This window comes from Diachasma alloeum, unplaced genomic scaffold (assembly GCF_001412515.2).
Source record: "Diachasma alloeum isolate Michigan unplaced genomic scaffold, Dall2.0 Dall_scaffold_00728, whole genome shotgun sequence".
Lineage (NCBI taxonomy): Eukaryota > Metazoa > Arthropoda > Insecta > Hymenoptera > Braconidae > Diachasma > Diachasma alloeum.
Window position 1 is genome coordinate 10,269 of NW_021680859.1, and position 72,089 is coordinate 82,357.

Here is a 72,089-nt window from a genome sequence, read left to right on the forward strand (position 1 = left end):
TAGTCTGAACAATACTGTAGGGAGTGGGGGTGAGACGGAGACTTCTCTCTCGCACAAAAGGTTCTCATTCACGGCGCCGGATTTAGGGATTGAAGCTAGAAAATTGCGTTCAACTTTGAATCCATAGGAGATTCGCGGGTACGATCAAGACAAAATTTGTGGTAAATTTTCTAATAAAAAATATGGAAAAAAAAAATAGAAATTCATTGATTCAATGTCAAGATATAAATAGCAACATATATTAGATTCGCTCTGAATAAATAAACAAGCTATTGAAAAAAAAAAACTGATATTCCGAATTACAAAAAAAAAAATTCATCAACTTCAATTTTTTTAATGGAAAACATTTTTTTTTCCCATCTGATCTTCACGCGGCTCTGGGGGATGAACGGTTGCGAATAGGGGTAAAGTGCCCTCAACATTTTTTGTGTAGAATTTTGATCTCTACAACTTTGTGTAGTACGTTTTTGGACGCACAGCGCGTTATTCACAAGTTATTTCGAAAAAACTGTTTTCAGGGGTAGTTTTTTGGCTTTTTCAACCCCCGCACAAACTTGGGGAACCTTAAATATCCGCCATTAGTTTCATACGCCCAAATCACAAATTCCATAAAAAATGGAGCCTGTATCGCAAACATTCGTATGTTAGACCGACGTTCATTGGACTAGTCGGAGATCCGTTCGGGGTTTCTCCGCGCTTTTGAAAATTCATTCCTCCGCTCCTACTTGAGATTAAGGAATGAAACCGCCGTCATTTATTGAGAATTTAATTCTCTATCGATCGGCATCGGTTTCATTCCTTCATCTTCATTAGGGGGGGAGAAATGAATTTTCTAATCGGGAAAGCCCCTCCGGGCTCACTCGACGTCGGAAAGCCGTTCGGGGTTTCTCCGCGCTTTTGAACATTCATTCCTCCGTTCCTAACTGAGATTAAGAAATGACACCGATGTCATTTATTAAAAATATAATTCTCAATCGGTAAGCTTTGGTTTCATTACTTCATCTCAATTAGGGAGGGGAGAAATTAATTTTTGAATGAGAAGAACTTGTTCGGAGTTACTGCGCGCTTTGAAAATTCATTCCTCCTCTCCTAATAGAGATTAAGAAATGAAACCACTGTCATTTATTGAGAATATTATTCTCGATCGATAGATGTTGCTTCCGTTCCCTCTCCGCAATTAGGGGGGGGGGGAGAAATGAATCTTCCAATCAGGGGAACCCCTCCGGACTCACTCGACGCCGGAGAGCCATTCGGGATTTCTCCGCGCATTCGAAAATTCATTCCTCCGCTCCTACTTGAGATTAAGGAATGAAACCGTTGTCATTTATTGAGAATTTAATTCTCGATCGATCGGCATCGGCTTCAATCCTTCATCTCAATTAGGGTGGGAGAAATGAATTTTCCAATCGGGGGAGTCCCTCCGAGCTCACTCGACGTCGGAGAGCCGTTCGGGGTTTCTCCGCGCTTTTGAAAATTCATTCCTCCGCTCCTAACGGTGATTAAGAAATGAAACCGATGTCATTTATTAAAAATACAATGGTCGATCGGTAGGCTTTGGTTTCATTTCTACATCTCAATTAGGGAGAGGAGAAATTAATTTTTGAATGAGAAGAACTTGTCCGGAGTTACTGCACGATTTTAAAATTCATTCCTCCTCTCCTAATAGAAATTAAGCAATGAAACCGCTGTCATTTATTTAGAACATAATTCTCCATCGATCGATATTGCTTTCATTCTTTCATCGTAATTAGGGGGGGAGAAATGACTTTTCCAATTGGGGGAGGCCCTCCGAAGAGCCGTTCGGGGTTACTCTGCGCTTTTGAAAATTCATTCCTCCGCTCCTACGTGAGATTAAGGAATAAAACCGCTGTCATTCATTGAGAATTTAATTCTCGATCGATCGGCGTCGGTTTCATTCCCTTCTCTCAATTAGGGGGGGGGGGAGAAATGAATTTTCCAATCGGGGGAGCCCCTCCGGGCTCACCGTTCGAGGTTTCTCCGCGCTTTTGAAAATTTATTCCTCCGTTCCTATCTGAGATTAAGAAATGACACCGATGTCATTTAATAAAAATATAATTCTCAATCGGTAAGCTTTGGTTTCATTCCTTCATCTCAATTAGGGAGGCGAGAAATTGATTTTTGAATGAGAAGAACTTGTCCGGAGTTACTGCACGCTTTGAAAATTCATTCCTCCTCTCCTAATAAAGATTAAGCAATGAAACCGCTGTAATTTATTGAGAATATAATTCTCCATCGATAGATATTGCTTTCATTCTTTCATCGTAATTGGGGGGGGGAGAAATGAATTTCCCTATCGGAGGAGCCCCTCCGGTTAGTCCGCACTTTTGAAAATTCATTCCTCCGCTCCTACTTGAGTAGGATAGAATAGAATTTCCCGAAGATTCCAAAAAGCTTCATTGTTCTTCGTGCATGAAAAATGGGGATCTTCGGGAAACTCCTTGCGATCACAAGACTTTTACCGATTTATTTTTCTCCGTGTGACGTCCGTATAGAAGATCAAAAAATCAATTTAACTTTGGGATAAATGGAGAGGAGAGAAAAACGTGAATATCTCGGAAATTAGATGCGACAAAGTGGGCCCTTTTCACGTGGACGTACACATATAATTGGACTGAAATTTATAGAAATTTTTAATTTGCAATGACGAAATTCCTTGAAATTTCCGTATTACGGCAACGCTATAAAAATTCCCAATAAGTTCCCGGAATTTCTGCGAAAATATTACTGAAACTTACAGACATCATTCCTGATTTCAAGACATTCCTTTGATTTTCAGGATCATGTCACTAGAAATTTTTTACAAAATGACTTAATTTTAACATTGCTTGCTCATTGCATTTCAGAAATGCAGCTGCCTAAAAAAGACACATCGATTCCTAGGAACAACGTTTTTTTTTCTCGGTAAATACAGACAATAGAGAAATGTCAGAGTACAGTGAATAAACTTCACTCGTCAAAAACTCCATAATGGCAGAGTTAAATTCCCTGATTTTTTTTCACTCTCGATTAATTTTTTAAAGATTCAAATTGATACTTAAGTATCAATTGATTCATTCACATCGTTCCATTCCATCGGGAGATATTGTCGATTGGAGACAATTTTTTATGGTCACTGAAGAATGCAAACCATTCATTTAAATCTCGCAATAATCTGCGAAAAGTCTCATTCGTTAATCTATTATTATTGATTTAATCCCATTATGTGTATGAGATTTGTTGAGATATAATCTCTCACAAATATTGAATATATTTCTCATCAAAATAATTTGAAATTCATTCATTACCTTTGTATCACTGACAAAATATGTAATAAATGTGAATAACATCAATTGCTCGTATTTTTTATTTATTAAAGATCTAGTTGTATAGAAATTCAAATAAATGATCCTCTTTCGCTCAAGACTTCATAATTCCTTCTCTCCCTCTCCTTTATGATCAACTAATTTACAAATTAACACAATCAGAAGTTGTATGAACGAAAATGGGATAATCAAGCGGATGAGTGAATGCAAAGGAGGTTTCATGTTGGATTTAAGATTGGGAACTCATCCCTGTTATCGACTGTTTCCATGGTAATAGATGAAAATTTCTTTACCCATAGAGACGGCCTCTCGATTAGTTCATGCGCCCCACCGCCTTTAAACTCTGATTGTACAGTTCCCATAAGCCTGAGCAATCTCCCCTATTATCTCTGGCCCAACTACCCACAGACCTCAATTACTCCCTCCACACCGGATTTAATCAGCTGACCATCCCCACGGGTATGGCTACTCCACTTTTGTCATGCATAACCAACATTTCTCCGAATCAATAAAAAAAATCTCCCAAATTCTCCTCGTTTCCGAAAACTATTAAAAACTATCAATTCGAAGAATCTTAGAAAAAAAAACCCTCGCTTTTACCTTGGAACTAATCCCCAAGATGAAAAAAATAAAATGACAAAAAATTCTTCAAATTAAAAATCCTCTCTAAACCGACCCCCACCAGATGTCGCGCCACTAACCAGGTGCAGTGGGAAAGAAATATGGCGGCCGTGTAGTGTCTCAGGCTCCCCGGAACCCCACAAAAACTAGAAAACCCGCGAAAAAACCTAGAAAAACCTAAAAACTTCGTGATCGGTGACCCCCACCATCAAAATTAAAAATTGTCCCCCATAAACAAAACCAAAAACTCCAAAAAATCATTCTGCTCCAATCCGAAAAACACCAACTAATTCCCTGTGATTACCTCCCCCCAACAAAATTGTGATACCCCCCAAAAAGTGTAGTGAAAGTAAAAAATGAATTGGGAACTGATATCCGAAGTGAATGATCAACTGACCGAGACGGAGTTGCGTTACTACAACGACATATACGTTTACTGTTGTGACAGTTCTTCCCCGGATAATGTCCCCGTTCTAACAGCAGCAGAGCTCTACCGTTCGGCAAACCTCCCCCGTGAAGTGACCCTAAAAATCCTCGAGATATGTTCAGGCCCAAAATCGAACATTCACATGGGTCGTAAGCAGTTCTACTGTTCCCTGAAGCTAGTGGCAGCCCACCAATCAGGTGTCGACATAAACAGAGACTTAACCTCAGAATCCCTGGGTATGATAACGTCCCTGCCCCGATTTTCCTGGCCAACATCAGGTGACGAGGATTCGAAGCCCCAGAAGATAATGTCGAGATTACCAGAGAGTACGACCGAGAGTGAGAGTGATGCTGAGTCCCCAAGGGAGACTGGAGGCAGCACAGAGTCCCCGACTCCAACCAACAGTGTCACCCAGGAGCGAATCGACGGACTCCTGGGGTCTGAGGCTATTTTAGATTCTGCCTCTGGGAGCTGGCAGGGGCTTCTGGTGTCCGAGGAGCAGAGACAGCTCCTGGGGACTGAGGAGGAGAGCTCAGAGAGACACAGCAGTGACGACGATGGTACTAGTTTCCCTCCTGAGGAGGTTTGGATGATAAGTGAAGAGCAGAGAGACTATTATGCAGCTCAATTTGGAAGGCTGCAGCCTGATCCCGATGGCCTGCTGGCTGGACCAGTTGCCAGAACATTTTTTGAGAAATCGAGACTACCAGTGGCTGAGTTGAGACGCATTTGGCAGCTTGCTGATGTCACCAGGGATGGAGCACTCTCTTTACCTGAGTTCTACGTTGCTATGCATCTTGTTGTGTTGAGGAGAAATCATGTGCCTCTTCCTGATATTTTACCTATCAGTCTGGCAGTTTCGTTGGGGTCTGGGGCCACTGTTGGTGTTCCTCCACCGCCTCCACCACCACCACCGCCACCAACACTACCAGAAACTATCCAGTCTGAGGGGGAAGTTGTTGCTGGACAGGGGGACAAGAGCAAAGAGTGGACTAAATTCGTGGATTCACCTACCGGGAGTGGATCACTCACTAGTCCTGGGCCTAAACCTGTTAATTTTGATTTTCAAAAGAGTGCGGTGGAGAGGGATCCGAAGATTTTACATCCTGTACCGTTGAGACTAACACCTGAAGCTGCTATCCTGGCATCTGGGGCTAATGGGAGTAATGGGGGAGTTATTGGGGATGAGGATGTACTCAGTGTGGGGTTGGTGCAGAGGGTTGGGGGAAAAAAGCTTGAGGAGGGAATTGTTGTGACACCTAAGAAGGATCCACCACCACCACCACCACCTAGGCCTTATCGAACACATGCCAGGAGCTCTAGTCTTGATCTTAATAAATTAGGTGAGAAAAAAATTAATTATTTCAATAGTAAGATTATCTATGTTAATAGTAGCTATTTAATAATATAATGAAGTCTTATTAAAATTAAAATAATTGCTATCTGCATTTTGTTCATTCATTGCTTGATGAATAGAGTTGACTGATTTTCATTATTCTTCAGGTAAAAATGGACAAAATTTCCTGGGAGCACCCCCATCAGTTCCACCAAGAGTTTCACCTGGATCTGTAAGACTTGTGTTAAGAATATTTATTCAAAATTGCAAGCACTCAAAACTTTTTATTTTCCTTCACCTGACAGACAGAGTTGATCTTTTTCATATAGATAAAAATTCCAATTCACGAACTCCAGTTGTTAATTCATAAATTTTTTGTCTCATAAGAATCTTTGCAAAAGAAGAAAATTGCTCATTAAATTTTCTTGAAATCCTAGCAAAATTTTTTATCAATTATCAATTTTGGGCTTATCCTTTTCCCCATCACTTGAAAAAATAACAGAATTTTCTTCGAGCTGAAAGCTGTTTGTTTTCCGGCCAATAGATAACAAATTTTCATTTCACAAGGAAAATTAAATTTCCCTGATTATTAAACGTTCTATCAATTGCAGAGCTCACCAAGAAAATTAGTTGGGCAAAGAAGCGAGTGCGACAATCACAGAACAGTCAGCGAGAGTCAAGGATTCGTCGCTGATTTTTCACACTTCTCACCAAAAGGTGATGACAATACTGGTAACGCAGAAAGTGGGACAACATCCCAGAATCATCAGTTTGCTGGACACTGCGGTGCATTTCATATCTATAGGAAGCCTAGTCCAAGTAATCAATAATTAACACCCTCTAAATCCTTTCTCTTTCTCTTAATAGCTTCGATCATCTAACAGAATCATTTAGTTTTCATACCTGCAAGTTTTAAGAACACTCATGAATTTGGTTTTGGCATGAGAAGTATTAATTTAGTCCTTGGACATCATTCTGGAAATCATTAAAGCTTTAAAAATGATTAAAACAGGAAAACATTTGAAAGCTTCTAAATTACGAAAACTATATTTTTATCAATTCAAGTGGTCTGTCTTGCACACTTGTTCTGTATTGATTCAACAGTGTACAGAACTTTTTATGAAGAATAATCATATCCATTTATGAATGATGATATTCATCATCTCAATTTTTTTAGAACGTGGAGAAGGAGAAGATGAGACTGGAAAGGACGACACAGACAGCAGCAAACAATTAACTCTCGAGGAATTACGTGAGAAAAATGCAGAGTTGCGTTCAGTTTGTGAAGAACTAACACGCGAATTAGCGAGTGCACTTCAAGAAAGAATTAATCTTCGTGCAAAACTACTTCTGATAACTTGATCGACATTTATACATCCATGCATTCATCGCAGTGCTCGTTCTCTCTCTTCCTAATTTCGTTTTTTGTAATCTCACAATTTTTCCTTCCGGAAGTTCTGATGGTATTCTAATAATCAAGCATTCTATTTTATTTTATTTACATTCACATGAAGGAGGAACGAAGGATTTTTTTTTCTTCGGCTTTGCCAACTCACGTTCCAATTGAAGAATAATATATCAGATAAATGGAGGTAGCAATAATGCCTACGATTGTATATCAAGCGATGGCTGTGTTTAACATCTAAACATTTTTTAGAACGATTTTATTTTGTATTTCCAATGTTTTTTAGTTTTTTGATTAATTATTTTATAATTAGCAGTAATAAATCATGATGAAATTGGTGAATCAATGTTATTATTTTAATACAATTGTCATTAATACAACAATAGCCCGAAAAATTATGTTCGAAGTGTTGCATTTTTCACCTGAAAAATGTTTAGATTTACAACTGCCCAGTCTCAATTTTTTGGCTCAAAAAATTAGAAAAAAAAGTTGAGCCAAAGGCCAAAAAATGTATTTTCGTAACTCTTATTACCAGTGTATAATATCAATTAAAACTAAAACGTATTCTATTCGTTGTAACACTGACAAAAAAAAACAAGTTTGAAGAAGAATAATAATTTACAAAGCAGCAGTTTTGATATTTGCTGTGTTATAGAAGAATGAGAATGAATTAATAATTGAATTATCGCATTTTTTTAACTGTTCAAATGCGACTGGAATATGTATATAATTATTAGAGATGAAATGAGAGATATTACGGAAGAAAATATGTTCGGGAGTGGAGGAATTGGCTTTCTGTATGGCAATGATTCGCCAATGGCTAAATAATGAATAAACAGCTTTCTCTAGCAAACGAATTGATAAAAAAAATGAATTCGTCGAGGGCAGTTCATTGAAGTCTCTGGAGCTGGCAGTTATCCACAATCAAATGGATTTTTTTGTGATAAAAATGAAAGGAAAGATAATTCTAACACAAATAAAACGATGAATATACCAAGATTGAATTGTTCCAGAAAATTTCTGCCATAATTTATCTCTTTTCCTCTGGCGTTCCTTTTATTGGATAAGAGTGGAACCATCTGTCTATGTATTTTTCGATCATGTATAATAATGTAAAAATCATTTTGTATAAAGAAATTCATCAATTATTAATTATTTATTTCAAACAGCTTGGAATGATTTTCTGATTCAAATTTTGTACGAGTCTAATCAACGTCTTCAGGATTTCCGCTTCCATTTTCCGTATAACACATTAATCACCGTAAGAAAATTGATTTAGAATTTGCAAATGAGTAATATTTCCTTGACTAATATTCTTGCTATTTGTCCTTCCAGGTTTCTAGATCTCCGCAATTTTCCAGCCATTATCTTTGTGGATTAAGCCTACAGGGGATACCACATTAAAATAAAACGCGTCAAGAGCTCTACCTGTTAGGTGACGTGGAAAGAACTTCGTGTGACTGGAGATTTTATCATTTTTTTATTATCCAGGCGAAACCTCGCATGTTCTCTACTTCAAAAAAAACTCTCTTCAGCATTCGCAGTCCGATTAAATCGATAGATTATGTATAACGAATAATGATAATAATGATAGCAGAAATTGAAATTTTCATACTTTCGTTGCATTTGAAACTGATCCTCGCAATCCCTTGTGGCTCCTTGTGACTCTTTTCTGTTTTTATTCTTAAGACTATTGTGACTTTTTTCCCCTAGTGACCCTCGCGATTTTGGTCGACTTTCATGACTCTTTGGATTACTTGTTACTGTTCTTTATCCGTTGGGACTTTTTTTCTTTTGTGGCTATTGAAACCCCTTCTACCCCATTTATTTCACCCCTCGTGACCATTATGACCCTAGTATCTTTTTCAAAACTTGTTCATAGAAGAAAACATTAAAAAACATAGTTCAAACTGGGATCCTCGTTATCGTAATCCCATGCCTCCAAATTCTTCCCTGTCAAGCTTCACTGAAGAGAAGAGGAATAATTAATTGAATGGACTTCTGATGTTAATTATTCTTCCTTCTAATTAGTATTTCAATCGTCTAGTCGACATGACTCTCAGTCAATCTTTATCGCCCGACCCATGGAACTATTCGCTGAGAATCATATACTGTTTTCATCTCAACATTTTTTAATCCTGTTCCTCTCGATTGAACACAAAATTTTATTTTCATCACAATGTATCGGAAAAGTAACTTTCCAGTCACGCTCCGCTTCGCTGCGCGTGCTCCGCTTCGCTTCGCGGGCCTGGCCCTTTCCGATACATTGTGATGGAAAATTTTGTTCGTAACTCGTGAAAAAAGTGGTTTTTGGCGAGTGGGAGGTTTATATCACGAGCCGAAGGCGAGCCACCACTTTTTTGCACTCGTTACGAAATATACTATTTCTCTCTCATGAAAANAATGTATCGGAAAAGTAACTTTCCAGTCACGCTCCGCTTCGCTGCGCGTGCTCCGCTTCGCTTCGCGGGCCTGGCCCTTTCCGATACATTGTGATGGAAAATTTTGTTCGTAACTCGTGAAAAAAGTGGTTTTTGGCGAGTGGGAGGTTTATATCACGAGCCGAAGGCGAGCCACCACTTTTTTGCACTCGTTACGAAATATACTATTTCTCTCTCATGAAAAAAAAAATTGATTTGACGGGGATTTGAACTCGCGACGCAAGTAAAATCGGCGTGTGGTGGGAGATCTAATCCACGTGAGGGGAAGCGACGCAACAGCGCCGCGCGCGACTTCCATTGGAACTTGTCCCCTGTTTCGGTGTCGGCGACATCAAAGCTTCAGCATACCTCCCTGTATCATACCTTAAGTACTGGTACCTCCGTGATCCCGTCGTGTTGATTGGTGGAGATAGGGTAACGGAATGACCTATCGTCGCCGAGATATCCAGACTAGGAGGCAAGGCCCTAGTAAGATTCCGAATTAGTCGCACGCGAGCGCTTGAACCGAGAGGTTGGAAAAATCTCTCGGTGTGCTGGAGTGGTGAATGGCTGAAGAAGCCATGGTAAGGAGTTTTACTCCACGTAGCCTGGTNCCGACCCATGGAACTATTCGCTGAGAATCATATACTGTTTTCATCTCAACATTTTTTAATCCTGTTCCTCTCGATTGAACACAAAATTTTATTTTCATCACAATGTATCGGAAAAGTAACTTTCCAGTCACGCTCCGCTTCGCTGCGCGTGCTCCGCTTCGCTTCGCGGGCCTGGCCCTTTCCGATACATTGTGATGGAAAATTTTGTTCGTAACTCGTGAAAAAAGTGGTTTTTGGCGAGTGGGAGGTTTATATCACGAGCCGAAGGCGAGCCACCACTTTTTTGCACTCGTTACGAAATATACTATTTCTCTCTCATGAAAAAAAAAATTGATTTGACGGGGATTTGAACTCGCGACGCAAGTAAAATCGGCGTGTGGTGGGAGATCTAATCCACGTGAGGGGAAGCGACGCAACAGCGCCGCGCGCGACTTCCATTGGAACTTGTCCCCTGTTTCGGTGTCGGCGACATCAAAGCTTCAGCATACCTCCCTGTATCATACCTTAAGTACTGGTACCTCCGTGATCCCGTCGTGTTGATTGGTGGAGATAGGGTAACGGAATGACCTATCGTCGCCGAGATATCCAGACTAGGAGGCAAGGCCCTAGTAAGATTCCGAATTAGTCGCACGCGAGCGCTTGAACCGAGAGGTTGGAAAAATCTCTCGGTGTGCTGGAGTGGTGAATGGCTGAAGAAGCCATGGTAAGGAGTTTTACTCCACGTAGCCTGGTGCATAACTTTGGCGACGAATACAGGGGGATGCCCCTGCATCGCCCGCGCGTAAATCTGAGTTATTTCGGAACGCGAAGTGACGACTTCGTCGTGTCCGGCGTCATCTAGTCTCGGCGGAACGATTCGAGGCATATGGGCTCGTGGGCCTGGAGTCGAGAAATCCTCCTGTCGGCCCGACCATACGCCGACGGTCTAGTACTACATGGAGGCAGTGACGGGCGATGACCAAGGCGATAACTGGTGGTTGAGAGTGTGGGTGGTCATAGCGTGGGTAACGTAGTTCCATCCTGGTCAGATCAGTCTCTCAACGTCCCAGGGTCTGCGGAGTCCCGGCTGATTCGCAGACAATTCGGAAACTCTCCCGAGTATAAATACTCGGGAAGAGGAAGCATGCCGGAGGAGTCGAAAGACCCTCCAGAGAAAACATGAATCCAATTCAGTAGGGGACTTATGACGCAAGACATAATCCACGGCTTGCAAAGGTCGTGAGGAAGTGGTGGTTATACTCCTGGTAGACCTCGCCCACTCTACCGTATCACGCTGATGTTAGCTAGGCAATCCATTGTCCAGCCGAGAAGTCCCCTGGGTAAACGAGTTCGCCTCAGGGGCCGGTTTTCTTCGAACCTCGCGTGAAGGTTCGGCTGGCGCCCGATTATTGAGCGATAGAGACGGCTTAAAAAGTATTTTATGTCGCGCCGTGCAATAAGTCGAGTTTATCGCACGCTGCGCTTCGCGCAGCTTGTTCAAAACTCGACTTCTGCACGACTTGACATAAAGTATTATAGAGCACTCGGTAATAAATTCCGTTTACAGGCCGAGCCGAAGGCGAGGTCTGTACACACATTCGTTGAAAACGAAATTTGTGCCCTTGTACTCTAATGTACTATTGGATTTTTCCTGGGTGAACAACCCGGGAAAATATCCTTACAAGTTTCAGTGAATCAAGTGGCTCACTAAACTCACTTATTTTTAGTTTTCGTTTATTTATATTCAAGTTCCATATCCTAGTTCTAAAAAGGACATACACTCAAAGTCGATAACTATCGATATCTCGCAAGTCTGTCACGCTTATTCCTCATTGGTTCCANATATGGGCTCGTGGGCCTGGAGTCGAGAAATCCTCCTGTCGGCCCGACCATACGCCGACGGTCTAGTACTACATGGAGGCAGTGACGGGCGATGACCAAGGCGATAACTGGTGGTTGAGAGTGTGGGTGGTCATAGCGTGGGTAACGTAGTTCCATCCTGGTCAGATCAGTCTCTCAACGTCCCAGGGTCTGCGGAGTCCCGGCTGATTCGCAGACAATTCGGAAACTCTCCCGAGTATAAATACTCGGGAAGAGGAAGCATGCCGGAGGAGTCGAAAGACCCTCCAGAGAAAACATGAATCCAATTCAGTAGGGGACTTATGACGCAAGACATAATCCACGGCTTGCAAAGGTCGTGAGGAAGTGGTGGTTATACTCCTGGTAGACCTCGCCCACTCTACCGTATCACGCTGATGTTAGCTAGGCAATCCATTGTCCAGCCGAGAAGTCCCCTGGGTAAACGAGTTCGCCTCAGGGGCCGGTTTTCTTCGAACCTCGCGTGAAGGTTCGGCTGGCGCCCGATTATTGAGCGATAGAGACGGCTTAAAAAGTATTTTATGTCGCGCCGTGCAATAAGTCGAGTTTATCGCACGCTGCGCTTCGCGCAGCTTGTTCAAAACTCGACTTCTGCACGACTTGACATAAAGTATTATAGAGCACTCGGTAATAAATTCCGTTTACAGGCCGAGCCGAAGGCGAGGTCTGTACACACATTCGTTGAAAACGAAATTTGTGCCCTTGTACTCTAATGTACTATTGGATTTTTCCTGGGTGAACAACCCGGGAAAATATCCTTACAAGTTTCAGTGAATCAAGTGGCTCACTAAACTCACTTATTTTTAGTTTTCGTTTATTTATATTCAAGTTCCATATCCTAGTTCTAAAAAGGACATACACTCAAAGTCGATAACTATCGATATCTCGCAAGTCTGTCACGCTTATTCCTCATTGGTTCCAGTCGTCTGAGGCGGCAAATTTATTTCATAATTAATTTAATTTTGAAATTTTCAATTATGATTGTTACAATTACAGCGCGCTGTAGCGCGCGTTCGGTCTCGTTTTTCTAAATTGATGAACTGTGGGGTTATGTTGACTCACTGTTGCCCGACGGTCGAAGACAGAGAGCAACATAATGCGTTCTCTCTCTGGCCTCCCCACTACGCGCGCTTGGCCAATAAGAGCTCGGCCGGCTATTTTCGACTTCTCGGAATTCGTTCTCCCGTCGAGTCGAATCTACAGGAGTCCTACTTCGTCTATCCGCTGGCTATGGTTGTATCCCGAAAATGAGGTCCCCGGAAAAACTTGGTCTATATTTACTAATTTGAGGATATAGAACACGAATCTGTCGGCTATTTTTTCGTCCGGGTGGTCCTAGGCATTGTTATTAACAATTTAATTGTTTAAATCGCCATAACGCGTGATGTATGAGAGTTATCGAAAAAAGTTTCAAGCAAAAAAATATTTCATTCATAGAAATGAACATTTTTTGTTGTATAAATTTTTCTCCTAACTATCATAGATAAGAAGATATCGTGGCCGCCCTGACGCTACGCTTTTGCGCATTCCAGAGCATTTAGTGACGAACTCGAGCATGATGAGAAATGTTTCAAACAAAAAAAATTGTCATTAAATTTTACATGACAATTACTAATTTAAAAAAGTAATTATTATTAAAAGTAATTATTTTTAATTTTTTTTTTTGCATTTTTTTCGATTTCCAGTAGTTAATGAGATATTTACATTATTATTCTGGATGATGAGGTGTTCCAGTCATCATTCAATCGTAATTATCTCATTAACTAATACGAAAATAAGAAAATGTTTATAGACCTAATATATCCACTATTGAATGACAAACATTTTTTGTCAGAAAATTTTTGTCCTATCTCTATTCGTTCGAGAATTATCTTTCGAAGATGTCGGCGTTCGAGGCTTATTACTGGAAGATGTCGACGCGTGAGCCTGCGCACTGCAGCGATCATATAAACTTTCTATTTACCCAATAATTCAAGAGTGTAGACCACAAATGGAGTTCGTTGGGAGACGCCAAGCGGAGCGGTTCACTCGGTCGCTCCGTACTACAGGATATTCTAGCCCGAGTTGGGAACATATCCTGTTTCTTTAACATCTATTCCTTTTTTTCCATTTTCCTTTCTTCTTTTCCTTTCTGCTCCTTCTTTTCCTTCCTTCCTCTTCTTTTCCTTTCTTTTTGGCTCTCCGAGAATTAATAGTAGTCTTAAAGACTACCAACGAACTCCGCAGTATATAGAATCAGTGGAAATAAAATCGAAGATCAGATTTAAAGTGTGCTGAAAGTGGAAGTTCCGAATAAATTCTTTCAAGATTTCTATACTAGCCGTGGAATTATCTTTGAAGGAAATTTAATTTTGTAAATTCAGTTCGACTTTTTGCGGAATTGGAATTGGAGATTTGGTGAAAGAACAATATTTTGGATTTTAATTCTCGGGAAAGATCGATCGGAATTCATATAATGGACACAAAACATCGCGGATACCATTGAATAACATCTATTCTTACACTAAGGACACACGAATGTAAACATCAATCATCAAGGTTCTATCAAACCGAGTGAAAAATATTTGAAATGAAATATCCTGATTTCGGGATTTCCCGAAGCATTGGATAGATGGTGTTGTTTTGATCATGTTTCACCTGTGATGTTTTTTGAATTTGAAAGAGAAAAGATTTGAACGAGTATTGAGATTGCCCGAATAGTTATAGAGGCAGAAATTTATTGATTAATGAGTTACTACAATTGAATATTAATTCAGGAGACAATATGCAAGTTATATTTTTGAAAGATAATTTTAAGAAGTGAATCAAACAAGAAAAGAAAGAAGTTTTGAACTATTCGGTACTGCCCCCTGGGGGGTGTAACCATAACCATCAATTACTTGGAGGAGAAATGGTGCTTGCCTCTACTGCTGTTAGAGGATATAACCAATTACGAATAGAATAGAAGAAGAGTGTAGACCACGACGGAGGACGTACTCTGTTGGAAATCCTGTCAGCTGACAGGGCACTCACACATACACACGCGCGGCTCATCCATTCTCTCCCCACTCACGCACACCTGACGCGCTCACCTCAGATGACCGGGGGTTATTAATTCGGACACCTGAAGCGCCACGTCCTGGACAGCTCCTTATTACCATATGATCTATATTAAATTAGGTCATGTGACCATCGAATTAGGGCACGTGGCACCTGTAAGCCCGTGTCTCTCTCTCATTCGTTTCCGGGATCTAGTTAAAGACACTTCTTTTAGTATACTGCTCTTCTCTAGTGACTCGGGTTAACTCATTGTGTCAGCTCAATTAGTATTAATTCAAGCAATTAGTCGGCTCATTATTTTCGGTCCGCTCATTATTACGGTTTGCTCAGTGACTCAATATCTAGTGACTTATTTATTGTGAACATTTTTATTTTGACAAATACAGTGTTTTGTGGAACTCAAGTGCACGTGTCCGCTCATTTTTGAACCCGCTCATCGACTCCGGCAAATCCATCCTTTACTTGCCCATTCGCTCCTAATTACCACCGATCCAGGCATCTCATCAAACATACTCCATGCTGCCAAAAACAAACAACGATGCGACCGGTAGCCGCTGCGTGCCTGTGACGCGCGTATTCCTGCGACATTTCTGTCCAGGAGTCTTTCCATCGCAACTCAGTCACAAATCAAGCAATCGGGATGAATAAAAAACGATTTTGTTCATCATTCAATAATGGATATATTAGGTTTATAAACATTTTCTCATTGTCGTAAGAGTTAATGAGATAATTACGATTGAATGATGACTGGAACACTGATTTACCTCATCATCCAGAATAACAATGTAAATATCTCATTAACTACTGGAAATCGAAAAAAATGGCAAAAAAGTAATTCATGTAAAATTTAATGATAATTTTTTTTGGTTTGAAACATTTCTCCCTATCTTGCTCGAGTTCATCACTAAATGCTCTGGAGTGCGCAAAAGCGCAGCGTCACGGCTGCCACGGCGCCTGTTTCGTCCTCGCCCACGATATCTTCTTATCTATGATAGTTAGGAGAAAAATTTATATAACAAAAAATGTTCATTTCCATGAAAGAAATATTTTTTGTTTAAAACTTTGCGATAGCTCTCATAGATTGCGCTTTATGGCGATTTAAACAATCAAATTGTTAATAACAATGCCTAGGACCACCCAGATGGAAAAATAACCGACAGATTCGTATTCTACACCCTCGAATTAGTAAATACAAACCAAGTTTTTCCGGGGAACTCATTTTCGGGATAAAACCATAGCCACCGGATAGACTAACTAGTCCATACGCCCACCGTGATTTTATCCCGAAAATGAGGTCTACGGGAAAACTATGTTGATTTAGACTAATTCGGGGTCGTAGAACACGAATATCGCGGTTATTTTTCCGCGAGAGTTGCCTTTGCCATTGTTATAAACAATTTAATTGTTTAAGCGCTAATAGCTCTCAAGTTATGGGAGCAATGGAAAAAAAGTTCCTTCAAAATTTGTTTGTGTTCTCAAGACAAACAAAATTGTTTTATTTTTCTCGATAGCTTCATTTTTGGCAGAGATGATAAAAGACGTGCTCTTGGCTGGGAAAGTCATGCGAGCGGCTACGCTCGCGCTGCCCGGGCCGGCATTAGTGGTGTTATGTTGTTTGTTGTCGGCGACTGCACACACCTATTGCTGTTATGTTTTGATTCTATGAATCTATGTTGGAGCCCGAAAACTGACAGAACTTTATCCACCGATAAGTGATTTAGTCCCCAATTGCACTGATGCAAAATGTAAACGAGGAGTTTGCCATTGCGCAAGGGCAGAGAAACCTTGCATTGCATTTTGTAAATGTCAAATAAATGGAACATGTCAGTATCCTTTCAATGAATAAAAGGAAAATTGAAGAGGATCACTTCTTTGTATTCATTAAGGGTCCAACCATAAGACGTGTGCGCATTACACCTCGCGCGGCGCACGATTCCACGCGGCGCTCCTCAAACGTTTAATTAATCATAAATCCGCTAAAAATGAAGCTATTGAGAAAAATAAAAAAACATTTTATTCGTCTTGAGAAGACAAACAAATTTTGAAGGAACTTTTTTTCCGTAGCTCCCATAACTTGAGAGCTATTAGCGTTTAAACAATTAAATTGTTTATAACGATGGCAAAGGCAACTCGCACGGAAAAATAACCGAGATATTCGGATTCTACGACCCCGAATTAGTCTAAATCAACATAATTTTCCCGTAGACCTCATTTTCGTGATAAAACCACGGTGGGCGTATGCACTATACTGTAGCACGGTAAAATAGGTTCATTTCAACAGACCCGGAAAAAAATTTCTGCCGTGCGCTACAAAAATTTTTCTCGGATTTACCGTGAAAAATTCTTGTACTCCACAGCAAATTTTATGGCGCTGGCACGGTAATTTTTCCGGTCCGTCCAAACGAACCCATTTTATCGTGCTGGCACAGTAATTTTTCTAGAATTTTTTTCTCCATGTACTAATTAATTCAAAGAAAAAGAAAGAAATGACAAATTGTAGGTATAATTATCGAAAATTGGTGTCAATCAGTATTTTCACGTGATTTATGGAAAATTCCTCTTCATTCAGTCTTGTAACAGGTGAATTGAGCATATATAATAACAATAAGAATGAATAAATCGTATATTTCGTCATTGGGCCGAAAAAAACTTTTCTGCCGAATATGAGCCCTCACCTTCGGCTCGGGCTGCAATCATATGATCTAAAAAATATTTTTAGAGCGTATGACGAACAATATTTCTTCTCATAACGGCTGTAAGCAGCAATTCACGGAGGCTACGCTAACGCTGCCTTATGGCCAGAATGACAAAAATTAAATTAATGTATAATTGTGAAAACGGAAATGGAATGGAAATAAAATAAAACAGTATAAATTAATCTAGCGACGAGCGCGAAGTTCACACATAAAAAATGAACTTGTCACCTCCAAATTAATTAAATAACTTCATATTTATTTCTATCTTTCATTCACCACTAATCACAAATTTATGTTCAACACGATTTTGAAAATGTTCTCCATTCTCACAAAAACCTGAGATAAAATGAATCAAAATCACGATTTTCCTTCCTCATTAAACATTGAAGTATTTGCTGGAAGTCTTATCGCACCCAAAATGTGAAGATCTCAATTGTGGGTGGGAATATTAATCATTAATCATAAAAGAAGAATGAACAAGGCAGCAATATTATAAATAACGAGTAGATCGAGTCGCGTGAGTCTGTTGCGGATACGTCAAGTGCTGCGAGGGTTTCGCCGGGTGGAAGTTTCCCTTTCGTCAGGGTTTTTCGGACTACCAGTGGCAGTTGGAGGGGTTGAAGTAGTCTGGGACGAGGAAGGTTTTGGTTGGAGGTCATCGGAAAAATTTTGGTCCACCAGTTCCTCCAGTTTTTTGGATAACAGTTCAATCTTCTCAGTACAATCTTTATCATTCTGATGATAAAAGAAAAGTGCATCAACATTTATCATCTCTGAATTCCCTACCTTTTATTTAAAGATAAAATTATGGGGAATGAACAAAAGATATCTTAAAAGATTTTTTTCATTTTTTGTTCTGAAGACAAATTTGTAATCAACAAGAGTTCGAATTTTAGCATTCATATGCTCGATAAATGCATTACACAAACCTTGTGATAAGCTTTGGAATTATGCACAATCTTCCTGAAGTCTCGAATTACATGTTCCACTTTCCTGTAAACATGATTCTTCAATTTGTAACCAATTGTCTCCAGGAACATTGGACTCTTGATCACCTTTCGATAATCTTCAATCTGAAAAAATAAGAATAGTTTTATTTTTCTCAAAGCTGAATTACCTTCGCTTCTAATCTAATTACACGTATGAAAAATCTCATAGAAAAACTTGGCGATTATTGTTTTCGGTTAAATAGTCCCTATTGGGCCTTTTCTATTACGGGAAAAAAACAATAAGTTTTAAAAGTCGCAGGCGATTGGAGTGAGACTTCTCATACATTGAAGTTCGATTATATATGTCTAAAAATGAATAATTAGTGCAAAAAATGACTTCTTTACTGTTCATTTGCTCTGCACACGCTTAAAATGTTAAATGTTAAAAATAGTCTAGGGCCTCCAATTATTAAGCTAGAGAGGTTTCTTTTTTTCAAATTTTTTGAAAAAATGTGTGCCATAATAATTAAAAATTAGTTTTTTGAAATTCGACTGCTACACAACTAATTTCGTTTTGTTTAAAATAAAAATTTGAGCCAGTCATGTAATATACGCAAAAAAATTATCCTTAAAATATTTGAAATATATTCTCGATTCTTTCAAAAATATTTTTCGAGCTAGTTTACATGGATGGTGCAATTTTTTATTTTAAAAAATGAGGAAATTAGCTCTACAGCAGTTGAATTACAAAAAACTAATTCGTAATTGTTATTGTACACATTTTTTCAAAAATTTGGAAAGAAAGAAACCTTTGTAGCCCAAAAATTGGAGGCCCTGTACTATTTTAAACATTTTAAGCGTCTGCAGGGCAAGCGAACAATAAACAATCGATTTTTTTGCACTAATTATTCATTTTTAGACATATATAATTGATCTTCAAAGTATAAGAAGTCGCATGCCAATAGCCCGCGACTTTCAAAACTCATAGTCTCCCCTTAAAAAACGCGTAGTGAAGCTGCGGCATTCTTCAACAGTATTGACGAAAAGCTATTAGCTTTCCAATTAGAATTTTCAGTAAAAATTCAATAGCATTTTTGATTGAATTCGTTAAGTTTTTGTATTAAATTTTCTCGTGTGTGTAGTCACCTCAATCCTTACACTAAGATTGGAAGAGCCCTCAGCCTCCTTGGAGCTCCCCCCCGGGAACTTGAAGAGCCTGGTAGCATCCATTCTCCACAAGATCCTATAGATACCCAAAAGCTTCTCCAGGGCAGCTGCTCCCAACGAGTTACTCTGCTGTTTTTTCCTCGAGCTGTACCAAACAGACCAGCCCTTATCATTCGATTGTCCCTTACCCTTTCTCTGTTTCCCAGAAGCTACCTTGGACCCATTGTCTTCAGTTTCATCCTCAGCGACACTGCAAATAGGAGTTTCTTTAAGAGGCTGAACACTCCTGAGATACTTCTGTGACGACACCTTCGATGAAGTTGGCTTTGTCGTAGTTGAGAACCTCCTAACAGTCTCCGAGTAAGTAGCCTTCCCGACGGCATCGACAAGCGTCATTACAGCGATCGTATGACTCGTTTCGAGGGAGAAGGACCTCTCAGCGTCCCCTTGAGGCTTCCCCCAAGGAGTAACACTCTTGACGTCTCTCATCCGATTGACTCTCTGCTTATCATCCCTCGAGCAACTCGATGAACCGTCACTTTTAGCTGCATTATTCAACGTCTTGATCAACCAAGAGTCTGTCTTCACATTGGTTCTCTGTCCCTCCTTGCCAACTGCATTCGCATCCACGATCATCGGCTTGAAGGTGTCCCCCTCGTCCTCTTCAGAAGCTTCATAACTCGAGTCGAAATCCTCATGCTTCTTTTTATAGTCTCTGGATTTCTTCTTCACGTTCAGAGCATCTAGAAGGAGTTCAGCGGAGGCACAAGCAGCCTTCCAAGTCACGTCTCTCCGAACATCCTGAGAGCAGGTCGAAGATGACGATGAAGTACCATTGGAGAAGTTCCCTTTTTCGAAAGCGATCTCAGACTGTCCTTCGTCTGGTTTTCGATAGTCTTCGAAGAACGTTGCTGGTGGCTTGGGAACTTGTTCAGCCTGGGGACAACTCTTCTTGAATCCTATCGACTCGGTCTTACGGGAACGCCTGGACTGACCTTTTTTCTTGGGGACGTTGTAGCTCCCGGGCTTCATGTAGACTTTCGTGTCCTCAATGTTGTCATCTGGAGGTTTCTTCGTGGTGGTCTGGTCCTCCAGGATCTGGTTAGCAGTCCAGGGAGCACTCTGGATCGCTCTCATGTTCTTCAGTGTCCTCAGTTGACGATTGGCATCCATCTTCGATGTTCCCACGGCGTCGAAAGCACGTTTTAGGGGGTCGCGGAGGTTCAGAGACGTCTTGGTTCCCCAGAAGTTCTGAGATCCTGGTGACGGTGAGTCGTCCCTGCTTTTCATGCTTGCAAACCAAGCGGAGAGGTTGATCGTTTCACCATCGGAGGAGTTATCAACTTTCTTGGATTCTATTTGACTGACTAATGTCACGTTTGAAGGATTGGGATAGAGAAGGTTCGAGTAGGATGGGGCTGAGGAGATGCAGGGGCTCCAGATGCTCAACGTTGTCTCGATATTCGTAGTTTCAGGTTGAGGGATCATCAGGTTGGAGAGCTGTTGGGCTGGAAATGTCTGCAGGTCCTTTACGTTTCGAGAATTCTCGGTGATCGTCCATTTGGTTCTGACTTTGCTCTCTCTTGCGACTGACAACCATCTTGGCTTCTGGTCGCACGTTTGGATCGGGTAGGAGACGTTGCGGTTGGTCTTGAGAACTTGGGAGGCTGTGACAGGGCCTGGGGAGTTGCTGAAGAGATTGTAGTTAACATAGAGCGAGACGTCTCCCGGGAAAGATGACGTGTGAGAAGAATTCTCTTGGAGGGGCTCGTCGGAGCTACCGTCCAGCTTCTTGAAGTTCTTGGTTATATTGTCGAGGAGGGTCGAGGTCGCTGACTCCCAGGCTTTGAAGGACTTCTGGAGATCCTTGTCGAATTTCTGGGAGAGGGAGAGGTTGGGTTGTTTATTGAGATAGTTGTCCAGGGCCAGCCAACCGTTACTGATCCGCAGGAATGAGTTCATGAGGTCTTGACCGAACGCTTTGTCGTTGAGGTAAATCGGGAAACAGGTGGAGGACTTGGAGAGGGCGATTTTAGTCGCCGAGGAGAGACTCAAGAGCCAGTTCCTGCGGTAGGTAGTATTGGAGGTCGTGAGGAGGTTCTCCATCTCGGCGCAACCAGTGTAAATCGTTCTCCGGAGGACTTCGGGGGACTGCAGGTCTTCCGGGTGGGAGGTCTGGGTCTCCACGGTCTTTGAGTTCTTGGGGTAGTCGTCGATGTACCAGGACTTGTAGGCCTTGGAGATACCTTCTGGTTTCAAGGAGAGGGGGATTTTCTGGGGGTCGTCGTCTTTTTCTAGGTCGAGGGAGGTACTGCAGAGGGCTGAGACCATCTTCTCGGCTTCAATGGTGAAGTCGAAGGTTGATGAGTCGTCGAAGTACTTGTCGAGTTTGTTGGTCTTGGAAGGGGTGAAGGAAGGGGTCGAGGGCTTGGAGTCTTCGGGCATCTGAGGAAAGAGGTTCGATGTTTTTAAAGGATGGTCAAGGGTTCATGGGACCACACACGAACAAATTTCGTAGTAAAACCTAGCGAATTTACTATTCAGGGTGTCCACCTGGAAGTTTCAACAAAATTCCCTGACTTTTCCCAGGCAAATTGACGCAATTCCCTAACCATAGAAAATGATTTTTTTTTTTATGAAAGAATGTTAAATTTATAGACTCCCCTCGTGGAAATCCGTCGACAGATTCGGCAAAATAATGGCAAAAAATGTCAAAAAATGAGAAATATTCGGAATTTTAACGTAAAATGACAGAATTTGATTTAAAATGACAAATTTTGTCCGATTTTTTTCACATATTTTCCCAAAAAATGTCATATTATTTCAAGTCGATAAAATGTAATAAAACGTCAGAATATGACAACCAATGTAGTAATATGATAAAAAATGTTATGATATATGAAATTATGTCCGATTTTTAATGTCGCAATTTGTCATATAATGACATTATCTGATATGGACCTGTGCTCAAAATATCCTTGAAAAATGTCAAAATATGATATCTGTCAAATAATGACATTATGAAACATCTGATGTCATATTTTGTCAGATTCTGCACGGAGAGAAAAATACACCATAATTCCGTGAAAGTCCCTTCAAAAATTAGTGTGCTACTCACTAATGCTGGGACATAACAGGGGGTCATCAGAAAATTCGTATGTGGCACCCTAAGTTTTACGGGCATCGCGCGAAGTAGTGGCGCAAGTCCCTCTAAAAATTGGGGTGCCACATTCGAATTTTTCGATGACCCCCTGTTATGTCCCAGCATTGATGATGAGTAGCACACTAATTTTTGAAACATTTTTTTCTCAGTGTGTCAGATACAATATGTCAGATTTTGTCATATTATGACATTCTCTGACAAGCACCTGTGCTAAGAATAACCACTAAAAATGTAAAAATATGACAAAATATGATATTATAAAACATCTGATGACATATTTTGACAGATTCTGTCAAACTTAATATCTCATAATCTGTCATACAACGACATTTTCTGACAATTGTGTAGGCTAGGAGTATTCTCAGAAAATGGGAAAATATGTCTAATGATGACATAATAAAACATTTTATGCCATATTTTCACAGATTTTGTCAGGGATGTTTAAATGACATAAAATGGAGAATTCTGAAAATTGCGTTATTTAACAAATTCTGACATTATTTGACAAATAACAAGATATAACTTTAAAATTTGACATTTGCTGATTAAATATCGGAAAGGGTCATAAACTGGCAAATTATGACATATTCTGTAAAAAAATACAATTACGGACTTGAAGTTTTCAGGATTTTGAAATTACGATACTTTCTTTTGATTCAAAATGTTAATTAATTAATCAATGATTAAGTGGACGATGGAGCAATACAGAATATGGGAAAGGGAGAGGGGAGTTGTAGATCGGAGGGGGGGGGGTGGAAACTAGAATTTGGGGCAAAATGGCATGCCCATACATATCCATGTGCCTCCTTTTGAATAGAACTCGCTATCCCGTTTTACCCTACTGTGAAACAATGTATCTCGATATATCATTATACTCCACTGTCTGATTTACCCTACTATGCCATTTTGCCACACTGTTCAATTTACCGCGATATTTCGTTTTACCCCACTATCTAATCTACCTGTCTCGCGATTCGCCTCATTCTATTTTACCTCACTGTCCCTTCCACCATGTTTCCTCTTATCTTCCCCTCTCCCCCTTTGACCTCTACTATCCCGTACTACCCCTTGTTCTCCTCTTATCATTCCTATCCCATGAATTGCCTATATAAACCCCAAAAATATTAGTCTTATCAGCAGCAACCACACTGCCTACAGGACTTCCGGATATCCAGCGATCATCGAAGCTAATAAGTTGCGCTTGTTTTTTATACTATACACACACTTATTTTTTTCTTTTTTTTTCTCACACTTTTTCTTTTTTTTCAAGCACATAAAAACAAAAATAAAAAAGCTCTACAACAGAGCAAAGGTTTAAGACCTTATAATAATAATAAATCTATAAAAAAGCCCAATAAAAAATTGAACACGAGTGTCACAGAGTGACCAATGTTAGGGATAACGGCCACCCATCCAGTTACTGACCCGGCTCGATGATGCTTAGCTTCGATGATTTTTTTTAACTATGTTTTTTATTCATTTTCTACAGTAGGTATTTACAATATTTACAGCTATTTACATAAAAAAACAGGTACATAAAAAAAATTAAATTTAGTATCTGGTGTTCGATAAACATTGGTCACTCTGTGACACTCGTGTTCAATTTTTTATTGGGCTTTTTTATAGGTTTATTATTATTAGAAGGTTTTAAACCTTTGCTCTGTTGTAGAGCTTGTTTATTTTTGTTTTTATGCGCTTGAAAAAAAAAGAAAAAGTGTGAGAAAAAAAAGAAAAAAATAAGTGTGTATAGTATAAAAAACAAGCGCAACTTATTAGGTTCGGTGATCCGGAAGTCCTGTAGACAAAAAACAGGTTGCTGGTTGTGTCGGTGGGAACCCCGAAAGAACCGTTCAACCGAAGTTCTTTCTTTTTTTAATATATATTGATGGGTTGATGAATTCGAGACATTAATGTATTTAATTATACCCTACCGATAAAATTGGGGGAGTTATTAACGTAGGTTGTAACAATTCATCAAATTTTATTTAAAAAAACACTATTCTGACATTTTATGGCAATAAATGTCATTGAATGTCAAAAAAGGCGAGAAGGAACTCCCAGGGCAGTCGACATATTATGACAAATTCTGTGAAAATTCATCAAACTATGACAGATCTTTCTGAGAAATTATGACATTATATGATCTACCTGTTCCAAACCGCGGTCATTTATTGTCAATTTCTGACCAGAAATGTCGAATTCGGCATATTATGACAGATTCTGACACAGTATGACATTCTGACAAATTTTCTACGAAAAAATTTGTCAAAATTGACAGATTTTGATATTTTCTATCCAAATTTGTCAGAATCTGTAGACCCGATTTCCACGAGAGTCGAAGGTGAAAATCCTAGTAGGACGCTTTAGTGGGGACACCGGCATTCCGTTTTGAAGGCCATAGAGTGGGGATATTGAAATTCACCTTAGAGGGTTAAAACAGTTGATAAACGAGGATCACCTGATCATGTTGATAATCAATGAACAATAGATGGATCCATGCACATTAACTCCTTTACCGAACGAAATTGAAAGGCAGACGTCGGTAAAATAAAATTATCTTTGATTCGCGAAAAGACCCATCAAGTGAATTTTCGTCTTCATTTCCTATTTTCAACTTCAAAATTTTTCTTGGATCGTAATTTTCATCTAATTCAGATTTTTTTTTCAATGTTCGTCAGACTTCAAAGAATAAAATTGCGTATTTGTTTTCCATTGCGTGGAATAGATTGAGAAAAAATGAATCTTCTAGATTTAGTCTGTCTACTCCACTCGATTTTTTAGACATTATTATGCAAGAACAAAAAAAAAGGCATTGAAAGAAACATTTTTTTCATTAGATATTATCCATAATTTATGACGTAAAATAGGTACTGAATTTCATTTTCTAGAGTGTAACGAAAATTGCGGAATATAAAAATCTACATCAGATGGAAATTGCGCAATAAAGGAAGTATGGCTAAGGGAATTTTCAAAGACTTATCAATTTTAGCGAGGTCTCCCCTTAAGAGATTATCACTCTTTCAACTTTTCAACAAAAATACGTACAGCGAAAAATTTGTCTAGAAAATTAGGATGCTATCTCTCTAGCGGACCAGGTTGGAACTTTCAGTGTTTTTGGAGTATATTGCTGAAAATCTTTATTTTTCAAATATTTCCACCATCTTAATATGCAAGAATTCCTTTGAATAGTAGAATGCTGAATTTAGAATTTTCCATAGAAAAACCTCAAAAACAGTGCGTTCCCAATCTCATCCCACGGGAAGATGTTAACATCCCACTTTTCTAAGTAAATTTGAAATCAAATTCTAGGACAATGTTTTTTGTCAATAGAAGAATTTCCAGAAATTTAGGTAATTGGAGAAAACAAGCTTCAAATTTTAAAATTCCGGAAAGTTGTCGTAATTTCATGACATTTCCAGACCAATAAAATTCCCTGGCAATTCCCGGTTTTTCAGATTTCCCGGACGTCTGGACACCCTGCTATTGAACAATTCCGCAGTTTTATTCCGCATTTTTTAAATCGCAAATGTTCAATAGAAACTATTCTATAGAAAAAATCCGTAAAACTTCATCTTCCTATACCAATTTTTTTATTGATTTTTTCCATATAATATTTTCCTTTAAACATTTTTATTGGAAAAATAGCGAAATTCTTCAATAGTTTAATAGAAATCCAATGGAATTTTTGAGCGAATTAACTAGATTTCTCTATGAAATTTTTTTGTATGTGAATCAACGGAATGTTTAGTTACCTCAAAAATTGGTTCATTTAAGCTCAACCGATTTTCACATGTCAATGAACCTCTCTCAGGGTACAAAAGCTCGGAATGTTGGAATTTCGTTGTAGAGACTGGGCCCATTTTGTCGTTAGAATAATTAATAAAGTTGGGAGTCGATTGTGCATGAGTGGAAACACTTGCTATGCTACTGGAAAAACTGGTGGAAGTGTTTCCATAATTTCTGTTAGTGGTGTAAGTCGTCGGGACAGTATAATAGGGTGCCTGCTGGACTTGCTGAACACCTTGAAGAGACAATTGAGCCTGGGCTGGAGATCGATCGTGGATGAGACAGAATTGCTGCGACTCGGGGGGTTTGTAGTACGTCTGGGGTATCACAGTTGGATTGTAAGTGGAAAAGGTATCGGTGGGGCAAGGCTGACTGTAACAGGTGGGCGTTTGTAGGTAGACGGAGTTCAAGGATGGTAGTGGAGGAGTCAGGTGACTCTGGAGGGGATCGTAGAGGACCACTGGCGCAGGAAAGGGGATCGGTTGTTGGAGGGCCACTTGCGGGTATTCCTTATAACGGGGACGGGATTTCTGGTGCCATTTCGGGGATTTTATTCCTCTGAAGTCTAGAATAATTAAAGATTTTTTCCCATTTTAGTGATTTTTTCAAAGTTATTTGAAAAATATTTGGAACATAAGGGAAATCATAAATGCAGAAAATTTACGGCGAAAAAATTTTCTTCCGTTTGTTTAAATCTTTTTTGCTTGAAGATATTTGTAAAATAGCCTACAAAGAAATTAAATATCTTTGGTGATTTTGCACACATTATTTTGTAAATACTTCTTAAACTACGAAATTTAGCCGAGAATGTCAGCTATTTTCTATAATTCGTAAAATTCACCACAGAAAATCCTTTTTGCATTATTTTCAAATCTCTACCTTTCGAAAATATTTGTAGAATAATCTGCACAAAAAAAAGTTTCTAATGTTTTTGCCTCTTAGAATGTCCATAGACAACTTTTGTAGCCCATAAAATTCTTTACAAAAAGTTTTTCTGACCTTTAACTGTAATTTTTTTTTCAGTGAAATTGACAAAATAATTTGCACTTAAATAATTGATGATTGAGGGGTTAATGAATTAAAAAATTCAAACCTTGGGATCTTAAACTGTAGTGTGAATTATTAGTGACTGGATGTCTTCGCACATCAGGAAATGTCGATTGAACTTGGGGAACTCCACAGTATGCATTGTATGAGGTGTACACCAGCGGTTGCTGGGGCAAAATCACTGATGGAGTTGATGACGGGGTCTGGTAAATTGCTGGCGTTATTCCTGGGGGTTCTAGGGGGGATCGACACGTCGATTCCACTGGAATCCCAGGGTAAACCATCACTGAATTCATTCACAAAAAATGGAGATTTTTGTTGGCGTTATTTTATTGACAGATTGAGTTAACCTGAAATCAGTGGACTTTCTACTTTTACCTGGATTTTGGGGCTCAATTTCTCGGGAGAAATTTCTGCTGATTCTCCAAATAAATTCATGATTTTATTTTATCGGCGATCAGGGGATCAATTGGAAAATTGAATCGAATGGTGGACGGACGTGAGAAATGTTGGGTTAGATGGGATGAAATTCCTCTCTTTTGGATTTTTTTCGGGGGTCTTTCACGATTTGTAAGTACTCTTCGGTAATGTCAGAAAGTGGTGAGGACCCAGAGAGTTATAAGACTGGGGTAGCTGGCAAGGGAAAAATATAAAAATTGAGATTTGCGTGAAATGCGCTGTTGCTACTGCGATAACAACGATGAAGCGTTTTTTAGATTGAAAACATTTGAACATTCGAAAGACTTTTTTTGAAATTCGTAGTTGCCAGAAAAATTGTGAATCCCACTCATATTTTCTCAGTCCTCATAACTGAAAAAATCGTAAGAAATGATATCTAAAAAAACGAAAAATTGAATGGTCGTAATCTGTTCAAATAGGTAATGATATGTGCAAAAATATCATTAAATAAATAACGAAAATATTTCTAATTTTACCCAACTTTTTATATTTTTACCATCATTTTATAACATACTCCAGTTCAATTAAATTATCATTGTATTTGCTTTAATTCAAACTCTACACACAGAACATTTCACTTTTCTTTTAACTTTAAATTTAATTTTCATTTTTATTTTCTTAATGGAATAAAATTGTGAACAGTGCCGAGCAGATTTACGACGCCCGAGAAGAAATGTTCTCCTTATTGTTACCCTTAGTGAATATTATAAATGATTCACTTGGGTGAATGATTGAGAAATTGAGTTAGGAAAATTAAATGTAAAAAAAACTCATCACTCCATTTTACTCGTGGTGAATTTATTTTGACGTACGGGTTTAATATTTCAATGAAACTATTGGAGAATTATCTTCCCAAGGGGCCGCTTTTCAAGGCAGTGTGAGGAAATACACGAGGCGACTGGTGATGCAAATCACATCCCATGCACGGGAATTGGCCCATTTTATTAATTAATTTATAATTAACTTAATATTATCAATATTTAATAATTTAATACGACTCTCTATCCTCTTTTCATCATGTTCACAATCTCAAAACTGTATTATCGGTGATTACGATTCATTCTTCTCCTTCCCATTGTCGAATCCAGGATTGTGCAATTTTGTCATTTGACAGCAATTGAAATAAACGTAAAATTAATTCAAGTGGAACGAGAAGTTGACAGTTGTGCTTTATATTCAATTATGTCGAACGGTTTTAGGGCCACTTATAGTTTCCGTCCTCGTATGCAGCGTGATTACCTATTTTCATCGATTATTCTTCGTAATGAGAGATTCCACAGCACAAAGAATCGGAATTTTTCCGATCACATTCTATCGTCCACACGTTCATTTTTTCCTAGATAATTGAATTTTTCTTCACAAGATTATTTCTCATTCCCGTCTACTCCTTATCACATTATTCGTAGTATTTTTCAGAATTATTTATAACTCTTTTGTTACTAAAAAAGGAAAAAATTGTTTGTTTTTTGGTATTTGTGAATGAGGAGATGCATCGCATCGCCGATTAAAAACGCAACAAACAACGTCAACATTATCTTTTGATTTGCCCTCCAAATGACAATCATCATCGTTAAATGAATTCCCATTATTATCACCATCACTCGGTTCCCACGATACTCCTCTCTCATTTTTTATCATTTATATTTTTAACGTTTTTCATCTGCAATTGTTTTTTCTTTAATCTAGAGAATTTAATTACCGAGGAAGGAACGGTAGGCTGTACCGATAACACAGAGGAACATCAGGACGAAGTGCGCTGATTTATTCAGAATTGTTGTTGCTCCGTTGCACTTGTCAGTGAGGCATGAGCACACTTCTTGTCGACCACCGAAACCACCGCGCTGGTAGCAACGGCCTTTGTAGTTTGACTCGTCGTAACCGCAGGTTCGAATTACTCGAGTTTCTGGTACAACTGGAAATTATAATATAGATGATGGATAACAACTCGTCTAACTGGATTCTTATACTTACGAAAAAATGTCATAGAACAATCTAGCGGACTCACCGGAAAAATCTATAGGATTTCTATTGAATTTTCTATCACCTTTGGACAGATTCTGCCCTTTTTTTTTAATGGAAAGTTTTTTATATAAAAAAAAAATCAATGAAATTTGATTTTTCCATACAACTTATTCTATTGAAATATTTTCTACAAAAATTCCTCAGCTGGTATTTTCCAAGTTTTTTTGGTTTTATTTTTTCAATGAAAAGAGGATAAAAATATTAACAAATAGAAAATTAATGTAAAAGGATGAAATTCTACTGATTTTTTACATAATATAATTTCAATTGGGCATTTTCTATTAAAAAACGCGCAGTACAGCGGCAGAATTCCTCAATAGAATTAAGAGTTCAATAGAATTATTAATTTTAATAGAACAATTAATGATAAGTGTTATATAAAAAAATTTGGTTTGTTGAAATATTTTCTACAGAAACTCCTCGGCTTAATAGCTTTTACGATTTTTCGTGTTGTGATTTTTTTCAATGAAAAAAAAGTAAACATGGATGAAAAAAAAAAAAATTATGTAGAGGAATTTCTAGAAAATGGTTCAATAAAAAATTGGCCGTGGCTATTCGCAACGGGCGTGTGACACGCCGGCGTGAAACACGCCGGCGTGTTTCACGCCCGGTGCGTTTATGAATTTTCTTCTCTGGCGTGTTTCAGGCCCGGTGAGGAAAACTCTCTGGCGTGTTTCACGCCGACTAAAACTCTCTGCGGTGTTCCACGCCGAGTGAAAAATATTCGTTGGCGTGTTGTACGCAGAGTCAAATCTTCTTTGGCGTGTTACACGCCGAGTCAAAAATATTCTTTGGCGTGTTGCACGCCGAGTCAAAAATATTCTTTGGCGTGTTGCACGCCGAGTCAAAAATATTCTTTGGCGTGTCGCACGCCGAGTCAAAAATATTCTTTGACGTGTTGCACGCCGAAACAAAAATATTCTTTGGCGTGTTGCACGCCGAGTCAAAAATATTCTTTAGCGTGTTTCACGCCGAGTGAAATACTCTTTTGACATATGGCTAAAAACAACTTTTCTGCCTTCTGTATTGCGAAACTCACAGTCTCCAGAAATAGTATATTTCAATACAAGTGCAGAAAAGTGTTTTTTTTGCTCGTTGGAGGTTTATAGCACGAGCTGAAGGCGAGTGATCTAATACCACGAGTATCGATATTTTTCATCACAGTGTATTGTGACGAGGCATATTCATTTATTTTTTATTATTTTTCTACATATTTTTTCCCACTACACATTGCCCCCTAAAAGGTAAATCCCGCCACCGTTGGATACCCCTTCCCCAGACTTTTTCCCTCATCGCCCGTCTACCCCCGCCCCTGGACATCACGAAGATATCAGCCGAAGGAAGACATCAGTTCCGACTCGGTCAATTGGAGAAGCCATCGCCTCCTAGAAATTCCCCATACTGGACCCCCGAATATTCACCACCTGCAATAATCCCTTGCGAGACATCCCTGGATTGTGGTCATCGTCACCACTCACCCGTGCTGATTGGCCCCGATTGCTCCTGAATTAAAACCCGAAGGACTTCGACATCTGACGAACCCCCACAAATCGCGGAGGAAAAGGAAAGACCGTCACTCGTGCATTAGCTGCCCCGTGAGTCGCCACGTGCCCCGAAAGTAGTAATAGTGAATACAGTAAAATTCGCCCGGAAGTTATTTGGCGGATAAAAAGAGGACTTTTGATACATCGAGCTCATCCCAGCTCTAGTATTGGTGCCCAGGAAATCCCGAGGTGGAAAGGAGGCTCTCCAGGAAAACGCCCTGGTATTTTGAAGGAATGCAAGACGCCGGTGGAATTCCACGTGTTCGCCAGAGTGAAGTCCCTTCGTGAGTACGAGTTACCCCCCTCATTTTCCCTCTTGTCCCTACAATATTACCCTTCATACCCCCAACGGTGAGCCTACACTCTTTTGTTTCTTCCCCATTCAGTTATTATTTTTATATTTAGTTGCATTCCTTCGACACGACTAGCATCTCCCCTTTTTTCTGCATTAGAGTCACTCCCTTTGCACGTGTACAAAAGTTGCCTGGCCTCCCTCACTCCCTAGATCTCATTAAAGGCCTTATTTACGTCTTTTGACGATCAGAATTGTATTTAGAGAAAATATAGGTAATTATTCTCAAATTATCCNATATAGCATATTTCGATACAATTGCAGAAAAGTGTTTTTTTTGCTCGTAGGAGGTTTATAGCACGAGCTGAAGGGGAGTGATCTAATACCACGAGTATCGATATTTTTCATCACACAGTATGGAAGCGTGCCTACAAAGTTACTTTTTCGCACATCGTGATGAGAAATGTCGAAATGTACCCTCTGGAATGTTTCACGCCCACTAAAATTCTCTCTGGCGTGTTTCACGCACACTGAAGAAATGCTGTTTCACGTGTTTCACGCATGTTGAGAATAAAGGAGAGTATTTATTGCAACGCGATGCAAACGAATGATGCGTAATAAATGTAAATATCAAGGGTGAAGTGTCAAGGATAAAGGGTCAAGGGTGAAATATCAAGTCACCCTTGATATTTCACCCATGAGGGGCCGTTTTTCTACACTAATATCCTCTCTGGCGTGTTTCACGCCCACTAAAACATTTCCTGGCGTGTTTCACGCACACTGAAGAAATACGCTTTCGCGTGTTTTCAAGCATGCTGAGAATAAAGGAGAGTATTTATTGCAATGCAAACGAATAATGCGAAATGAATACAAATATATTGAAATTAGAGGAGGGTGGGACAAAATGGACTGCGGGGCAAAATGGACCACTAATTTTTTTCTTTTTCAATTTTTTTTTAATGCTGAACCTTCATGGGTAAAATGTCAAGGGTGAAATATTATGGGTAATCGATAAATCGAAATTGACATTTTTTATTTTTGTACTTCTATCGCTCCTATTGATCGATTTGATATCTTGGGGCCCGCGAATGAATAATCAATCATTGGTTGATAACAAAACTCAAACACTAATGGCAAATTCACTTTTGAAAAATCGACGTCGGAACAGGCGACTTGATTTAGGTCGAAATGAATCTAAGGATCACTTTTTCGGCAATATCTCTAGAACTATTCGTCCGATTGCAACAGATAAAGTTGCAAGTGAAAGGTGGCTTCATTTCCCATCCATTGCACTACTCATGGAATTATTTTCACTGGGAATTAGTACAGTTATTGGTGTTTTTGTCAAAAACCTATTTTTGGCAAAAAGAAAATGGGTTTATGAGCTGTCAAATTGAGGAGGAATGAGTGCAGCTTTAATCTGAACCCTTGTTCATTGCCGTGGGATTAATAGTTCCCGGGATATTCAAGTTTGAGTGATTTTTTTTTAGATGAAAAGGATTGCCATTCCCATTTTTGTAAAAAAATTTAAATTGTCAAAGAAACACTGAAAAAATTAAATCCTGCACATATATTTGCTAACTGGATCGTGTTCAGATGATAATAAAACCAGGATATTGGTCAAAATTTACATTTACATTACAATAATGATTGATGGTTCCTGAGGTTAAATTTGATGCTCTGTACTAAAAATCAATTAACGATTATGAACGCGCGCTGTAGCGCACATCTTCACCCTAGTCATGGGTAAAACCTTGATGCTTGATTCTTGATATTTTACGCATGATAGTTCACCATTGAAAAAAAAATTTTAAAAATGGAAAAACAAAAAAAAATCAGTGGTCGATTTTGTTCTCGCGGTTCATTTTACCGCACAGTCCGTATTGACCCCCTTGGCCCATTTTGCCCCATCCTCCCCTGCCTTAGCAACGCGCGTTCCTATTTTTTGCCGCGTTGCTAAGCCAGACATAGTTATCAAACCCAATAACTTGTACGCCCCGAACTAATAACGCCCATCTATTGTAGACTCTCCTTTAGCCATGTTTCACGCCCGTTTAGGATAACTCTTGGGCGTATTTTACGCACAATCAAAGGAACTCATTCGACGCATCAAATGAAAAAAACAAAATTATTATTTTCTATTTAAATGAGGAATCTTGGTGTGTAAATAAATCGATTCAAGTGAGACAAAACATGACGCAGTGGTATTTCGTTTCTATTTATATCGCAAATTCGATCTATGCGATATTAAATATATCACATATATCTTTTACATGAACACGTTTATAAGAAAGACAAAGAATTCATTCAATTTCATCAATCAGATGAATTCAAGAAATTTTTTTAGATTCTAGAAAAAAAAAAGATTGAATTAATCAATAAAAATCTGATTAAATTAAGAAAAAATTGTAATAAATGCTGAAGGATAATATAGGAGAGGTCAAATGGACATTAGGGCTATCTTTTCCTCTAAATCAAAAAAAAAACAATAGTTTGAACAATTTTATATTTATTTATATGATTTATGAAATAAACGCATAGAGATTAAATTAGTAGCATATAAATTATATAAACTTATGAATAGTATTTAAGTGAAAACCAATTGGTTTCCAGCAGCTCAACTGAAAGTTTGCTTTGACAAAAAAACTATTAAATATTTCCGGGACAAAAACAGACGCCTTCAGATATTAGTTGACTTCGTTGGGTGTCAAGAAACGTTCAACCACTAGTTTACAACTATAAGCCCAACTGAATGCCTTTTTATCGTACTCTATTATCTTCAGATTCATAGGAAAAAAAAAAGATGGAGCATAAGAAATATACTCAATTAATGAATGAGAAAATTTATAGAATTTCCTCTTGTGGAAGGCAAGTGCAGGTTCGACTGGAAAATCTCCAGTTCCCAAACTTATGGAGATTTCTCCATAATACACGTAATAGATAAGCTCTCTCTTGACTGTCTTGATTTCTACCAAATAAAACTCCCTCTCCGTTTACTCAAATGTTGAACGACCAAGAACGGCAAAAATAATCACATGTTTGTACACTTGTTACAAACTCATCTAGGCTCTCTTGGTTTCCGGATGATACCGAGGCAGCAGTAGTGGTGGTGAAGGAGACAGGCAGTGCAGATAAGCACGTTCCCTTGTGCTGCTTTTTCTGGTTGCTTACAAATGACGCGAGTGAATAGTTTTTTGCCTTTCTTCTCTTTTAGTTTTTTCATTATTAATTGGAAGGCTTCCTCCTCAAAGAATTCTTTAAAGAGAGTGATATTTGTTAATTTACTGTCGACGAGGGCATCACTCAGAGTTTGTGGCGTAAGGTGTTTTTGGGGATATTAATAAACAACACTTTTTAATTCATAATGAACGTAAATGCAATTTTATTCAGTACAGGGAATTTGTGTGTGTATTGGCATTTCGCCATCTTGTGAATCACTGACTATACAAACTTAATCCTAACGTCCAACTCAAAAACTCGTCACTACGGCGCCTCTGACGGCCTCACTAACATCCCGGGGCCCTTGAAAGGTCATCTTTCAAAGCTGTATAAATAATAACGGGTATTTTGAGTTAAATTAATCCGTCAAACGGGAATGAAGAAATTGAATTATCAACCGCTTGACACTAACATGACGTTGAAAAGCAACAAAAGTAATTGACGATTCTAGTTTGCACTAATGACTAATTTTTTTTTTTTTTATGACTCGACTGTTTACATTAAATGACTCGACCGCTTACATTTAAATGACTTGACTTGTTACATTAATTTTTAATTGAAAATATTAATAAACTCTCAAAAATTTACATCTTTCCTTTGGTAAACACAAAATTTAAGCCTCATCTCCCATCGGAAGAGGGCTTATGTTCTTGACTGCTCGCTTGTAAATTCCAGTGGCAGTCTTTACGGTCACCACTCTCACACCCCCATCTCGCCCAGGGTGAACCTCGATCACACGACCCAGAGGCCACTGGAGAGGTGGCACGTTGTCCTCGATGAGTAAAACGAGCGAGTCCAACTCAACTCTTTGACCTGACGTACTCCATTTTACTCTCTTCTGCAATTCCTGCAGATACTCAGTCTGCCAGCGTTGCCACAGTTGTTGCTTCAACTTTGTCAAATGCTGCCAACGAGATAAACGATTCTCTGGAACTTCGAGAAAATTAGCTTGAACAGGCTGGAGTAGTGAGTCACCAATGAGGAAGTGGGATGGGGTAAGGACTTGAAGATCAGAGGGATCATTGGTTAAAGGAGTCAATGGCCTTGAATTTAATATGGCCTCGATTTCAGTCAGCAGTGTACTATACTCTTCAAATGTAAAAACTCGACCTTGAGTAACAGTATATAAATGTCTCTTCATTCTCTTCAACAAAGTTGGTCCCATTATCCGAGAACAACTGGGAGCAGAGTCCACGTCGTGCTGTAAAGCGACTTAAAGCTGCCAGAAATGCCTCGGTAGTCAACTCCGTGACCAGTTCCAGGTGGACAGCCTTGGTGCTGAAGCAAACGAAAACAGCCACGTATCCCTTTGAAATGTGGATCCTTCCATGACGTCGGCTTTCTCGAACTTGAATCGGACCTGCATAGTCGACACCAGTGACTGAGAAAAGACGAGAATGTCCTCTGACACGCTCTTCAGGCAGGTCTCCCATCAGGACATCTGGGATGATAGGTCTGAAGCGGAAACACTTTATACAACTTCTTACAACCTTTTGAGCCTCTCTGCATCCGCTGATTAGCCAGAATCTGTCACGTACCACGTGAAGCAACTGCTCAGGAGGGCAGTGTCGTAGGCGTTCATGCTCCCTGCGCAGAATGAGGGTTGTTACGTTGTGTCTCGCTGGTAGAAGGAGTGGATGCTTCTGATGCTTTGACCAAAGTGACTGAAGTTTGTTTTAGCTCCGGTAAATCCATAGCAGGGTCACTCATTCATGCTGGATGTTGTGCTTGCTCTTCAAGCCATGAGGGACCACGCCACCAAAGTCTGCATGTCTTCAAGTCGTCACTGCTCACTCCGCGTGACAGCGGATCTGCTGGATTTTCTTCGGTGGGCACATGTTGCCAAGGGATATTTTCTGTTAGCTCTTGGATCTTGCTAACTCTATTGGCAACAAAAGTCTTCAAGAGACTTGGGTCTGTCTTTATCCACCCAAGTACGACCGTGCTGTCACTCCAAAGCTGGATTCTTTCGACTTTGTGATGAAATGATGTTTTGACAGTCTGACAGAGCTGAGAAAGCAATAAGGCGGCCTCAAGTTCCAACCTGGGTACTGAAATCACCTTTCATGGTGCTACCTTGGATTTGGAGCACAAAAGATGAGACTGCAGATGACCTTGATCATCTTTGTTCACCGCATATAGACAGGCTCCAAAGGCACGCTCTGAGGCATCTCCAAAGCCAAACAAATCGAATTTTCCTCGAGTATTTCGTAGATTTACATTCCTTGGTATCTCAAGGGCGTTCAGCAATGTCAAGGACGAATAATAATGATTCCAAACATTCTGATAATCTTGGGGGAGTTGCTGGTCACACTCAAGCTCTTCTTTCCATAATTTCTGCATTAATATCTTGCCATTGATAAGGACTGGTGCAACGAGCCCCAGTGGATCGAAGATCTGCGAGATTCGTGACAATACCTCTCGCTTGATGTTGGCTGATTTGTCAGATAGCTCAACTTTATACTGAAGAATGTCCGATGAAGAGTTCCATAAAAGTCCCAATGTTTTGAGAGCGTCTTGTTTGTCAATGGTGCGTAGACTGTCCATCTTACTCTCATCTTCAAGGTGAAGTAAAATTCGTGAATTGTTTGACCTCCACTTGCGCAGTGGGAGCTGGCCTTTCATCAAAAGCTCAGATAAGTCTTTTTGCAACTCGATGACTCCTTGCAGTGTCTCTCCACCTGTTAAGACGTCGTCCATGTAGAAGTCCTGCTCAACAACCTTAGCCGCGAGAGGGAATTCCAGTTTGTGTTGTGCTGCGAACTCACGAAGACACCGCATCGCGTGAAACGGAGCACAGGCTGTGCCATACGTCACCGTATTCAACTGGTATGTGTTTTGAGGCGCTTCTGGGTCTTTTCTCCACAGAATAAGCTGCATTGATCTGTCTTCTGGGTGAATGAGTATCTGCCTGAACATTTTAGCTATGTCAGCAGTGATAACATACTCATAAGTCCTGAATCTCAACGTTATCTTGAAGAGGTCTTGCTGCCGATTGGGTCCTGCTATCAATTTATCATTCAGTGAAGCTCCATTGGACTTCTTGGCTGAGGTGTCAAAGATGACCCGGAGTTTTGTCGTCACGCTTCCTGGATGAACGACTGCTTGATGTGGAATGAAGTAGGTTTCTGGAGACTCGGTGATATTTTCTACCAAGGTCATGTGGTTACTATCGATGTAGTCATCCATAAAATCATTGTATGCTCTATGTAACTCAGGGTCTCTGCTGAATCTTCTTTCTACAGCATGTAGCCTGCGTGATGCTTGGTCCTTGGATTTTCCAAGTACGACATGATCTCTTTTGGGAAGACGCACGATGAATCTACCATCGTGGTCTCTCTGTACTGTGCTGGTGAACAGCTCTTCACACAATTTTTTCTCCTTGGTGAAGTGGCTGGTTTCTGGAATGGATTCTTGGGTCCAAAACCGTTCCAGTTGCTGATGCAATTGTGTGTTGGTGACCGTGAGACAGGTAGAAGACATGCCACTTTTGGTTCCAGCTATCTCACTACCTAGGATCCATCCTAGTCTCGTATTTTGCAGTGCAGGCTGACCATCGAATCTATTTCGTGGTGTGCCAATGAGTAACTTCCAGTACAATTCTGCTCCGATCAGTAGATCAATCTTGCCAGGTTCATTGTAAGCTGGATCTGCTAATTGAACCCCCTTTGGCACAATTATATTGGTAATATCTATTTTCGTCTGTGGTATCTGCTCTGTAATGGCTGGGAGCACCAGACATTCCATCTGTGCTGTGAATTCGTTGTGCATGGAGTGGATTTGTACCTGGGTGACCTTTTGGGCATTGGTCCTGGTCTGATTGATGCCACTGATGTGCCTGATCTGATTATTCAATGGTAATTTTAGCTTTTTCGCCAACTCACTGGTCATGAGATTGGACTGAGATCCTGGATCCAATAGTGCACGACAAATCATGAGGCTCTCGTTGTTATCCTGGATGTACAACTGGGCTGTTGAAAGTACCACATGAGACTGTGCTTTTTGAGTACAGTACATGTTGATTGTAACGTCTGTATCGAATGAGTCCGCCAGATGATTGACAGCTGGTGGATGTGGATTATCTGGAGGCTTTCTGCCCTTGTGGAGGAGTGTGTTGTGGCGTTCAGAACACCTCTTGCATCCTGAGCCCGTACATTGATTGGAAAAGTGTCCGGGTGTCAGACAGTTGGTGCAGAGATTCTTTTTCATAACCTCTTTTCTTCTTTCTTCAATGGGAAGCTTGATGAGGTCCTCACACCAGTTCACTGGGTGACTTCCAGCGCAGAACTTGCAAATGTAGGCTGTTCCGGCTAATGTGACTGTCGACTCTTTTTTGCTGTCCTTCTGGCTTTCTTATCAGCTGAGTGCGTCTGTTGCTTGTTTGAATTCTGAGATTTAACTTTATTTTGATTAAGAAGTCTCAGCGTATGAGTACGATCTGTGAGAAACTTCAAAAAATCCTCCAGCGTTGGCATGTTGGCGTGTGTTCGATTCTTTATATGATCCTGCCAGTCTTTCTGTTCAGGCTAGTCCAACTGCTTTCGTGCTAGATGGATTATCATTGTGTCCCAGTGATCCTGATGGTTTGCCAGAGGCTAATGTTCCTGAGGGTTTGCAAGAGCCTAATGTTCCTGATATTTTGCCAGAGGCTAAGGCTCCTGATGGTTTGCCAGAGGCTAATGTTCCTGAGGGTTTGCCAGAGGCTAATGTTCTTGAGGGTTTGCAAGAGCCTAGTATTCCTGAGGTTTTACCAGAGGCTAATATTCCTGAGGTTTTGCAAGAGCCTGATGTTCCTCAACCTCCAACTGGACATACACCTGAGGCCAAAGTTCAGGGGGAAAAAACGAAAATGCATCGATGAAGAAGTCACTACCAAGAGGATTCACCTTGCATCGGATAAAGAGGTTGAGAAAGGGGATTCCCCGACCATCATACCGATGAATCAAGCGTCGTCTGTAGCACCTTCGAGCTCAGGGCAGGGCCATCTAGCTGATAATGCTGCCGAATCACTGGTAATTTTTTCGTTTTTAATGCACAAAATACCATATTGATAATTAAAATTGAATAGATTCAACTTTTTTTTCAATTTTTTTTTAGCTTGAAGATGATGCATGGATGAGTAGACGTTACCAGAAGGAGACACTTATTTTCAACGATAAACCTATCAGGGAAAAGCAGGAGTGGCTTTTGAAGTTGTTAAATTTTGATTATGAGGATCTAAAAGATTCAGCAATTACAGTCAAAGATGTACAATGCCTTACGCCATAAACTCTGAGTGATGCTCTCGTCGACAGTAAATTAACAAATATCACTCTTATTAAAGAATTCTTTGAGGAGGAAGCCTTCCAATTAATAATGAAAAAACTAAAAGAGAAGAAAGGCAAAAAACTATTCACTTGCGTCATTTGTAAGCAACCAGAGAAAGCAGCACAAGGGAACGTGCTTATCTGCACTGCCTGTCTCCTTCACCACAACTACTGCTGCCTCGGTATCATCCGGAAACCAAGAGAGCCTAGATGAGTTTGTAACAAGTGTACAAACATGTGATTATTTTTGCCGTTCTTGGTCGTTCAACATTTGAGTAAACGGAGAGGGAGTTTTATTTGGTAGAAATCAAGACAGTCAAGAGAGAGCTTATCTATTACTTGTATTATGGAGACGTCTTCATAAGTTTGGGAACTGGAGATTTTCAAGTCGAACCTGCACTTGGCTTCCACAAGAGGAAATTCTATAAATTTTCTCATTCATTAATTGAGTATATTTCTTATGCTCCATCGTTTTTTTTCCCTATGAATCTGAAGATAATAGAGTACGATAAAAAGGCATTCAGTTGGGCTTATAGTTGTAAACTAGTGATTGAAGGTTTCTTGACACCCAACGAAGTCAACTAATATCTGAAGGCGTCTGTTTTTGTCTCGGAAATCTTTAATAATTTTCTTTCCAAAGCAAACTTTCAGTTGAACTGCTGGAAATTAATCGGTTTTCACTTAAATACTATTCATAAGTTTATATAATTTATATGCTACTAATTTAATCTCCATGTGTTTATTTCATAAATCATATAAATAAATATAAAATTGTTCAAACTATTGTTTTTTTTTTTTATTTAGAGGAAAAGATAGCCCTAATGTCCATTTAACTTCTCCTATATTATCCTTCAACAATTTTTACAAATTTTTCTTAATTTAATCAGATTTTTATTGATTAATTCAATCTTTTTTTTTTCTAGAATCTAAAAAAAATTTCTTGAATTCATCTGATTGATGAAATCGAATGGATTCTTTGTCTTTCTTATAAACGTGTTCATGTAAAAGATATATGTGATATATTTAATATCGCATAGATCGAATTTGCGATATAAATAGAAACGAAATTCCACTGCGTCATGTTGTCTCACTTGCATCGATTTATTTACACACCAAGATTCCTCATTTAAATAAAAAAAATTAATTTTGTTTTTTTCATTTAATGCGTCGAATGAGTTCCTTTGAATGTGCGTAAAACACACCCAAGAGTTATCCTAAACGGGCGTGAAACATGGCTAAAGGAGAGTCTACAATAGATGGGCGTTATTAGTTCGGGGCGTACAAGTTATTGGGTTTGATAACTATGTCTGGCTTAGCAACGCGGCAAAAAATAGGAACGCGCGTTGCTAAGGCAGGGGAGGATGGGGCAAAATGGGCCAAGGGGGTCAATACGGACTGTGCGGTAAAATGAACCGCGAGAACAAAATGGACCACTGATTTTTTTTTTTCCATTTAAAAAATTTTTTTTTCAATGGTGAACTATCATACGTAAAATATCAAGAGTCAAGCGTCAAGGTTTTACCCATGACTAGGGTGAAGATGTGCGCTACAGCGCGCGTTCATAATCGTTAATTGATTTTTAGTACAGAGCATCAAATTTAACCTCAGGAACCATCAATCATTAGTGCCGGATTTAATTTTTTCAGTGTTTCTTTGATAATTTAAATTTTTTTACAAAAATGGGAATGGCAATCCTTTTCATCGAAAAAAAAATCACTCAAACTTGAATATCTCGGGAACTATTAATCCCATGGCAATGAACAAGGGTTCAGATTAAAGCTGCACTCATTCCTCCTCAATTTGACAGCTCATAAATCCATTTTCTTTTTGCCAAAAATAGGTTTTTGACAAAAACACCAATAACTGTACTAATTCCCAGTGAAAATAATTCCATGAGTAGTGCAATGGATGGGAAATGAAGCCACCTTTCACTTGCAACTTCATCTGTTGCAATCGGACGAATAGTTCTAGAGATATTGCCGAAAAAGTGATCCTTAGATTCATTTCGACCTAAATCAAGTCGCCTGTTCCGACGTCGATTTTTCAAAAGTGGATTTGCCATTATTGTTTGAGTTTTGTTATCAACCAATGATTGATTATTCATTCGCGGGCCCCAAGATATCAAATCGATCAATAGGAGCGATAGAAGTACAAAAATAAAAAATGTCAATTTCGATTTATCGATTACCCATAATATTTCACCCTTGACATTTTACCCATGAAGGTTCAGCATTAAAAAAAAAATTGAAAAAGAAAAAGAAAAAAAAATAGTGGTCCATTTTGCCCCGCAGTCCATTTTGTCTCACCCTCCTCTAATTTCAATATATTTGTATTCATTTCGCATTATTCGTTTGCATTGCAATAAATACTCTCCTTTATTCTCAGCATGCTTGAAAACACGCGAAAGCGTATTTCTTCAGTGTGCGTGAAACACGCCAGGAAATGTTTTAGTGGGCGTGAAACACGCCAGAGAGGATATTAGTGTAGAAAAACGGCCCCTCATGGGTGAAATATCAAGGGTGACTTGATATTTTACCCTTGACCCTTTATCCTTGACACTTCACCCTTGATATTTACATTTATTACGCATCATTCGTTTGCATCGCGTTGCAATAAATACTCTCCTTTATTCTCAACATGCGTGAAACACGTGAAACAGCATTTCTTCAGTGTGCGTGAAACACGCCAGAGAGAATTTTAGTGGGCGTGAAACACTCCAGAGAGTACATTTCGACATTTCTCATCACGATGTGCGAAAAAGTAACTTTGTAGGCACGCTTCCATACATTGTGATGAAAAATATCGATACTCGTGGTATTAGATCACTCCCCTTCAGCTCGTGCTATAAACCTCCTACGAGCAAAAAAAACACTTTTCTGCAATTGTATCGAAATATGCTATATCTGGAGACTGTGAGTTTCGCAATACAGAAGGCAGAAAAGTTGTTTTTAGCCATATGTCAAAAGAGTATTTCACTCGGCGTGAAACACGCCAAAGAATATTTTTGACTCGGCGTGCAACACGCCAAAGAATATTTTTGACTCGGCGTGCAACACGCCAAAGAATATTTTTGTTTCGGCGTGCAACACGTCAAAGAATATTTTTGATTCGGCGTGCAACACGCCAAAGAATATTTTTGACTCGGCGTGCAATACGCCAAAGAATATTTTTGACTCGGCGTGCAACACGCCAAAGATTATTTTTGACTCAGCGTGCAACACGCCAAAGAATATTTTTAACTCGTCGTGTAACACGCCAAAGAAGATTTGACTCTGCGTGCAACACGCCAACGAATATTTTTGACTCGGCGTGCAACACGCCAAAGAATATTTTTGACTCGGCGTGCAACACGCCAAAGAATATTTTTGACTCGGCGTGTAACACGCCAAAGAAGATTTGACTCTGCGTGCAACACGCCAACGAATATTTTTCACTCGGCGTGGAACACCGCAGAGAGTTTTAGTCGGCGTGAAATACGCCAGGGAGTATTTTAGTCGGCGTGGAACATGCTAAAGAGTATTTTAGTCGGCGTGGAACACGATAGTTTTCCTCACCGTGCGTGAAACACGTCAGAGAGTTTTCCTCACCGGGCGTGAAACACGCCAGAGAATAAAATTCATAAACGCACCGGGCGTGAAACACGCCGGCGTGTTTTACGCCGGCGTGTCACACGCCCGGTGCGAATAGCCACAGCCTAAAAAATTTGTGTAAAAAGATGAAATCCTACTGAATTTTCATATAAAGTAGTTTCTATTGGGAATTTTCGACATAAAAAACGCACAGCAAAGCTGCCGAAATTGTTAATAGACTGGGCAACTAATAATCAAATTTTCTCTCGAATTTGCTAGGTTTTTTGATGAATTTTTTTCCGCCGCATATTCAACATTTTCTAACATTTTTTGCTACTCTTAAATATGTTGTTTTCATCTCCTATTGTTTAACACTATTCAAAATAGGGAGATGATATTTAGAATGATGGAAATTTTGCCACAGTGCTAAAACCAAACGTCATGATTTTTTTCAAGAAAATATTTACGTATATAATGATTTTTAGAGAAAACGTTGGAGAATTTGTTTTCTATGTAGAAAATTTTTGACACAAGAGGTATTAAATAAAAAAATAAAGAATACGAATAAGAAAATCACATCACTTGATGAAATATTGAGATTAAAAACTGAAAAAAACAGGAATTATGTCCTTCTACAACTGATAATTGATCTTGAATTTCACCATTTCACTCCTAAATTGATTATGTGAATGATAAAATTACGTAAAATTATGAATCTACAAAAGGATGAAATATATTTAATAATGAATGAGAGGAAACTTACGTCCATTAACTCCAAATTCAATGGACTGCACAGTTTTTCGGCACATGGTGTACTTGGTACCTCCAGGTCCGAGGTTATCACAGCTTCTTAATAATTCCTCAGGAGGAATTGGCTTCGCACATCGGGTGTCCTCATGGCTGTTGCAAACGTAGCACTGCAGTCCATTCACTCCTGAAACAATATACAGGATAACGAATGAGTGCGTAAATTCCCTGAATGAAAAAAAAGTACAATTTAATTTTTTTAATACGGATATTTCATTCATTACTATGAATTCCTCAGGCTCCATTGCACCTACATTCTTCCGTCTAGCTATTCTATTTGCCCCTAGGAATACAGAAAATGAGAGCATTGAAGAACACTGAACTTTATACTAGTTCTCCATTCGTTAATACTGTTGAATTACCTAATTTATGTCTATAAAATCTAGAACTATTTGAACAAGATATTGTTGTCTCTCTATCAACAGTCCCGTAGGACACATCATCATCATGTAAAAAACGAGATAACCATGGATAGGAAATACAAGGATAAATTCAATGAAATTTACCAGAAAAAAACGTAAAAATTACGTGCCGAAACGTAATCCGCGAGCGAAGTAAAATTCAATGATAAGTGTGAGTCGGAACTGAAATTGTACGAATCACCACATAATTCTCCGATTTGTTCCGTAAAAATTAACCACCCGTCTGATGACTCACCGCTGTGCACACGGAGAGAAAAATACACCATAATTCCGTGAAAGTCCCTTCAAAAATTAGTGTGCTACTCACTAATGCTGGGACATAACAGGGGGTCATCAGAAAATTCGTATGTGGCACCCTAAGTTTTACGGGCATCGCGCGAAGTAGTGGCGCAAGTCCCTCTAAAAATTGGGGTGCCACATTCGAATTTTTCGATGACCCCCTGTTATGTCCCAGCATTGATGAGTAGCACACTAATTTTTGAAACATTTTTTTCTCAGTGTGGGGACAACAAGTCGTTCCGTAATTTTTTCACAACAATTGAGAAATTTTACGAAACGGAACGTAGAAAGAATTCACCAGCTTCATAAAAATTGTTGAACGTTCAAGAATTTTTCATTTTGGAGGCATAATAAGTCGGGAAGTTTCTGTAAGATTTTACTTTTTCGGGAAAAATTACGTGACAATTTCGTACTTTGTTCGGTGATGAACCTGAAAATTCACAGAAAGTTTCAGATTTCTTCTTGTCCATTCCTATAAAAATTGCCGGAAAACGATTCCCCGTTACGGATTACGTGAATTATTCCATAATTTTTACTGAATATTTTTCTCCATATATAAACCCGTACCTGTTGTTCAATACAAAGGCCCGGTTGCACGAAGCCCAGTTAATAAATTCCTGTTATGTATCGGAATAAAGAAAAATAATCTGCCGATCAATTTCGATCGAAAGTTCATCGAAGGTATTTCACCAAAAAACGTGGTGTATCGCTGTATCATGACTATTTGCCAATAATACCATTACGTATGAAGTGTTTACTCGATATTCAATACCAACTGGCTGAAGGAAAGCACACTAACGATGAATGCCTAAAGTTTTCGAACAGTGGCATAAATTAACTCCAGACACAAATTTATTCTAATGATTTATTTGACTAACAGGACTTGGTGCAACCGGCCCAAAAGGATAATATATTGGTTGTTTAGGAATGGTTCCATGCTTGAGGCATAAATTTGTAGGAATTGAGTCCAACGAACTTCAACCTAGTGACAATCTCCGGGGTTTGTTCTGCTGTTCTGAAAATCAATGTAGCTAGTACCTACAAAGATGGCCTAGAAAAGATACCCGTCGACGCCAACTAGTCGGCTTCTATATTCAAACTATGTAATGAGGGACAAATTTTTAAGATTTATTAATAATTTGTAATGGGGAATTTCGTTGAATAATTGAAAATCCAATTGAATTGGATGAAAAAACTTATTGGAGAATTGTAATTCCCAGTAATAATTATATATTCATAACTAATGAATAATTATCCATTACTTAATAAGTACATAATATTAAGCAATGAACGGTATACAACTGAGTTTGTTATTTTTTTAAAATATTTATATTCAAGATAACAATCCAGAGAAAGAGCTCCATTATAACTTGAATCTTCGTTACGGCCAAAATTCTTTGCAAATTATGTGTATCCATGGATTTTTTTTCCCCGAAGAATCGGAAGAATAGGAATCATTGTTCACATGGAGTAAATTAATCTTAAAGTTCTGAGAGAAAAGCAATTCAAAATAATTTTGACGATCATTTGGAAAATAGTTAAGAAGTAAGGGATATGAGAATACAGAAGAAATTAGAAGTCATCCAGGATCTCTACAATATCCCACAGACTTCATCGTCAATCTAATTTTAAATCATCCCCTCCCTCTTAAAAAAAAACATGAATGGTGATAAAAATAACTCTTCCCCCTTTTCCCATCTTTATTTATCATTTTCCCCGAAAATAGCTCATTTTCATTATCGTACATCCACCACATCTACCTACATGAAAACCAAGCCAACATCTGTGCCGTATGCACGCATTATTAATTAACAAACCCCCAACAAAAATCTCAGTGAATTTCTCCTAATGAAACCCAATGCAATTTCTCTCTCGCTCTCATTCATCACTCCCCCATGGATTCTCCCGTTTCCCTTATTTTGTGGGGGTAGACGCGCGCACATTACGTTGTCATCGATCCAGACTTGCGCAGGGGTAGTCCGAGGGTGTGGAGACAAAGGAAAATCCTAATAATTCAAAATTCAGTCCGAGTTTCTGCGGCAAAGATAATTCTGAAAAATCCGAGAATCACTCAAAAGTTATTTTAAGCGCCGAAAATGCTTTCCATGAGATTGTTACTAGGACTTGAAGGCTTCTTAGTGTCAGGAAAACCGAAATAAATGACAGAGAATTTTTCAAAAAAATGAAGTTCATTTTTTTTCTGTTAAATTGGAATAAAATAGTGAAAAATCATTTAACAAATTCTAAATATTCACGTAATAATTGATAAAGATTTTAATCATCATTTGAACTTACCGGAATGACCCAGAAACACACAGGCAGTGCATATTGCAATGACAATATGGGCCTTCATCCTTCTCAAAATATTCACACGAAGCTGATTTCTGTTAAAAAATAAACGCAGAAAAGAATTGATTAATCCTCACTGAAATGTTCGATCCAACAATTGATGAACGATATTGCGATTGATTTCAATTGATGAATCGTGATAAACTTTGATTACTGTGCGGGAGAGAGGAGGCGACCTACCGACCGAGCGACCCCAAGGCTTCGAGAGCTCGGATTGCACTGTTGATGCCAGTCGTAACTAGTTGGCACGGCGCTCCCACCACCCTTGCGGGTTCAAATATAGAATTTGTGTAAGCACTAAGCTTGGGAGAGTGAGCATGTGTGAAGGGGGATCCTCGGGAATCGACGCAGAGGACGGGAGATTTTTTTCTGAGTGGGGAGTGTTAGTGGGGTTTTGTGGTTTTCCCGAGGGGTCGATGATATTCGGAAATTGATTTTTGTGGTGAAGGGAGAATTTTCAGGCATCGATTATGTTGATTAGATAGAGAAGCAATTAATTATGTAATTATTACAAAATCAAATAATCCGCACATTATACGAGCAAATGGTAAAGTAACGAATTATTTTGGAAATCTTACATGGCCCATTTGTAAATGAATGAGTCGTACGTAACTATTTGGATCTAAGTAACATTTCGTGGTATTATTACTTCAAAAAAATTTTCCTTATTGCAAATTAATGATAGCACTTGATAGAACTCGATTGAATGATGGCTTAAAATTTTTTTTTTGAATATCCTTTTCACCAAGTTCTAAGATGAAGGGGATCGCAATAATTGTTATTTTGATTTATTTAAAAATTTGCAAAAATTTTGTATGCTTTGGAAATCAGAATTCCGGGGATATTTTTGAATTTCATGCTTCAAATGAATTTAATCATAACTTAAAATGCTTGCTTTAATGCCATTCAGTTGAAGTTAAAAGACGATTATGATAGCTAATTGGTTGATTTGATTTTTATGATGATTGTTGAAAATTTCGAATTTTTCATGAATTTCCCTGAAAATGATTACTTTCTGTATCATCCATTCATTTCATTCAAGTATCTATAAATAAAAATTTTCTATTAACAATGAATTGTAGATGTTAGAAGTAAATGATGCGCAAAGTAACCATTCGGAAGCATATTGTAAATATATTAGTAAAAATAACTATACTATATGCAATGCAAGAGCAATTTCCCACTTATTTTAAATGTGTTTATGTCGCGCCGTGCAATAAGTCGAGTTTATCGCACGCTGCGCTTCGCGCAGCTTGCTCAAAACTCGACTTCTGCACGACTTGACATAAAATATTATAGAGCACGCGGTAATAAATTTCGTTTTCAACGAATGTGTGTATAGACCTCGCCTTCGGCTCGGCCTGTAAACTACACATTCGTTGAAAACGAAATTTGTGTCCTTGTACTCTAATGTACTATTATTTTAACACAATAATTGTTGTGATGAACAGAAAATTTTGATTCCCCACTCTTGCCAATTAAATAAAAAAAATAATAGGATAATTAATATAAAAAATGAAATGAGCAATAAATAAAATGACAAAATAATAACAATTAAATAATACCTAATCATTATTTGCTAATTTCAATTCTTCAAACATTTTCCCATAAAAAAATTATAGAACTCAAATACAACGTATGTACAAAATGGAAATGTAAAAATTGTAAACGGCGTACAAGCCATATAGTTGGAAATGAATTCAATCTTGAATGTACTAGAACTTGGTTTAAAAAATCGTTGATCATCAATTCGCTGGCAGAAAATGTTTCAATTCTGGCAAAGAATTTCTCAATTCTTTTAAATCTCATGAAATCGTATTTTCTACAGTCAGTTGAAATAATTATATCAATCTTTTATTATGTTACTCCACTTGGCAATGAACACCAGCTCCAACAATTTCCAAAGATGATTCGAAAGGTGAGGCATGACACCATAGGACCGTAAATTTTATAGAATAAATGCGTAAAGTGGTCGCGGGCTCCACACAGAGAGCCTTGTGAAGTGGATAATGTCTCTTTTCCTGTGACACGGAACACGTCTCGTGCCCCACACATTTACGAATCCACCGAGCTTTTAATATCATGTGGTGGATGGTCTTGAGACGGTGATGCGAGAGTACCATCGTTTCTCCTGACTTTTGACGAATAAAAGTTTTATTTTCATAAAAACAAAAACATCTATTTAGTTTATTCAATTGAGTTGATTGGGTTGTAGAGGCTCTTATGGTTTTTGTACCACCCAGGAAGACTCGCACAATAATGCACTAATCATTATTTCGTGCCAATGCCGACTCTACGCACGCGAAATAGACCGGATCTGTTGGCTGCCCCGAGGGTACGTACGTAATCAATTCAGCATCATTCATTCATTGATGTAATCCGTAGGTGAGGGATTAAATTTCATTTTATTTTAACTTGACATTATTTTCTTAAATTACTTGAAACGAAAAGAACAATTTATTTTAGTATGAAATCAAATACCAATCAGTTTTTGAAATTCTGATGTTTTTTGCTTCCGACAGAAAGCTTTAATCGTTCAAATTTTAGTTAAAAATTTTCTGTTTTAGGATGACTAAATATGGTCTAAAACATCCGAATATGCGAATTTTAAATGGTGTCTCTATGCATGTATGTTTGTATTAGGTGTGTGACTTAATTTTTACAGATTTTTCAGTAAATTTATTTAATATAAAAAAATAGAGAACAACGAACTTAATCTTGGAAATATTGTCCATCGTTTTCTATGACCTTGCGCCATCTCTCAGGTAACATTCGAATGCGGTCGTGAAAGAAACTTGCAGGCTTCGAGGCGATAAAGCCATCGACGAATTTACGCACATCGTCCAGCGTTTTAAACGATTCATCCACTAAGGCGTGCTGCATGGACCGGAACAAGTGATAGTTGGATGGGGCCAAGTCTGGTGAATATGCTGCGTGCGGGAGAACTTCCCATCCCAAATTTAAGAGGGTCTTCTGAGTTGCGCCAGCAACGTGAGGTCGAGCATTGTCATGCAGCAGTATGACTTGCCTGCTTCCTTGCCCAGTAAATGGCCTTTTCCGATCAAGTTCTTCGTTCAGTTTGTTCAGTTGTCGGCTGTAGCGTTCCGCAGTCACCGTTTGACCTATTTCCAGGAGTTCGTAATAAAGCACACCCTTCATGTCCTACCAGATACACAGGAGAATCTTCTTCAAGTGGATGTTCTGTTTCGGCGTCGATGTACTGGATTGTCCGGGATCTACCCACGACTTTTTACGTTTGGGATTCTCGTAAAAAATATACTTTTCATTACCCGTCACAATTCTCCACAAGAAGTCCTTTTTTTGTTGCCGGGCAAGCAGTGAAAGGCACGTGTTCATACGTTGACCTAGGTTGTGTTCGGTCAACATATGTGGGACCCACCTTCCAAGTTTTTGGATTTTTCCCATTTGACGCAAACGCTTAGAAATAGCTGTTCGGGTGACTCCTAACTGAGCTGCAAGCTCTTGTTGCCTTTGCGTTGAGTCTTCATCCAGTAGAACTTGCAATTCCGCATCTGTAAACTTTCGAGGCTGTCCAGGACGCGGCTGGTCACTCAGATCGAAATCACCACTTCTAAAACGTTTGTACAACGTCGGCACCAAAAACACTACACATTGATTCTTGTGCTTCAGAAGCATTTTTTCCTTGTTGGAATTCGTATAAAATGCAGTGCTGAATGTGCGGTTTATCAGTTGCCATCGTAAACTCTGCTATTTTGAAAGGTTATGTAACTTACATAGACTTGTCGTTCCGTGTTCTGAAACCTTTTGTCCGATCCTTTCAAAACCAGAAAAGACCGCGGATATATTTCTATCTTAAATATAATTTTAAGTACGAAGAAGAAATCTGTAAAAATTAAATCACACGCTTAATATATATACTGTAAAATACGAGATATTTGATGAGAATAAATGTTTATTAAAAGAATTTTGGGGCGAAATAAATAATAAAAAAGAATACAAGAAGGATTGATGGGTCCGCGGACTAAGAAACAAGATAAAAGAATAATGGGAAAGAAAGAGACTATCGTACATGAAGATTGTTGAGAGGGAGGAAAAGGGAAAATACGTAACAATATATATATGTATGTACGCGGAGAGAAATTTTTTTGAAAAATTCTAGTGCTAGCACGGGAAAAGAGGCGCAAAGAGATGGCCAGGAAAAAATTCTAGTGCCGGCGCTAGAAATTTTATTGGGGGAAACGTGAATTTTTCCTCGTATTTCTGGGCCAATTTCCCAGAAATCCTCAGAAATTTTACCAGAAATACCAATAAATTTTATCTTAACAATACTAAAATTCTTCACAGCCGGTGGATTGTAATTTTTTCCAGTACTCGTACTAGAATTTTTATAGAAAATTTCTCTCCGTGTATGTTTGTATGTATGTATCGGCCGTTTAAAATGTTTTTTTAAAATTCCCTTATAAGGGATTTATTGAATTTCATGAATTTTATCATGAATATCGATGTTAATAAGCTCTATCCATTGACACGAATTGAAATTTTATTTTTCACAGATTCGAAAAAATTGATATTTTTACAAAAATTGATTTTTCAAAGGTGACTCAAAACGTTAATATCTCATGATTCTATCAGAATATGATGGGGGTCCCACCACCCGAGTGGAAATTGCTTCAGGCCCACCTGAAGCACGATCAAAACTTGATCAGGTTTTTGTAAGGTTTGACTGATTCGGTGATTCCTTATGAGAACCTGACCAAGTTCTGATCCAGCAAATCGGACCCGAAAAACTACAGGCGGGTTCAGATCAAGTTCTGATCAGGTAGGCACGATCTTACCCTGAGGTCGGCTGTCTGACCCCAATTTGATCAAATTCCGATTTGATGTCTTCGATCGGCATTTAAACGGGGTCAATTGAAGGAGAAAATGATCCGATTCAGATCCGGTACACCTGAAATTAATTTTAATACGTTTTTCGGATAGTTTAATTAACTATTATTATATTATTCAAATTAAGTTTTATCAACCATTATCAATAATTATTTTTAATCTTATTTTCAATCTATCTTTTTTCAATCAAATGTATAGAAGGGAGGGATGATGATGCCGTAAATACGTATTAGAGGAGTATCAAACAAATGATCTTGAGAAAAAAAATCACCAAATGTCTATTTATTTATTAGTGCTATTGTTATTATCATTATTATTATTCATTAATAAAATAAATGAAAATTTAATTGAGCATATTTTATCTCTGAAAATACACACGCACATCCACGAGATCAGGAATAATCGTAAATTCAACGAATACCCCGATACAAATCATATAGGCAATGTACAGTTTACTCAATAGTAATAGCGTGATAGCGTAGTGGTTAGGGCATAGGATTAGCACTCATAGGGTCTCCGATTCGATCCCCAGCATCGGTAAAAAAATAATAAGCTTTGTCAGAGGTAATAACCATAGAGATTCATTAAAAGAGGCGGCCTACAGTGAAAGAATTTAATTATCTTTTGTTTGGATTAATTATCATTGATTATTTTTCCAACCCAAATATCGGGCAATACAATTGGCCCATTCGACATCATGTGGTACAAGCTACAGGGTTTTCAACTGATAATTTTTTGATAATTTTCTCTGGTAGTTGCTATATAAAAAACAAGACATCATGCAGTTGAATTAACCCCTCGTCAAACTGACAGATTGAATTCAATTGTATCATTGTGTTAATTATACAATTTTCGTTTCTCAATTGTGAGTTTCATCTCATGGTCCAATTATATTGCCCGACATTTGGAGTGGAAAAATAATCCCCCGAATACCACACGAGTTTCAAAATTAATTGGGTATTTTCCTCCAGGTTCCCTGCATACAACGGAAGTCGTCAAGTTTTTCAGGAAAAATCACTCGTGCTTCGCACTCGTGATTTTTTAACCTGAAAAACTTGACTCCTTCGTTTGTTTGCAACGAACCTATCGGAAAATACCCGATAATTTTGAAGCTCTTGTGGTATTACAAGTGATAATTTTTATTGATACTGACAGACAGGTCATCCGGTTTTCATACAGTTGATTTGATCAAGTTCGAATCCATTCGTCCTGATCAAATCCGGATTGTTCAGAGGCATAACATGCCTGATCAAGACCGGATCCGTCAACTTGATCAATACCTGATCAGTGGTCAGGTCTAACCTGATCCAAACTTGATCAAGACCTGACCAGAATTTCCACTCGGGGTATTAGAGGAGTATCAAACTTACACGCAAATGATCTTGAGAAAAAAAATCACCAAATGTCTATTTATTTATTAGTGTTATTATTATTATCACTATTATTATTCATTAATGAAATAAATAAAAATTTAACATATTATATATTTTATCTCTGAGAATACACACGCACATCCGCGAGATCAGGAATAATCGTAAATTCAACGAATACCCTAATACAAATCATATAGGCAAAGTACAGTTTACTGAATAGTAATAGCGCGATAGCGTAGTGGTTAGCGCATAGGATTAGCAATCATAGGGTCTCCGGTCGGATCCGAAGCATCGGTAAAATAATAATAAGCTTGATAAGTTGACTTGATCAAGTTCAGATCCATTCGTCCTGATCAAATCCGGATTGGTCGGAGGCGTAACATGTCTGATCAAGACCGGATCCGTCAACTTGATCAATATCTGATCAGTGGTCACCAGGTCTAACCTGATCCAGACTTGATCAAGACCTGACCGGAATTTCCACTCGGGCATTCGTTGAATTACAGCATATTATTTGTACGATATTATTTGTGCGATATTATTTGTGCGATTGCAGATCAGGATTTGAGACTGTTGCGATTTTATATAAATCCAGGAACACAATAGATAATTATCAATAAATTGTATTTAGTTCAGTTGAAAAAATACATCTGTCAATTATAAAGAGTATCAAAAGACTCTCGAAAAAGTTGAAGGATATGGAATGAGTTCAGAGTCTTTAAAAAACAAGAAACACAATCAGACACCTTGATTTTCTCAACACTTCCTCTCAAAGTTACTGATGTTTCTTCTCCCACTCAGTCTTCCTCATTAAACCCAACATTTTCCTCAACATCTCGAATCGAACTCGACCCAATGGGTTTGTCATAATGTCGGTCTTCTGATTTTCTCCATCCACGTGCTCAATTCTAATTCCTCCTTCAATAAATTTCTCTCTGACGAAATGAAATTTGACTTCGATGTGTTTTGAGCGTTTATAGAATTCAGGATTCTTCGCTAATTTGATAGGACTTGCATTATAAGCAAATAGAGTAGGAGTATAATCGATATTGGCTATTTCATGCATCAGACGTTTCAACTAGATTAGTTCTTTAGCTCCTTCACATGCAGCAATATATTCTGCCTCGGTAGTTGACAATACAACACTTCGTTGTCTTTGACTCATCCAAGAAACAGCTGCTCCAGCATTCATACTAACGACTCCACTCCGAGAACGTCTCGTTTCAAGATCTCCTGCATAATCAGCATCACTGAATACTTCCAATTCTGTTTGCTCGCAGTCTGCTTGGAATAACAATCCAACATCGCTCGTGCCTTTCACATATTTATAAATCCTCTTCACAGCATTCCAACTGAAAACAGTAGGTGAATCCAATTTCTCAGATACAACACTCACTGTACGCCAGGTCTGGACGCGTTGCTGTGATCAGGTACATCAAGCTCCCCACTGCTTGACGATAAGGTACTGCATCATGTAGAGCTCCATCTTCCTAATAAATTTTCATACCTTCACTTGGGGTAACTACAGACTTAGCATCAGTTAAATTGAACTTCTGAAGAATTTTCTCTGCATAACCACGTTGATTCAAGAAAATCGATCCATCTTCCAGACATAGAATTTGCATTCCAAGAAAAGTGTCAAGTGATCCAGTCGTGATATGAAACTCTTTCTTCAACTGCTCCATAAACAGCCTAACTTCTCCTAACTCCACCTAACTTGTTCCAGCAACAAGCCCATCATCAATGTAGAGGACAATAAATAACTTCTTGTTGTTTCTCTTTCTCACGAAAAGACAGGGATCAGTGTGACTACTAATCAATCCTTGTTTCTTGACAAATTCTACAAATCTTTGATTCCAGCACCGAGGTGCTTGTTTCAGCCCATATAGACTGCGATTCAATTTGCATACACGCTGAGAACCATCGTCGTAACCTTCTGGTTGTCTCATGTAAACACGTTCATGCAGTTGTCCATACAGAAAGTATTCACAACAAATTCTGTATTCACATCAAATTGCTTCAGGTGCAGTTTTTCACGTGCTGCTTCATTCAATACTACTCTCACTGTATCAAATCGAGCGACAGGACTGAAAGTTTCGTCGTAGTCAATTCCTGCTCTCTGAGTATAACCTTTAGCGACCAGTCTGGCTTTATACCGATCGAGACTTCCATCAGCCTTCAATTTCACTCGATAAACCCAGCGATTCTGCACCACTTTTTCTCCTGTTGGTAATTCTACCAGCGTCCATGTCTCATTCTCATTCAATGACGCCATTTCATCATCCATTGCTTCAGACCATTTATCAGCTTCCTCAGACTGCATTGCCGATCTATATGAATCAGGACATGCCTCTTCTGCCATCAGCACGAAGCCACTAAGCCAGCCTGGCCTTCGAACTTCTCGCGTTGATCGTGGGGAAGTGATTGGCTCTGCCGCCACTGGTATTTCACCGACAGGTACACCTTCTTCTTCAGCTTGATCATCATCGTCACGAATATCTCCTCCTTTTTCATTTTCCTCAACTACTCCAGGAACCGGCTGAAGTGTAAGAGTAACTCTTTCTTTGACCAAACTCTCTGATTTGAAGACAACATCTCGACTGCACTTTTCTTCTTCAACTTCTGCAACTTTCTTCTCTTTGGAAAATCAAATTCTGTAGCCATTTTTGTCTCCACAATATCCAACGAGTTGACCTTCCTTACTCTTTTTATCCCACTTCTGCCTCTTCTGTTGAGGAACATGAACAAAACATTCGGTACCAAATACACAAAGATGATCAATGTCTGCAGCTTCTCCTCCGGACCACAACTTCAAAGGACTCTTGCCCTTCACACTAGTTGGACTAGTCCTGTTGAGAACGTACGCTGCTGTATTGACTGCCTCTCCCCAAAGATAAACTGGTAAATTCTTAGCATGGATCATGGAGCGTGCACTTTCTTCCAGAATATGATTCTCTCGCTCGGCAGCTCCATTCTCTTGAGGAGTATGCGGCATCGACTTCCGAATCGAAATTCCCTTCGATTGCAATAAATTCCTTACCCCTGAATTATCAAATTCTTTCCCATAATCGCTCAAGAATTCTTTGGCAGAAACTCCAGCCACTGAAGCTTCATTCAGGAATGTTATCAGGCATTGAGTAACTTCCGATTTTTCTTTCATGAAAAATACTCGGCGGTACTTTGAAAAATCATGCTTGAAGACTACGAAATAGCGTGATCCACCAATAGAGTCTGTTTGCATCGGTCCACAAACATCAGCATGAATCAATCCTCCCGATTCTGTTGGTGTTTGGTCGTGAATGGAAAGTTTCTCGATGTTGCTTTCCATACATACGTGCATCGCAAAACTCGTCGTCAACACTCACTTCAATTCCTCGTGTCTTCAGGATTCGTTTCACATGACTTTTTCCTTGGTGACCCAAACGCTCATGCCACAACTGCAATGTTTCAGTCGATGAAGCAACATGAATCTCCGTAGCTTCCTCTGGCACAAGAACTCTCATATTCAGAGCATACAGTCCTCTTGAAGTTTGTTCCCCAGTTATTCGAACAGTTCGACCTTTGATAAACTCGTAACCATGGTGATTTGCCTTGAACCCGAAACCCTTTTCGATATTTTGACTAATCGAAAATAAATTCCTCCCAATTTCAGGTACGAACCACACGTCTTGGAAATAATTCTGATCATTGTTACCATGAATCTTCATTTCAACATTTATCGTCCCACTCCCATAGGCCAAGATAACTTCTTTATTTCCTACGATAACTTGCTTCGGAGTATTGAAGGACTCATATGTTACGAAGTACTCTTTGTGACTCGTCATGTGTGCTGATGCTCCCGAGTCAGCAAACCATTCGTTCTCTCTTAGTAACTCTCCTGCTGTGGACACGAAGGCTTCACCTTCTCTTTTCCTGTCCTTGTGTGAATTTTTTTTTTGTCTTGTGTGGATTTTGTATTCTCGGCTTTCTTCTCTGGACATTCTCTTGTGAAATGTCCAACTTCGTGACATTTGTAGCATTTCAGGGACTTCTTATCAAACTTCTCAGTTTTCTTCTTGTTCCCAGCTTTAGCCATCAAAGCCTCAGTTTCATTACTTTTTGTGGATAATCTCATTTCAATCAGTCGTAATCTCTCAGTTAATTTGTTCACTGTACGATCAGCCACTGGAATGGATTCCCAAACACTCTTGAATTCAAAATACTCTGATGGAAGAGTTGACATAATTCGACTGGTCAGTAATAACTCCAGTAATTCAGTATTACTGATTTTCTTCAATTCATCGTTCAGTTCACGAAAATTCCTCTCCAGTCGCCCAATATGCGTTGTTATATTCTCAGTATTCACTCTGTCATTCATGAAAAACTGCTCCATCAAACGATCAAAACGTTGACTTAAACTCTGTTCGTAGATAGAAGTCATTTTGTCCCATGTCAGTTTCGCCGAATCACAAGTTGATGTTATATCAACATGTTCTTGGTTGAGGCTCCCAACAATAATTAATTGAGCTAGAGTGTCGAGTTTATGATATTTCTTCAATTCTGTATTGTACTCAGCTGTTTGATCTGGCGCTACTACAGCAGGCAGTTGGTCCGGCACTTTCACTGGACCCGTTACGACATCAAGAACTTCGTGGTGGCGTAGCAGCAACAACACTTGTCTCTTCCATCCCGTCCAGTTCACGGCACCCTCCAACTTCTCAATACGAGCTTTGAAATCAAGCGACGCCATCTCTCAATTCTCAGCTGACGTTACAGAATTTCAACGTGTTCTTGGTTTTTATTTATATTATTCCTCCCAGTTCAAACGAGCCCTGGGCCAATAACCTGTTGCAATTTTATATAAATCCAGGAACACAATAGATAATTATCAATAAATTGTATTTAGTTCAGTTGAAAAAATACATCTGTCAATTATAAAGAGTATCAAAAGACTCTTGAAAAAGTTGAAGGATATGGAATGAGTTCAGAGTCTTTAAAAAACAAGAAACACAATCAGACACTTTGATTTTCTCAACAGAGACAATTATTTCAATCTTCTTAACCCGTCAGCACTCGCGCTATATGACTCTCTTCCAAAAATTTTCAGGGTATAGGGAATATAATCGAAAAATTGAGATTTTGGACTGAAACTTTTTCATCACCTCAAGCATCTATCCCTCTTTCCTTTGGGGTCAATAAAAACCGTCTAGCATGTTTTATTAAATTATAAAAAAAAATATTTTATCGAGCTCGGACGGGGAGCGTGTGAGATTCTCTCGCGGGGCGAGTAAAGGTTCTTGATGAAATGGCGCGAGTGCTGACGGGTTAATCAAGTTGAAAGATGGCGAGAACAGCATCATTGCATATCAAGTTATACAATAGCGTCATGTGCTATTTATATGAGAATCTTCATCTCATATTGTGTGATGGTCCCGACTAACTCCTCATTAAACCCTGATTGAATCTTGATTAAACTCTGACTGAAAACAAATTCGAGTCTTGAGAGGGTCTAAATATAGAATCTTTTGATAGAACGAAATAGTACGCAAAAATTTCGATGGCATCAATTAGACTAGTGAAATCAGAATTTTTAAACAAGGAGAATGCATTTAGAAACAAATTGCTAATTTATTAGCAACAATAACTATACTCATTTATAAAAACTGCAAGTATCCACTTACTTATATTAATATAATTATCAGAGTTATTAATAATGAATAATGACGATTATGATTGATTCATTATAATGAGTGGTAGTTTTTTATCATTTTACACCCAGAAGATCAATTTTTTTTAGAAGTACGTCTTTATTTATAGCAAGAAACTCGTAGCTTGAAAATTTTCAAGAGCAAAATAAACACTAAGAAACAAAAAGCACTGAGAAAAAAACAAATTTCATCAAGAAATTTTGTACTTGTCCTAAAGACCAGGACAATTTCTTCATGACAAGAAAGCGATTTCTCAAACCAAGTAAAATTTAATCAATTCATTTAATAGTTTTTTAGCCTCAATTCTAAAATATTTTAATGCAAAAACCACTTGAACTGATTGAGGACTCGTTTTTTTATATGAAGCAATTCCCCTCATTTTTCGGACAACTATAGAATTTCTCGGCGTAAGATCTTTTTTTCTTAGTGTGTGATTCTGCGCTTGGTAATTTTCGAGCCCAAATTTTTTGACACAAGTAAAGACGTACTTCTCAAAAAACTTTTGTCTTCTCAGTGTACGTTAAATGTTTTGGATGAAAAAACGTAAAAGTTATGTAGCTTAAAATAAGGCAATTGAGATTACAAGACAGAGGTGTTACAGACCTCAGCATTTTTATATTTATAGATCTTGCTAGCTGTGTTTGCTGTATTTCCCCTTGTAGCACACCTCCTTATCATTTTATTTGAAATAGATGTTATTTTCATGAGTTACTTAAAACGAAAAAATTATTTTACGACAAAAAATAATAAAAATCAGTTTCCAAAATCCTAAAATTTTCGATTAATATAATTATCACAATTATTTATAATCAGTAATGATAATATTATCATTGATTAATTTTTATGGAATTTTTAAATCGATATTATTTAACGATTTTAATGTAATGAATGGTATTGTTCTTGTCACTTTGTATTCAATTTTTCAAATGAAAAAACATACATATTATGCAGATTAAAATGATCCAATTTTGATTATAAGACAGAGAAGAGGAGTTACAGCCCTCAGCGTTTTTACATTCGCAGATATATTGATAGCTGTCTTTGCTGTATTTCCCCTTGTAGCACGCCTCCTCTTTAGGTCCGTGGGCAGCACATTCTCGAACTACGAAAGACTCGCGTGGGTCCTTGAAATAAACTAGATAGTTCATAAATCATAATGAATTTCAAATGTTAGATAGAAAGGCATTGTATCGTTCTATGAAATTTGTTTATTGAATAAAATTATGAATTGCGAAGTTTAATTAAAAAAATATATACTAGACTTTTTTTTAAAAGAAAACATCAACAATTTTAATTTGATAATTTGTTATTATTTATCGAAATTAGAAAATAGACGTTCAATGTTTTTCATTAAGTTTCCATATACAGCAATAAAGAAATTTCATGCAAAACTCCAATTGTTAGATTAAACTTACATGCGGAAATTATTTTTCGACAGTAATTATGGGTATTGGGACAATGTTGAAGGTATCTGAGGTCCACTTCCTTTTCGGTACAGTTGTTGTCTTTGAAACTGTCGCATTGATAGCATTGGATTGCGCAGCATGCTATGTAAACATTGAATTGCAATGAAAACGGTGAAATTCGCAAATTACAGTAAACGTAACATTTTCATTTCATCATTTTTTATCTTCGGGAGATTCATTTATTGTTTACAAATCTTTGATAGTAACAAATAGTCTAAAAACGATTGGATCGTTTATCAAGTTATGCTAATTGCCGGTCCGTGAGAAAGAAGCCGTCCAAAATTTGATGATTAGATTCTATTCAATGAATCAATTCCGGCAAATGAAGGAACCCTTGCAATAATCCCGCAAATTAGAAAATTACTTTGGCTAGCTTACTTGTATAAAGGAAGATAACCGAGATGACGAAGAATATCATGACACAATGAGCCATTGTGGGCAGTGAGACTGGAAATTACGAGTTTTATCCACCTCAGCTTCCTATTAAAATCGCATTCATTCCTAAAATCCCATTTGAACCAGTTAATCTTGGGTGTGAAATGCTGGATGTCATTACTGATTTTGGGGGTTTAGTCGACTTTTCGCGTGAAGATATCTTCACATTAGTCGTTGGCTTGATGGTTCAAATGAGATGATGTGAAAAGAACGAATTCATTAACAGATCATAATTCTCATTTCAATCAAATGAACCGTTTATTATGTATTCAATGTAATTAAAATATCTTTAATTGAAGTAAATGTAAGAGTTTATTATTGTCAACGAAAAAGTACAGTTTTATTTGATTCAAATGCGGAATTCATCTGGGCGTAGTCACTTATTGAATGATAAAAAAATCAATTTTAACTTATCGCTTGAAAGACGATGGAAATATTATAGAACATCTTATATTCTTTTAAACTATGAATTCTGTGAATATAACGGATCGGAATCGCACCAGATTGATACAGTAGACGTGTTTCATTTTGAAATCACTATAATTTTTTAATTGGAAGTTGGATTGATAATTCGAATGAGAGGAACACTGAGAAAAATAGTATATTTCGTTACGAGTGCGGAATAGTATATTTTGTCATTAGGCGATAAAAGCATTATCTGGCGAATGTGGCTTTATAATCCTCGCCTTCGGCTCGATTATAATCACATTCGCCAGATAATGCTTTTATTGCCGTGTGATATACGCTATTTTATGTCGTTGGGCCCGAGAACCGCGATCTAACCGAGCGAAGCGAGGTTAGAATCGCGATTTATCGGGCCTGATGACATAAAAGAGTTTTTTAACTCTTGGGAGGTTTACAGCACGAGCCGAAGGCGAGTGATATAATCCCACGTGCCAAAAAACACTTTTCCTCGCCAAAGGCGAGAATTATAATCACATTCATCAGAAAATATTTTTTCATCACGCTGTGACGAAAAGTGAACTTTTCGGCACGCTCCGCATGCCTAAAAGTCCAATTTCCGCCACATTGTGATGGAAAATATTGTTCGTAACTCGTGAAAAAATGTTTTTTAGCTCGTGGGATTATATCACTCGCCTTCGGCTCGTGATATAAACCTCCCACTCGCCAAAAAACACTTTTACGCCACTCATGCCTGAAACCGGCTGGATTACACACTCGACGCTTCACTGAAGAAAAAAAATCACAAAATTATTTTAAAAAATAATTATAAAAAAGTGTGATTTAAAAATTATTGGGAACTTCTGAAGAAAAAATTAATTATATTCATTAAATATGTAGTTCAAAAAACTTGTAAAGTATTTTTAATTGAAAAAAATTAATTATAATAATTACAAAATACAATTTTTAAAAATCATTAAGAATTCGCAAAAAAAAGAAAGTTATAATTATAAAAAAATATGATACAAAACGTAATTGAAAAATCGGAGAATATTTTATTTCCATTTTCTTCAAATGTCACATCACCAATAAACTCCTCCTCATCAGTAAATAAATTCTCCTCACTGCCTAACTCTTCATCACTATCAGGAATTATACGATTTTGGCTCATTTTATCTGCTTCGAAAATCACCTTTTCATTTTTCAGTCATTCCATGTATTCAGTATTCGGAGGTTAGATTTCCTTCCTTGTTATTCTCTTTTAATAGGTGATGCGCATGCGCGTCATGCGTTATTTCGGGTTTCAGTTGACTATAGTCAACTGCCTTCGGCTCATGCTGTAAACCCCATACACGTTAAAGACGAAATTGCCCCACACGTGCTGAAATATACTATTTCACCAAATATTCGCATACGAAAAAATATATATCCTGAAAATTATATATTTTATATATGGCATTGGCCTGATTTATATATAAAAGTTATATAAAATGTAAATTTATATATGTTTCATACATATTTTATATAAATCTTATATATTCGAAGAATATATGACATTGGCCTTTATTATATATGTTTCTTATATATTTTTTCATGGGGATTCATTTACTTGAGGCATTTATTTTTTCAAAATCGTATTTCTTCAATCGAGTCATTCTCAGGTGAGCCTGATTAGGTTTCAATTATGACAATCATGTTGTTCCAGAGGATGACTCTGTTACACATGACCTTGGATAAACTCCTCTAATGATTATTCATTTTTCCTAATTAATATATTAATAATGTTAATAATTATTGAGGGCGTTTATTCAAGGTGTAACTAACATGATCACCTTCTAGAGCAATATAATTATCATAATTGAAATCTAATAAAGATTGCCTGGGAATGACTCGACTGGAGAAATACAGTATTAAAAAAATTAATATTTCTTTCAAGTAAATGGATAATTCGCGAAAATATATTTTTTCTCAGTGAAGGGAAGAGACCGAACTTAATCAAATGAACCGTTTATTATTTATTTCATATAATTATAAACATTTTCATTGGAGTAACTGTAAGTTCGTTAATTGCCAACGAAAATGTAGAGTTTTATTTGATTCTAATGCGAGATTTATGTAGTCGTAGTCACTTATTGGATAATGAAAAATTCAAACAAAAAAAATTTGATTTTACATAAATGTTTAAAACAGTCAATTTTTATTTGTCGCTTGTAGGGCGATAGAAATATCATACGAGTATCTTATTTTTTATTTATTTTTAACGCGATTTGCCGCAAGAGTTTTGCGACTGGCCATCGCCCGAAGGTCTTCAGCCTGGTATTTACAGACATATTTTGTTGAAAGTTATGACAATGTACCGAGTCCAATAGAGATCAAAACACAAAAAGAGATAGACATTTCTTGTACATTGGAAAGTATGAACATTTTATATTCATTGAAATTATTAATATTATGAGTATAAAAGACAAGATTCACATCGGAATTGTGATAAGTAGATGTGTTTTATTTTGCGCAGTTCTCATGAATTCACGCATAATTCATAATTTTATATGCCTGAATAGGAATATTGGGCTCGCTAAATAAGACACGCCACATAAGCTCTGAGGCGCTCGGGGGCTCACATACACAACACAACCAAATTTTGAGCTTGCATGCGCGTACACTGAGAAAAAAATTTATTCCTCCCAAGAAAATGTTATTAGTGATATCTTTTTCATACTCTTAGTAGAAGAAAATATCTCTTTTGGAACGTATTTCTCCAGGCCAGTCATTTCCAGGTGCTCCAAAATCATTTCCAATCGTGAGAATTATGGTGATCTATAAGAATATTCTTCTGCATATGACCTCGAAGAAACTCCAATAATAATTATTAACATTTGGAATTATTCCAATTTTCTTTACCTGAGAAAATCGCCAATTTGTAAAATCCGGAAGATATCGGAGAACATTTTGTCAAGGTCATATGTAGCATAATAATCAGATTGTTCAACATCACTGTAATTTTTGAGGATAGACTTGGACTCTCTGAAAATGACTGTCCTGGAAAAATTCGTTCTGAAAAAATATTATCTTCTGACGAGAATATCAATCCTTGGCAGGAATAATTTTTTCTCAGTGTATATGAGCGCCTCAGAGCGACCATATTTACGAAATAAAGAGCGCCCTCAACGTTATTTAGCCAGTCCAATACTCGTGAATAAAAATATTTATGTCATTAGTTGGGATTTTGGGCCCAATAACATAAAATATCGTATGTCACACGGCGATAAAAGTAGTTTCTGACGAATGTGATTATAATCCTCGCCTTCGGCTCGGATTACAAAGCCACATTCGCCAGCTAATACTTTTATCGCCTGATGACATAATATGAGAATTATTCAGAATTTTCCATTATTTTTCCGAAGAGTTTCTAGTTCGTGAGACCGAATAAATATTTCCTCTAGATTTTTAGATGAAAGGGGTTATAGGAAATCCTTCAATTGCCTCATCTCAATTGCTGTACAAATTATTCGTTGATCTCGGCCAAGGACATTGTCGTACGATGCTAAAGAGACTGTTAAGTGTCCTAAACGGCTCTGATAGTTCCACTTGAAAAAAATTATTTCACTTGGATAACTGTGATATAAATGTCACATGCAATTCAAAAACATTCTTTTCTTGGAATGAGAATGAAGTGTTTTCATAGGAGAAAATATTTTCGATTCTCAATAAACGGTTGAACGGTTAACGGTTTGAGCTGGGAATGACGAATAGCACTCAGTTCTGAGGTTCTTTACTTTGTCTAAATGAGATATTTTATTAACTGAGATGTTATCTGTCGATGGTATTATGCGATTATCTCCTGTAATCTGTTTTCTAAATCGGAAAAAAATGAAATACATACTTGAAATTTCCCACAAAAATCCATTTAAATAAATAACTCTTCAATTACCTTTTTTTCATTTTTGTAATGAAAGCAACTTTGTTAGCTAGAATATTCATTATAGGGGATAATATTATGTAATATTATGTACAATGATTATTATATAGTTGCAGATATTAGATGACTGTCAATTGTTATGATTTTTTTGATGAATCAAGTCAGTACTGGAGTCACTTCATGATTGTTTAATTCTCCTCTGGGTTTCATCCAGGCATTCTCAAAATTCTTCAATTAACGCCGGGGTGTACTATCTGTCGAACGTTATCTCGATTTTTTTCTTCATCTCTCGTCATCTGAAATTGTCAATTCAGTCCTGCATCTTGCAGAAGTTTTGAAAAATTAGGAATGAATAATCAAAAAAAAGTAGAAAAAATTCTTAATTTTTTCAAAGAGCATTTTTAATTTATATTCAGAATAAGTTGAATAACAAGAAATTGAAAAATGTATGTGATTTACGATGACAAATGGCAGCCTGTCACCCAATATCATGCAGGGGGATGACTGATTTCGTAAATCTTTTCCCACACTGCTCAGAGACATTTATTACGGAAAAGGCTCTTTGAAAAAAGTTGTAATATTTTAGAGAATTTTTTAATCACACTTTTACCACATAAAAATGGCAGATGACTACATATCACTGTTTCGAAAATTGAGATACCTAGCTGTCACTTCCCATGAGGAGTTAGTGTTTTGTTATCCACCAGGGAAAATGACAGCTAATAGATAATTTGCCACAGCGAATCAGATATATGTAATTCCCACTTTTTTCAACTCATTCTGAATCTCAATTAAAAACGCTCTTTGAAAAAGTTCAGAATTTTTTCCATTTTTTTTAATGAAATTTTTTCTGGAATTATTTCTCAATAGCTGAATGGATTTTGCGTGATCGTTGATATATTGCACTTGGTTTATTAACTATCTCTTTAATTCCTTCTTCATCATGGAAATTGGCATCACTCACTATGTCATATCTCACGTCGTACAGCCTTTCTAAAGTTAAGAAAATTCCCCACAAAAATCCACTCTGGAGTTTTTATCGTGAAATAAACAACTCTGGTAATTTTTTCTTCATTTTTTATTAACCAAAAAATTTTTTCAGCTAGAGTATTTCTTATAGGGGGTAACTCAGTGATGTACACACAATAGTTATGATACAGTTGCAAAATATCGGGTGAATGCCTCTTCATACGGTTCATTCACCTTTGAAATGCAAGTGTTTTGATTTTTTTAATGAATCAAGTCAGTACTGGAGTCATTTCATGATTGTTGAATTCTCCCCTGGGTTTCATCCAGGCATTCTCAAAATTCTTCAATTAATTGGAATAAAAATAGAAGAAATTGTCATTCAAGAATTTTTTCTGGAATCATTCCTCAATAACTGAATGCATATTGCTTCATCGTTGATATATTGCACTTGGCTTATTAATCATTTCTTTCATTCCTTCTTCTTCATGGAAATTCGAGCCACCCACTATATTACATCTTATGTTATCGATTATAATTAATCTTAATAGCTAATATGTATAATCTTATATTATTTCTATACTTAAACGCTCATATTTACATAATATGGAGTTTTAATTTGCATCACCCAAGTTGATTCTTTGATAATCTCTCTATTTTTTTTCGTGGCAAATGAAATAAAATGATAAACTAGTCTGATTTTTTTTTGTAGGGAATTAAATGCTCTACCAAAATGTATGTTAAAATTTCTGCCCAGTTCTGTTCCTATGTGTTTTGAGATATTTTGAAAATCAGTCGCGATTTTTTTAAAAATTTATCTTCTCTCAAATTTTATTTTAATTTACTTTTGATTTTTTTCAACATAAAATCACAGAAAATTGTTCTCCTGACGTACAAATATATTCTTGGGCACGAATTCTTATCCCCTTTCAGCATTATTTTTATTACAAAAAGCTTTTTATATTAAATTCCAATGAAATTCAAACACTGAAACGATTTCGTCCATTCTAATAATTCCCTTTTAAGTATTTTGGAACACTATTCATCAAATCGTTGAGTATATCATTAACAATAGACGACAACTAAAATACAATTATACAATTTATTACAAAAATAAATCTCTGGTAACGATTGCGCGACAGTTTTACAAATTGAAGACTTATTTTTCTCAATTCTTTATGAAGACAAAAGATTGAAAAATTGCGAGATAAATTTTTTGTTAAATTATTGGCAAAATTGGAAGAATTATTTCGTTTGATTTTTCTTCTGGATATTTTATCAGCGCAGACATTCATGTAAATTTTGCGATATTATTTACAAACATGAACAATAGGACTAGGAGAATTCTAAAGGAAGAGTACGATTTTACTTTTTTTATGTTCAATGGGAGATGATAAAACTGTCGACTATTTTTTTAAAGAAAATGTCAAGTAACATTTTTTGCTTTTAAAAAAAGTCTTTTGTTATTTGTCCTCAATTTCAACATCTCTACAACGAACAATTTTTGATTGAAAAGATAGTCCCTCAAACATAATGGAAAATAATCATCACTCGATGGTATATTCTGGCCATAAGTACATCTGCTGGGAAGTCTTAAAGTCTCGAAATTTTCTCGTACAAAAAGTCAAGGGAAGATGCATTATATAAAATCATTAGTCAAATTGACTTATAAATACAGTCGTATGATATCGAAACGTAGATTACAGAAAAATCTCAAGCGTAGATCGATATTTAATCAACTGAATAGTTCATAAACCTCAATCCTCATAAAATTGGAAGCTTTTACAAGCACACGGTGCCACAGGCACCATCTAATCACTCAACAATACTCATTCGAGATCCCTCTTTAGCCACTCGTCAAATCCCATCGTCAATTATCCATTTATTAATAATCAATTAATAAGAAGTCGATTCACAGATAGAAAATAATTCTTGAATCAATTGTCGAATTCTCCATTAGAAATCATTCTTTGCAGGATTGTTTCCATTTGTTTGATGATTAATTAATCGTGCAATTATCCCAATAATGAGTGGATTCAGTTGAAAATTTCGGAGAATTTTTTCTAAAAAAATTTCTTATTCATAAAAAATGTATTTTCTTTCACTGTTGGAAAAAAATGAAATTTCAGGAACAGTTGACTAGTAATTTTTATGGAATAATTGAATTAAAATCAACAGTTTTCATTGATTTCTCCATAAAATTATAAACTTTTAATGACGAAATTACTTGAGATTTCAATGATAAGATGATACAAATTTTTAACAACTCAGAAATAAAGGACAGTGCACTGCATGTCGGGAATAAAATCCTCAACCCAAGAACTATTTTTTTCTGTGTAATTCTGAGCATCACTTGAAATTCTGAGTATTCTCCTTCTCTCTGTCCACCCAATGAGAAAAAAACTCGAAATGGATGGATAACACTTAAAAAATAATGATAGTTTCAACGAAAGACTGCTAATTCCACAGAAGCGACTAATGTCCATGATTGTAGAGGTGCCACCGTTGGGATTCAGCGCTCGAGTCACATTTCTCAGCAGTTATGCCTCGCTGTGCGTGGAATCTTGAGTCCATGCACACGGGGATCCTCGAGTGACGAATTAAGCCACCCTCGAGGTGTCGCCATTTCTGATTCTCACTGCCATCGCATATCTGCATGAGGAGTGTCGTGCCTTTAGCATACATCGGGAGAGTCAAGCACAGGTCGTGATGTTTGATTAAACCGTCCTTTGTCAAGCTCCACTCCTAGAAAGGGTATTAAATAATTATGAGAACGTTTTTTAGAATGGAAAAATGTAATTTTAGACAGGTTTTAGAGATCAAATATCTCTCAATGATGAGAAATCTTTTTTTCTGGAGAATTTCAAGGGTTACAAAAAAGATTTTATGGATAATTACATTCAATTTTTTTCGTCAGCCACGATTTAATTGCCTCGCTTGTAAATATTTGAAACCCTGAGAATAATTCATGAATTTATCAAAAGAAATAAAAATAGAATCTATATCAAACCAAAAGTCCGAAAGTATATGGAAACAAAATTGAATCAGTAAAAAATCCCAATTTTTTTTGTTCTTATCAATAGAAAAAAATCATGATTTGATAAAACTGTTCTATCAATTCTTGGAATATCGTAGTATTGATTGATTTTAAAAGGAAATGCCAAGAGAAAAAGTTAAAATGTGTAGATCATGAAATATTTCATAAAGTTTCTGCAGAATTTTCGCTCTTCGAAATTTAATGAACGATTCAATTTTTTATTTATTTTTTTGCTACGAAGAAAAAAATAAAAATAATTTATTAATAAGGATGGAAAATATTTACCTGATTACCACCCGTATCGTGACATGGATAGAGACCTACGTTGCCGTCCAGCAAATGGCCCATGCTGTCTAGACAAGCATTACCCTGTTTGAGAGCACCACCTGGACCCCCTTCACTAGTCGGTATCACCAATTCGGGATAAACTTTCTTCAAGTACCAACTGAAGGGCTTACAACCCAATGCTCTCTTCAATTCTAGTCTGTCTTGGATGCTGGAAGAATAGAAAATTAATTAACCATGTTCTTACAAGAAAGATCTGTACTCATCGAATTCATTCATTTAATTAAAAAATACGATTTAATCACATTAAATGAAATATCGACATTGAAAAATAATATATTCCATTTATTTTTCCATAATGTGATGGAAAAATCAATGGAAACTAGATTTCATATCAATTATTTAATGAGAGTAAGTAAAATTTCGCTCAATTTAGTACGAAATGTTGATTTTTAATTGAAAATTCATGGAATTGCCCAAATTTACATTTTATTTCTACTAAAAACTATTCAAATTCACTTGAATTCTATCTGAAACGTGAAATTACATAATCCTTTTCCCTCAAAGCAAGATGAATTCTAATTTTTTCAAAAGAGCTTGGACAACAAACATTGTTAAAAGAAATTGTTTTTCGTTGAAATAAGTTCAAAACTACTAAAGGTAGAGAGTCTGCACACTGAATTTTCCAACGAACAATTCCTCTAGCTATCGAACTCGACATCCCCTACATAAATTCCAGAAGAGATCGTACTTTCCGTAAGGAATATTGCGCGCCAGTGGTACAGCATTGTAGTAAAAATGTTTGTAGTCATCCATCCAGACTTCAGCAGCACGTCGTGTATTTCTCGCGAAGACATTTCCGCTTCCCCCAGGGAATGAGTATGGATGACGTTTTCGGAAGACATGGCCAACACGCGAGCATGGAATTATCTCTAAACTTCCACCGCACTGCCAAACTCGAAACGATATTTCTGGAAGTGAAAATGAAAACCATGAAGTGTTTCACAATGTCATGATTCCTTCGATGATGATTAATTTCACAAATGTCTTTTGACATTTTTTCCAGAAACGATTCATGAACAAAACAATGTCAAAATTAATCCATGCTGTAATGAATAATAACAATGAATTCATACTTGGATGAAGTTAATAAAAATGTTAAGATTTGACATTGACATCTCCGTTCATTATACATTCCTTCTATTGGAAAAATTAATTAATTATTGTTAGATAATAATAATGCGATAAATTTTTTACTCTCCAATTTTCAATTTCTGTTATTTATTCCCTTTATTCTATCAAAAGGCAAGGATTGAAATCGAATTTATGGGTATTCTTTCATTATTCGAAAAAATATATCAATTTGAAAACTTTCCGGAGACATCGGAAATTTAATTTTTTTATTTTTTTCCCCCTATTTTTTGCATTTTTTTAATTTCTTCTCACTGAAATATTGATATCCTTCTAATACTTGAAAAAAAAAAAATTTCTAGCCGATTATCCCTTTCTGATTCTGTTTTCATTTCTTTTTCATAATCATAATTCGAATCCG

At 37.6% G+C, this 72,089-nt stretch overlaps 4 protein-coding genes across 8 annotated transcripts; 1 reads left to right on the plus strand and 3 right to left on the minus strand.

Annotated features, from left to right (window-relative positions):
- Positions 1-4,044: 4,044 nt before the first annotated feature.
- Positions 4,045-8,691, plus strand: LOC107044411 (ralBP1-associated Eps domain-containing protein 1). 5 transcript variants are annotated; one of them, XM_015266276.1, is made up of 6 exons: positions 4,045-5,714; positions 5,875-5,939; positions 6,319-6,526; positions 6,885-6,959; positions 8,282-8,373; positions 8,448-8,691. In XM_015266276.1, exons 1-6 carry the CDS (start codon positions 4,301-4,303, stop codon positions 8,514-8,516), a joined length of 1,923 nt encoding a protein of 640 aa, XP_015121762.1. In that variant the 5' UTR covers positions 4,045-4,300; the 3' UTR covers positions 8,517-8,691. The 5 variants fall into 5 exon arrangements, with proteins under 5 accessions (XP_015121762.1, XP_015121765.1, XP_015121766.1 ...); XM_015266279.1 differs by having other exon boundaries at positions 6,319-6,424; XM_015266280.1 differs by lacking the exon at positions 8,282-8,373 and having other exon boundaries at positions 8,448-8,527.
- A 9,584-nt stretch (positions 8,692-18,275) lies between these two features.
- Positions 18,276-28,114, minus strand: LOC107044406. Its single transcript, XM_015266272.1, has 5 exons — positions 27,877-28,114; positions 26,750-27,348; positions 19,826-22,279; positions 18,668-18,811; positions 18,276-18,473 (listed from the first exon to the last, which is right to left on the minus strand). The coding sequence occupies exons 1-5, from the start codon at positions 28,112-28,114 to the stop codon at positions 18,276-18,278; spliced, it is 3,633 nt and encodes a 1,210-aa protein (XP_015121758.1).
- Positions 28,115-28,752: 638 nt separating this feature from the next.
- Positions 28,753-48,375, minus strand: LOC107044410. Its single transcript, XM_015266275.1, has 4 exons — positions 48,279-48,375; positions 48,045-48,133; positions 45,005-45,175; positions 28,753-30,201 (listed from the first exon to the last, which is right to left on the minus strand). The coding sequence occupies exons 2-4, from the start codon at positions 48,100-48,102 to the stop codon at positions 29,981-29,983; spliced, it is 450 nt and encodes a 149-aa protein (XP_015121761.1). The 5' UTR covers positions 48,103-48,133; positions 48,279-48,375; the 3' UTR covers positions 28,753-29,980.
- A 12,566-nt stretch (positions 48,376-60,941) lies between these two features.
- Positions 60,942-61,926, minus strand: LOC107044407. Its single transcript, XM_015266273.2, has 3 exons — positions 61,872-61,926; positions 61,443-61,574; positions 60,942-61,162 (listed from the first exon to the last, which is right to left on the minus strand). Exons 1-3 carry the CDS (start codon positions 61,924-61,926, stop codon positions 60,942-60,944), a joined length of 408 nt encoding a protein of 135 aa, XP_015121759.1.
- Between the last annotated feature and the right edge of the window lie 10,163 nt (positions 61,927-72,089).

Bases quoted from the DNA above. Each gene is read 5' to 3' on its own strand.
- LOC107044411 (XM_015266276.1), top strand. From the start codon at position 4,301: ATGAATTGGGAACTGATATCCGAAGTGAATGATCAACTGACCGAGACG. The intron at 5,940-6,318 runs GTAAGACTTGTG...TATCAATTGCAG, and splicing joins CAAGAGTTTCACCTGGATCT to AGCTCACCAAGAAAATTAGT. The intron at 6,527-6,884 runs GTAATCAATAAT...CAATTTTTTTAG, and splicing joins CTATAGGAAGCCTAGTCCAA to AACGTGGAGAAGGAGAAGAT.
- LOC107044406 (XM_015266272.1), bottom strand. From the start codon at position 28,114: ATGGTTTACCCTGGGATTCCAGTGGAATCGACGTGTCGATCCCCCCTA. The intron at 27,349-27,876 runs GTTTGAATTTTT...TAATTATTCTAG, and splicing joins CTACAGTTTAAGATCCCAAG to ACTTCAGAGGAATAAAATCC. The intron at 22,280-26,749 runs GTAACTAAACAT...CTCTTTCCTCAG, and splicing joins TAAATGAACCAATTTTTGAG to ATGCCCGAAGACTCCAAGCC.
- LOC107044410 (XM_015266275.1), bottom strand. From the start codon at position 48,102: ATGAAGGCCCATATTGTCATTGCAATATGCACTGCCTGTGTGTTTCTG. The intron at 45,176-48,044 runs GTAAGTTCAAAT...ATATTGTTTCAG, and splicing joins TGTGTTTCTGGGTCATTCCG to GAGTGAATGGACTGCAGTGC. The intron at 30,202-45,004 runs GTAAGTTTCCTC...TATAATTTCCAG, and splicing joins TGAATTTGGAGTTAATGGAC to TTGTACCAGAAACTCGAGTA.
- LOC107044407 (XM_015266273.2), bottom strand. From the start codon at position 61,926: ATGGCTCATTGTGTCATGATATTCTTCGTCATCTCGGTTATCTTCCTT. The intron at 61,575-61,871 runs GTAAGCTAGCCA...ATGTTTACATAG, and splicing joins GGTTATCTTCCTTTATACAA to CATGCTGCGCAATCCAATGC. The intron at 61,163-61,442 runs GTAAGTTTAATC...TGAACTATCTAG, and splicing joins TCGAAAAATAATTTCCGCAT to TTTATTTCAAGGACCCACGC.